Source organism: Lolium perenne, chromosome 2 (assembly GCF_019359855.2).
Source record: "Lolium perenne isolate Kyuss_39 chromosome 2, Kyuss_2.0, whole genome shotgun sequence".
Classification (NCBI taxonomy): domain Eukaryota; kingdom Viridiplantae; phylum Streptophyta; class Magnoliopsida; order Poales; family Poaceae; genus Lolium; species Lolium perenne.
Genome location: NC_067245.2, coordinates 125,215,535 through 125,287,623, shown reverse-complemented (window position 1 = coordinate 125,287,623; position 72,089 = coordinate 125,215,535). Strand labels below are relative to the sequence as shown.

Here is a 72,089-nt window from a genome sequence, read left to right as displayed (position 1 = left end):
TACATGCCGAAATGGCGGTAGAACACCGTGTAGTCCATGTCGCCGTCGCCGCCATCGTCGTCGGAGCCGTCGTCGTCGAACTGCGGCGGCGCCGAAGCCGCCTGGCTGTTGCCTTGGCCGGCGTCTCCCCACCGGCCACTGGTGCGAGGCGGGGACGGCGATGGCTTGTACAGGTCGTCATCGGAGGCTTCGAGGTCGACGACGGGGACGGCGGCACCGGATGGAGGAATCGCAGGCCGGCGGTAGCGAGCGACGTCCTCGAGGAGCCTCGCCTGCCGCTCCGCCTCCTCCTTCTCCCACTGCTCCCTCGACCAGGCGCAGGCCTGGTCGAGCGGCATGGCGTTCGCAGCGGGGACGAGGTCCTGGAGGGACCTCGCGATGACGGCCTCGAGGATGGCGGCGTCCTCGGCGCTTTCGGCCTCCTCCAGCTTCACCTTCGCCGGCCTGCGCTTCCGCTCGCCGGAGGTGTCCTGTTCGCGCTTCGGGCGGAGCCGTCCTTGTGCTGTCGAGGGCTCGCGGATGACGATGCCGCCGCCGCGCGTGCGGTTGCTCGGCGGGGAAGCCGGCTCCTTTTTCACCGGCGCCAAGGATGGCGCCGACCTGGAGAGCGACCTCGACACCGTGTCGGAAGACGACGAGCTGGCAGCCATGCGCCGTGGCTGCCAGCTGTTTCCCCGGCGGCGGCTGGCCGATGCCCTCGATGGAGGGGGCATCGTGAGCACCGGGGAGTTGCCGCCCTCGATGTGCTCGAGGACGTTATGGAGCGTCCTATTCGGCACGCTCCACCAACGCCGGCAACCCGCGGCGTTGTTGCGCGGAGGCGGAGGCGGCGGGCCGTCGTAGGACGCCAGCTGCCGCTCCCACCGCCGGAGGAAGAAGGAGTTCCACCTCGTGTAGTTCTCGGGGTGGTGGCGCGGGTCGGCGCGCTCTTCCTCCGTCATCGCCATCCGAGCCTCCTCGATGGCGGCGTCGAGGGCGTGGCCCTGGGGCGGCGGCGGGATTGGCACGCCGCCAGCACTTAGCCGCCACCCGCCGCCGGGAGGCCTCGTGTCCGGCGGGCAGGGGTACCCCGCCTGGTGGAGGAGGTGCCCCTCCCACGCGTGGAGCGATCGGCGGGGGAAGCCGTTGTTGGCTGCGCCGTCTTCGTCGTTGAACGCCATGGATCGGGAGAGTGGAGGGAGAGTGGAGCAGGGATACGTGTCGCGGCGAGCGGAGCGGCGTATATAGGCGCGGCTGGTGCCGGCGATTAATGCCGCGTGGAATGCGACGCGTCCGCGGCGATCTGACCGGCGGCAGCCTTTACTGCGCGCGGAAGACGATGCGTGTGCGGAAGACGATGCGCGTGTCGCTGACCAGTCGGGGCCACCTCTGCGGCGAAGACGAAACGAAAGCGCGGGAGACATTTCTCGGCGTTTCGCGCGCTTTCGCTTCGTCCGGAGTCCCCGAGCGCTTCCCGGTAGGCCGGGGTTGGCGTGGGCTCGCCGGATGGATGAAAGCCCAAATCCGGCGAAAAACGAGGAACCGGGGACGCGGCTGGGCCATTTTTCGCCGTCCGGATGAAAAAATGGCACGCCGGGAGCCTGTTCGGGGAGACGAGTGGAGATGCTCTTACTACTTGATCTACTCTATTTACATACTGATGATGTAGTTTTTCATCTCCAGATCAATAGAAGATTATGTTCCCTAGATGTAATTTTTGCAGTCTAATATTTGTATCTTAAGTTTTTTTTACTTCCAGAATGGTAGAAAGATGTACTCCGTATATTATGTCACTGGATGTATTTTTTTGCACACTAATTTTCGCCTCTTGAATTTTTCACTTTCCGAATCAGTAGAAGAATGTAACTATGTTAGTTTCTTTCTCTACTTTAGATGTAATTTTTATTATTTTCTACATCCTAGTTTTCGTCATTGTGTAAAACATTATTATATTTGTGATCTCAGTTTTCGTGATTTTTGATGTAATTTTTATATATTTTTACATCTATCGTTATATTTTTTACATCCTCAATTAGTTCACTTATGAGTTGTTTCATATCAGGGATGTATTTAAACAAATATATGAAGTTGTGCATCTAAATTACATGGGTTGAAATACCGTAGCGTGCTTTTCTTGTTCAATTGCAGGGGACCACTTTCGTCCCGACTCTGCTCTCGCACGCGGGGAAAAGGTCACATTTCCACTTTGAGTAACACTAGCAAGGTTTGGCACGGCGGCACGCCGCGCCCGTGGTGGCATTTGTTTTGGTAATTATTTGAAAAGGTCCTAAACATTTAAATTTTACATTTGATCTAGATAACTGCTTCTCCTTAGACATAAGCAGCATTACTCACAAAAAAAGACATTAACAAAGTTAAATAAATTTTGAAAATTCGTGACAATTGTATTGTGTTACTATATGTAAAACAGAAGTTTGTGAATATGGTCAGTAAACTATGTCCGCAACTTTGTTCTGAGGAATTAAAAGTAGTACTTGGAAGATCCACCCAGAATATGTTTATGTGCAAATATTTTCTATTTTCCAGGTTTTCATGTAGTAAAATTCAGTTTCTGCATTTGGGGATTGCGTGATAATGAGCCATGGGAAGTTTAGTATGCTGGGGCTCATTGCGTCATAATGAACTATGTAGTCTGCTGGCGCTCATGCCGCGTGACCGGGTGTGACGGTGGGATTTTATCGTTTGCGATATCTCATAGTTCTAACATGAAGTGTTAATGGTGTTCTATACAGATAGGGAATCACTGCATCGGACCAAAGGCAGTGGCATTTTATCATTTGCGGTACAGGATTATAGTTGGGCATAAGGTTTGATGGTGTGTCATATAGAGAATGCCTCATATAGAATGCCCAAATAGAATACAACGACGATGCACACAGTAACATGGCGGAAAGGCCACATTTAACTGGACTTTCTTAGATCAAAGGGTCGCCCCTGATTTCATTGCATGCATGAAACCTCAAAGTAACAGTGTGATACTTGAAGTTTTACATGGGGCAAATGCAAAAATAAAGCAGTTTTTCATCCTCTAGTCTATTACATGGCATCTTTTATTTAGTGCTTGCTGCTGCGGCCTCTCTCATAACCAACTCGTATTGGCCTCCAGGAAGCATCCAGGAATTCAGCTTCCGTCTTCAGGTGCAACCCAGAATAATTATGTCAGCATATTTTCCAATAGGTGTAGGCAACGATCCAACAGACTTGTATTTTTCCTTGCACAGCGGTCTCCAGGAGTGCATGTACCGGATCCCAAATGCAGTTCAAACTTCTGCATTGTTTTCCTGAAAACAGAGATTGTTACACAACTTCCAGATAGAAAATTGAACTGCAGATATACATATATAAATCCAGTATCGCATTTCAGTTTTTTTCATTTAGAGCAAATAGAACGCCTTCTCGTTTCACAGGTGACACTCTTAACGTGTTATAAGAAATAGACCAAACATTCGGAGCAAAATCACATTAAAAAAATAGATGATTCACACTTTCAACTCGGAACAAAACAGACTTGTGTTGTCAGCAACAGGTTGACAAATAGCCATGTTTTCTCTAGTAAACAACTTATTATGGAACAACAACCACAAGAAAACCTCGTAAAAGGTTTTGAATGAATAGATGCCAAAATAAGGTAAGGACCAAATAGGAGTGTCTTGTTCATCAGTAAACAGGACAGTGGAGATAATTCCAAGAAGTTTATCACATAAACCCATGGTACAAATATAACTGTCAGCTCCTATTCTCAGGTAGATTTCAAGTCAACCCCATTCAGGGTATCTAAGGCATAAACATCAGGCTCATTACATTTATAAAATAAATCCCAAAATTGACTTAAGGAGTAATCCACCGATCTTCCAAACTTTATGTTTCTTCCATTACGTAGAGACCATTTGTAAGAAGGTTTTCAGTCCCCAGAAGCCCACATTTCCATAAAGATTTTTTTTTGGAATGGATTAGAGTAAAAAGCATTAGGGCTCATATTACATTTAAATGGATTTTACTGGTCGAGTCTGAGGGTTGGCCTAGGTCGTTGATGACATGCTGCTTTGATGTAGAGGTCAAAGTGATCTTGAAGAGTAGCTTAGATCAAAGTTTCGGTGCAATGAATGACCTGGTAAAATTAGCTAAAAGAGAACCTGGGAAAAACAGGCCTATGGTAGAAATAAAATAAGCCACTGCCGCTTCACCGAACTCAGTTGAGGTATAACCTAGAAGACAGCTTGACCATCAGCTTGCACGCTCGATGGACTTGGGGAACTTCTCGAGAATGTAGGGGAGCGGCGGGTAGACGGCGTCGAGTGCCAGCACCTGTTCCATGGCCTTCTCTGATGTCGGCCTTCATCGTCAATGCGCATAGCGTGAGTGCGGCACGGATTTTGCGCAAGATCTCCTTGCACAGCCTCGTGGCATTGGGCAGCTCCTCCTCGGCGCGTGCCGCGAGGACTGTCTTCTTGATGGTGGGCATGGCCACAGTGCCAGTGGCCAGAAGGACACCCGCGGAGTTGAACGCGATATGAATTTTCAGCTTGAAGTACAAACATAAAGTAGGTCATGAGTAGCTCATTACAATGGTTCATCATAGTAGATGAGACAACACTGAAACATAAACAATGCCAGCATCTCTAAAAATCTGTTATAAACTACCAAAGCTACAGGAGACCATTACATATGTTTACTCATAGCATCTCACCTTTCATGTTGGTAGCAAACTATGTTTTAGATGACATGTCACCTAGGACATCTCAGTGTCTTGCAACTATTGATTCCGGAGATCAACAAAAAGGCAATATCAAATCATGCACCACCTCCTGAGAAAGAAAATCAACTGGGTCAGGATGAGAAAAAATCTGTCTATTGGTAGTGGAAAGAAAGTGAAGCACAATCCAAGCAATGCCCCTTCTAAGAACCGGATGTACCCTATGCAACAATCCAAGCAAAACAACTTCAAGATCCTCTCTTGATATATATATTACAGCCCCACTTCAGCACGGTTATTTGAAAATTATGCAATGGCACAATGAATCTTATCCAGTAAGCACTGAATAAAAATAAAACCTAAGTAGAAGAACTAATAGCTTATCATCTGAACATTGTGCAGGCACAAAGAGGAACCTGCAGTATATTATACGGCTTAGTTTTGCAGAACACTGATCACCTAAGCAAGCACAACACAGCTGAACAACGAAAAAAACCAAGATCTTTTGCAAGCAATTTTGACCACTTAACATATTAATTTGGAAATTTAGCGAACAAAAATCTAGTCTCAGTTTTAAAATGGCTATCCGGACTATTTGAGATATCTCAGCGATCTAATAGCAAGGAAGCAGAAAAAGCAAACTCTTTAAAACAAATTATCAGAAATGGGCACCTCACCCCGCAAGGGGCAAGTGCTCTCAGCAATCATGGAGGTGTTGGATCACAGCCATCTCTCTCCATGGCCATGAACACCTCGTCCTGGAGGAGAAAGAGAGAAAATAGAGGTGGGAAGTCGGATCTGGAGAGAAATGGAGAGAGATTGGGGTCAGAGATTTATCTTCATCCGATCTCCCATTGGAGCGTCGGCCGGGACGGTCGGCTAGGGTGAAGCTCAGCTATGTGAGTAATAAGCGGCGATCGATGGGAAGTAAATTGTAAGGGAAAATTTGCTACAGGACACCGTTATTTTCTGGCGTTTGCCAAAACACACCGCTCGATTGTGTCTTTGCCAGGTACCATTACAATTATGTGGCACATTTGCCAGAACACACCACCTGACCGAAAACGGAAAGTTTTGCATTTTGTCTTCAAAACCAGTCATCCCAGGTAAAAGTGCAAAACTTTCCGTTTTCGGCTAGGTGGTGTGTTCTGGCAAATGTGTCACGAAATTGTAATGGTACCTGGCAAAGACACAATCGAGAAGTGTGTTTTGGCAAACGCCAGAAAATAACGATGTCCTGTAGCAAATTTTCCCAAATTGTAATTAGTGGATCTAAAAGTCTCATTTGGGACACCAGAATACCTCGGTGGATATTATGTGTTCGCTGTGGAATTCTTACGTTCCAAAAACTGATTCAGTTTATTTACTTAGTATTGAATTTTTTCATATGTGTTTGTCCGGATATGATTATGCATTTTTTTAACAACTACCTATATAAAATTGTTGACCTGTGACTGCTATGTAATTTACTTCACATGAATATTTCGTGGTATGAGTGTGTATTGCACGTACACAAAACATACTTCACATGAATTGACCATTGTATAAGATTTACTTGGCATCCATCATGTAAAGTTACACCGCACATGCAAAAAAATCTTACGTCACATGCAACGAGTCGGGAGTGGTATGGATTACGTGCACGGTCTGGCTACCGTAAAATTATGTCTGAGGGCATGCGGGATAACCATCCAGGCCCGGAATGGTGCGGTGCGGCGCGCCGGATGGGTGGGGTGCAGAATATTATTCTGCACCCAGGGAGTCAAATAGCGCGTCTATATATATATATATACCAGCACTATTCTGCAACCAGTTGCAGAATAATATTCTGAGCACCGACTTGTACTTTTCTGGACACAAGGTTGTACTTCCCGGATAACAGGGTTCAACTTTCTATCGAACTTACCTGAACTTCCCATTTTCTTCAGAGCTACTGATTATACCTCAAGTTTCTCAACCATTTGTCGGAACTATGCAAATGATATACCGTTGGATAGATAATGAAAAAGCGCAACTTTTTCATGTTCAAACTTTTCACAGATTTTGAACGGTTCAAATTTAATTTTGAAAATACGAAAATACTTCTATATGACCAGAAAACGAACTTTTAGTTCGATTTTCGAATCGCTTATCGAAACTGTGCAAATGATATACCGTTGGAAAGATAATGAAATTGCGCAACTTTTTCATGTTTTACGTTTTTTCAAAATCCTCACAGTTTTTGAACAATTTTGAAAATACCGAAATTCGGACGTACTCAAAAAATGAGCGGACAGTAATTTGGATGATTTGTTTCAACCGTATGTCGGAATGATGCAAATAATATGGCGTTGGAAAGCTATGGACTAGGCGCAACTTTCTTATTCCAATTATTTTCTCTAATTCCTTACAGTTTAAGAGAAAAACTTGAATTACTCTCCGCCTATTTTATGAGACGGGGTACCGAATGATTTCCCCGCGATTTCCATGCAGTATATTTAAACAATGGAAATGATATACGGTTGGAAAGGTGTTAAAATGGCGCATCTTTTTTGTATTTATCATTTTTGCCAAATCCGAACAGTTTAAAACTAATTTTAGAAGTTTTGAAATCATGTTTCCGGTATATTTTGTGGGATAACGATTTGAATTTGATGGATTAGATCCATTTATTTGTTGTAAAATGTTGTAGGTAATGAAATTAGACATATAATCTACCATATAATGCTGTTGGTGATAATGATTGAAGTGGTTGGCGATCAAATCGATGAGATTTGGACAATAGATTTCCGCCCCGTAGAAACAGAGCCCTGAACTTCCCACGACATGAACCTGTACTTATCGGGAAATGCGGTTGTACTTCATGTCGCAGTTTCATGAAAGTGTTCAGTAAAACAGCTGTAATTTTCTCGTACACTGTCCATTTGAGGTCCACGACCACACGAAATGTGCAGCACAACCACTCGCATCTGAACTTCTCACGACATGTCCTTGTACTTTTTGGCCTTCGTGTGTGTACTTCCGGAAATGTTTCGATACTAGTGTGTTTTACAATAATTAAACACGTGTTTCGGAATGATAATTTTAGATTTTCCCTAGACTCTATTTACGTGATTCTGCACTTCCTGGATCTTAATATTTGAGCTTCCCAACATTGCTATGTGAACTTTATGTGTGAGTATTTTCTTTGTACAATTTTGAGTCATGTTATTATTGCTTGTACTTCTTGTAGTCTTCGCTTGTACTTCTTGGAGTAACTCCTTGTACTTCCTCACGGATGATTGGATTATTTTGTTTTTCCTACATTTGGATTTTGTCAGTTTCTTGAACTTCCTATATTAAGTGTTTGTACTGCTGGTGTCGAATGGTTGTACTTCTCTCCGTCAATTATTTGAATTTTCTCTTGGGTGATGGGATTATTTCGTTTTTTACATTTGGATTTTGTCGGTTTTCTTGTACTTTCTATAATAGGTGCTTGTACTGCTCGTGTCGAACAGTTGTACTTCTCGTCATCAACTATTTGAACTTCCTTGGGGGTGACGGGATTATTTCGTTTTTACTACATTTGGATTTTGTCGGTTTCATTGTACTTCCTATAATAGGTGCTTGTGCTGCTCGTTTCGAATAGTTGTACTTCTCATTGTCAAGTATTTGAAAGTTCTCGCGGATGATGGGATTATTTTGTTTTTTCTTCATTTGGATTTTTTTTCGGTTTTCTTGTACTTTCTATCATAAGTGTATTTACTGCTCGTGCCGAACGGTTGTACTTCTCATGGTCGATTATTTGAACTTCCTCACGAATGATGAGATCTTTTACGATATTTGAATTTTGTTGATTTTTCTGTATTTCCTATATTAAGTGGGTGTACTGATCGTGTCGAATGGTTGTACTTCTCAGCGTCAAGTATTTGAATTTCCCCGTGGATGAATAATTGTTTACTCATGGGAAACAAATATGTGTACATCCTGCGATGAATAATTACTTCCCACTCAAGTATTTGGATTTTTTACTACACTTCATGGATATTTGTTTACTCATTGGAAACAAATATGCGTACTTCCTGCGATGAATAATTATATTTATTTTGTGACGAATAATTGTACTTCTTTGCGATGAATTGTTCTACTTCTATGACTAAGTTTTTGTACTTCTCTAATGACTATTGTGTATTTGTCATACCAAATTAAGGTAGACAAAAATACTTCTCGTAGCTAGAACATGGAGTATTTGATGAATACCGGATAAAAGTGGGACGGATTAGTGTTTTTTAATTTCCCAGATTGTAGCTGCAAATCAAAGAGGAGATTTGACACAAGAATGATAATTTCCTTTTTGTATTCATTGTGTGATATGCCGATATAAATAATATGTAATATGCTATTAAGAGCATGCGAACTTCTCGGGATTCACTTTGAGTCTCTCATGGGGATACAATTCGAAGATTGTTTTCTTTTGGATTTATTTTTTGAGCGGGATGTGTACTTCCTAGTAGCAAGGTCTTATACTTCTCCTCACTTATTTCTTGTACTTCCCGAACCAATTTCTAGTAATTCCGATCGAAGATATGTCCTTCTAGGAACAACAATTTACTGCCCACATGATTTCTTAATCATCAATAATTTTGAAACACCACAGAGCAAATTTGCAGCTACAACAAAAATAAAATCGAGACATCCAAGCCTACACAAATCAGGGTAGCGGTGGAGGAGCTTCAGCGGCAGCGAGACGACATCGTCGAGGGCGCCAACGGTTCAGGGTGGAGCTTGCTCGAGCTAGTCTAAGACGGTGACCAGGCAATAGATAAGTTAATTGTCGAGATGTAAAATAGTGGCTGCTATCCTTTATAAAACAATGTACTACTCCACAATGGAATGTGGATGCTATCTTTTTACATAACAATGTACTGCTCGTTTAGCCCTATGCACTTAGACGCACGAGTGAGGGAAAAAAATTAGAGAAGTACACACGTACATTCTTTATCAAAACAATTGTATTGCAGCGAGAAGTACACTGTTTTTTTTATCTTTTCCCTGGCACTTGTTATGTATTTTTTATGCATTTCTACTATCTCGTACTTATTTGCAAATAATTATCTAAAAAATTCCTACACTTCCTAGCGAGTTTCCATGATTTCATTTTTTCCATGTGTACTGCCCGGTGCTGAAGAAGCGATTCCCGTATAAAACTTTTGTAGTCCCTAGTTTCATTTTCAGATGATATACTTATCCAGGAGCAGAACAATTGTACTTCGTGTATAAGTGGGTTGCACTTTTTCTTATAGATAGTGACACTGCCCTGTACCCTGAAACCATCAGTACCGAGAGAAATAAATAGAGAGATTAAAGAAGCAGGAAAAGCACTCAGTGGACTGAATCAAATTGAAGCCGGCCATGGTCGGGAGCCATCAGCTCAACCAGTATACTTTCTAAAAACGTCATACACTTCTTGAACAAACGAAGTAGCTTGATATTGGAAAAGCAAACACAGATGCAGAGAGATTAACAGAGAGTAGAGAGATGATGAGGGTAAGGAAATCGAACTAAGCTACACGACGGACAATTTTCAGTTATGGAATATATTGGGGTGAGTTTTTCAGAATGTGCCATGCGAACGGTGAAATGACTGAACTTCCAATAATTAAATAGGTGATTTGCCAAGAAATATGAGAGAGTAAGATGGAGAGAAACACGCCGTCCAACCTGCTCCGCATGACGTAGACTCATTTTTTCACCTCTATTTTCTACATGTGCTGCCCTTAGAGCACTTGTACTGACCAGATCTAATAACTGTACTTACTGAAATAGATAACCCATCATTACTCCATAAAAAGTAAACATCGCACAAGAACTGCAGCTGCCGTGCACATGAATACCATGCACAGAAGCCACATCACCAGAAGGGGAAGACTGTCAGTGGCGGAGATGCAGGGGATGGGCATCATCCAATGATGTATCCATTGATCAAATCTGCAGATACAAATTAAGATACAGAGAAAAGACAGCCTTAGCTATCACAACGTCTGCTGCTGCACAGAAGAGAGGCAGAGAGAGTGGGTTCCATTTGCACTGCTCTCAGCTGAATGTGTATAAGTCCCCATATAAAACAAGCACACTTTTTTCCGTTTAAACATCCAAGGATACACACGATTTTTGCCAGCACAAATCAATAATCTGCACATTCCATTGACGAGGAGTGTTTCGGCAAAAAATGTTGACCAATTTCTATCTGTTTGGGCAGCTGCCGCTCGAGGTAGGAACTTACGATGCTGGCTGTCATGCGAAGCCAAGCACAGGCCCTTAGTCGCTGGTAAGTTACTGAGTTCAACGCCAGCGGCAGCTCCAATAAACACTGCGATGTGCACGCCCGCGCATAGCTCCGCCACGGGCCGTCGAGCCCGCCCTCGCCGACGACCTTCCCACCCTCGATGACAAGTACTGCTTTCTCAGTTCAGAATTCAGATGGCTATGGCGGAGGTTAGGAGACCATGGGAAACCACGCCTTCCTAACTTACAGACTGCAAAAGTAGATACTGCAGTTACATGAGAGCACTGATACCTGCAAACATTGAGCAGTTGCAGTGTTGCACTTCTTTTTTCTACATTCCTGTATTGCTGCCAGAAAATACGAGATACGTACAAGAAAAGCTCTGAGCCGGCGGCTGTTGTCTCCCAAATTCCTGATTGATCTCTGTGAAGAATGGGAACAGGGGGCGGCATGAATTCGCGACGCAGCAGCAGGACATACGGAGGAGGCAGGGTCTAGGGCTGCAGGTGCAGGATGGGAGCAGGGGCGTCGGCCTCAGGTCGAGGATGCGGGCAGTCCAGGCCAGCGGGCGGTGACGTAGAGCTGCCGATGCGCAGCGGTCCTGGTCGTTGGTGGGACTCGCTCCGGTGACTCGCGGGCGACCTTGGCGGTAGTGCTGGGAGAGGCCGGCAAGCGAGGATGGGGAGGCCCATCGGCGGCGGCTCTGGGGAAGGCTGGGCGGTCGCGCTGGGGGAGGCCGCTGGCGGCGCTGCGCAGGTCGAGCGACCGCTCTAGGGGAGGAAGCGGCCCGGGTTGCAGGGGTAGGCGGCGGCTTTGGTTGCAGCGGAGGCGGCCGCAGAGGTTTTGATGGGATGCTGGGACGGCAGTTAATAGGGAGGTGGTGCTATCGTGAGGAGCGACGGCGGTGGGTGGGCCGGCGGCGCGCGGCGGAAGGGGCCGGCGGCGCGTGGGGAAGGGCCGGCGGCGCTCGGGGGAGATGGCCGGCGGCGCTCTGGAAGGGGCCATGGCGCACGGTTGGGGATATGCGCAGGGGTCGTGGGTGGATCGGTGGAGGTGTCGGTGTTTTTTTTTTCAGCGAGTTGCTTCGTGCAGTTTCTAACAGGATCGCGCCTTATAGGGTAGGACATTCTGAGCACCGGTTTTAAAATAGTGTAACCCTATATATATATATATATAGACAAAAGCTTTGGTATGTAACCTAACTCAAATGGTCTCGGGATTCGTGCCAAGAATAGAGCAATCTTTTGCAAATAAGCTGATTTCCATTTAGTGGTTCGATGTGAATCCGGCCCACGTCTGGGCACTCTGCTCTGCTGTTGGAGTCGTTGGGCTCGTCGCATTCTGTTGTATCCATTGGGCTCGTCCGTTACTGCTCGTCGTATCTAAGTAGTCTGTCCCGTAAACACAGTCTCCTCTACTCTCTCTTTCTCACCGCTCCCATCGCGTCTCCTTCCCCTCCGGCGACGGCCTCCCGTTCCGCCTCCCTCCACCTCCCTCGCGCATCCATCCCGTCGATCTGCCACCCATCCCTCCCCATCCTGGTAGCCGGCGGCGCTCCGCAGCCACTGAAACACGCGGAGTCTGGTGGCGGTTGGCCGTTTCCCTCAGCGCCCACCTCCGCCGCACTGCACTCGCTGGCCGGAGAGGAGAGCGAGGCCCCCCCGGCCCCCCAGCCTCCCTTTCACCTCTATGCATACTCGATTAGTTGCTATGCCCCTGTATTTAGGCGTGTTGCCTTCCGTTTGTAGGAGCACCATGGAGGAGCCGGCGACTGTGCTTTGGGCCCCTGCTTCTGCTCCTGTACACCGTCGTTCTCATCGCTGGACAGGGAGAGGTCGGATCTGAGGCTTCTCCACCAAATAATCTCTGGGATATCACCGAATCCGAACAGTATGTGAGTTCCCGCTTTCCCTTTCCAATAAATCCCTGCTTTTTCTTTGTTGATTCGCCGGATTCTGCAACCAATATCGTTCATCTCCGGCGTTCGGTTCTAAGAGCTTCATTTGTGCTCCCTTCCGGTTCTAGGGGAGAGGAGCATGCGCTCTTATCTTATTTGGCTCCGCTCTATACTTCTGCCAATGCTGTCCGTTCTGTATCCATGTGCACATTACACTGTTGCTTACATTCTCTGATTTATCTTGCTTATTTTGACCTGCAACACATTTGTTCTTCGAATGATGTGTGACAACAATGTACTACTGCTAGAACTGCATCCTAAATATTGATTGTTCCGTCCCAGTAATGCTGATTGTTTTACTTCTTATATGTTCTTGTATTTGTCACTGAGGAATGCTTTTCATTTTCAAAGCTAGTCTGCATAGAAGCTGTATGTCATGTTTACTCCTCTCATTCCATCTACTGCAAGCTGAAAACCAGTGTACACTGAATTTTGCTGAATCTGCTCTTTGTTTGACCAAAAAAATTAGAGCTTGGGTGATAATTTGTCAGCAATTAGATATTCATTTGTGGAAGCACTTGGCGCCATACTTGTTGTACATTGGTCAAGGTTGCCGTGCCTTGCATTTTTTTTCATGTAGAAGTCATTTGCATGTGATCTCTGTAAAAATAATGTGTTAGCAGGTGTGTTACTTGATGGATGCCTCCTCCTGAAGGTAAGATGCTCGTCTTGATCAGAACAATTTTTGTGGGGCTTTAGGCTCGGTCACCAGAGATGCTTAAGGTAACTTTGTTTCGGGGACTTCTATCTGGTATGGTTCTCTTCCAAATCCTCTTGTTACTGAAGTCTGAAGCTTTTGCTTGCCAGGATGAGGTTCAACTGTGTTGTGATATCCAGGCAATTTGTGTACAACTTGAAACTGATCGTGATGGAAGACAAAGGAAGAACATCAGAGAGTGTATTCTTTTTATTCTGAAGCAAATCGAACAGCTTAGGAGTGCTTTCATTTATTTTGAATTTGTCTTTGTAAGAAGGGAAGCATACTGAGCGTCCCAGTTCATTGCCAAACCCCGTTCTGTTAGCTCCCAGGTTAATGTTTGGCATGGACAAGCGCTTGCTTGTATTGCCCTGTTGTATGAATCTACTACTACTTAGTCGATTGTGGGTTAGTTTTGCACTTGAGGTTTCTGTAGGTTGTCAGCATCGTTTGTGTTCTCATTGCTGGTAGATGGCTGCTGCATACACTTGGGCAAGAAAGTAGCTGGGCTAGAAAAAAAGGTACGGAGTAGCTAGCTTCGGGATGGGTAGAGAATTCCCGTCCAATAATTTTGTTTCTGGCCATTGGAATCGATCTAACTTGGGCATGGCTCCCTATTCTAGTTTTTTGGCCTCTTTCTTTCCTGCAGCAACTGTGGACCTTGTGAATCTGTTTTATGTTTGAACTTTGAACATACGTCCTGAAGAAGCTCATTGTGGTTTCTTCTATTGCAGATCTACAAGGAGGAGCAACGCTTGAAGAAGCTCATGCCGAGCTGCATTCCTTCACATGTAGCTACGATGTAATGGTTAACCATCCAAAGTACAGTTTCAGTGTGATCTAATGTTTAATCAATATTAAGAATTCAGAGTTATTGTGGTTAGCGCTGTAGCGAGCAGCCGCAACCCCTGACTTTAAGTCGTGGTTAGCGCTTGTTCGGTCTACTATTGTTGAACTCGTTTGGTGCGATGCTGTAAACATTGGTTCAATGAAATCAGGGCCGGTCCTATGATTTTCAGGGCCCGGGGCGAAATTAGAACTTAAGGCCCTATAGGCAATAGAACTTCATGAATTTTTATTTGCGCACGTCCGCATGAAGGCGCGACGCAACCCGGATCGTTGAAATTTGGAACAAGACGACGTGATTTCCAAATTCCTGCCACCACCTCAAAACTTTTGATTGGGTCATGTAAAATATTGTACACGTAGTAGCCGTGGACACGGTGTGGTCTCCTCTCGCTTTTCTGCATAGCCACGGAGTGTCGGCGATGAATCATCCTCAACTCTTGTTCAAAAAAGTGTCGAACGACGCACAACGTGCGTAGAAGAATTAGACAAGTATACTAGCCATGGCTTGATATTTCGCCTTAAAAAAATCCTATGTTTCACCTTAGCAAGGGATCAAACAAATCAACCAACATGCTCTACTCGAAAAAAATGTTACGATTGGGTGCTACATTTCCTAGATCAATCTATGGGCCAGAATCTATCCCAAGACTCTATCACACCGGCCCCACTCAGTTACTCAATTTATACTTAACTAATAAGTTTAAAAAGTCCAAGCTAAGTAGCTAACTTTTTTTTGAGCCGTAGCTAAGTACAGTAGCTAACTGAAGGAGAGAAAAGACCAGGCGAACCAAAAGAAAAAGGCCCATCTTGCAGCCCACTAGGAAACGGTAACGTTTCGTTTTCGTCTACCTCAAATCGTACTACCAGAGAAACTCCCGTCCGCTCCGATGCCGCCGCCCCACATCAGCCGCCTGTGCTCCGCTATTACATAAGCCTGAGAATGCTGTGAGTTGGGGCCCCTCTGACTCGCGGGCCCAGGGCGGCCGCCCCGCTCGCCCCCCCTCAGGGCCGGGCCTGAATGAAATCTGAAGAGGCGTTTGTCTAACCTCGTTGTTCTTCCTTTTCTTATTCATTTGTTTTGCTTCAGTTAAAACTTGATTCTTTTTATCTAAAGAGGTGTATTTTTAAGGGGGTGCTTTAAAATTGAAGTCGTGGTGCCGAATATTTTTGCTTGGTCTATAAAATGACTTGCAATGTTCGGAAGTTTGATTATCTTTTGAATCTACTCTTACGTAGTTAAGAATTCCAACCGGGTGCCAAATACAATTTTAGAAGGGTGCTTGAATACTTAAGTAGTGGTGTCGAATATTTTTGGTTGAGCTACAAAATGACCGGTGACATCGGAGCTTATCTTTCAAGTCTATTTTTAGGTGCTTAAGAATTCATCCGTGGTGCGGGTGTATTTTTAGGAGGGTGCTTGAGGATTAAAGTTGTGGTGCCGGAATTTTTTTCTTGACCGATAAACTGAATTACGACGATGAAAGTTTGATTATTTTTTGAGTCTATTCTTAAGTACTTAAGAATTCCAACCAGGTGCTGTATAAATTTTAGAAGGGTGCTTGAATACTTAAGCAGTGGTGTCGAATATTTTTGGTTGAGCTATAAAGTTATCCGTGATATTGGAGCTATGGATTTGGAAGTTTGAATATCTTTTGAGTCTATTCTTAGGTACTTAAGTTTTCCAACCGGGTGCCGGATAAACTTTTTATAAGGGTGCTCGAATTATTAAGTTGTGGTGCCAAATATGTTTGGTTGACCTCGATGATGACTTGGGATGTTGGAATTTTTATAATCTTTCGAGTCTATTCTTAAGTACTTAAGAATTCCATTAAGGTGCCGGATATTTCCGGTTGACACATAAAATGACACGTGACACTGATTTAGAAGTTTGATTATATTTTTAAGTACTTAAGAATTCATCTATGGTGCCGCGTGTATTTTTAAGTACTTAAGAATAAGTACGATATAGTTATAGTGATGGTGCTTTTCGGTGTCGAAAAAATTGTACCGATTCTCTTTACCGTTTGGTACCCAATGAATGTTAATCGAAGTACGAGATAATTAGATTCAAAGTACCGATAATTGTCTAGTTATTGGTTCTCTTGGTCGCCAGTACTGATTGCATATTAGTCCAAGCACGGGGTAATTAGATTTGTGGTACCGAAAATTAACTAGCAATCGATTCTTTATAATCGATTCTCTTTCGACTAGCTATCGATTCTCTTTTGACCCCGGTACTGGATATATATTAGCCGAGGCACGAGAAAAATAGACTGATGGTACTGGAAATTAGATAGGTACACTTTGACATGGGTACTGAATGTATAGTAGTTGAGGCATGGGATAATCATAGTAGTCGAGGCACGAGACAATCAGATTCATAGTACCGAAAATTGTCTAGGTAACGACTCCCTTTACGGTTAGGTACTGAACATATGTATATAAATCGAAGTACGGATAATCATGGTACTGAAAATGTATATTAACCGAAGTACGAGTTAATTAGATTCATGGTACCTAAAATTTTCTGGTTATTGATTCTCTTCATCGCCATGTACTGATTAGTCCAGGCACGGGTTAATTAGATTGGTGGTACCAAAAATTAACTAGATATCAATTCTTTATCATCATGATTATGTTTTGACTAGATACCGATTCTATTTTGACCTAGGTACCAAATGTATATTAGTCGAGACACGAGATAATTAGACTGATGGTACTAGAAATTGCCTGGGTACTGAATGTATTCTATTCACCATCAGGTACCAAACCAATTTTAGTCGAGGCACAAAATAATAAGATTGATGGTACTGAGAAAAATTAACTAGCTGGGCACCTTGTCTCTTATCACCAGGTACCGAACAAACATTAACCGAGGTACGAGATAATTGGATTGTTGGTACCGAAAATTATCTAGATACCGGTTCTATTTACCATCAGGTTGTTGGAGATATGCCCAAGAGGCAATAATAAAAGTGGTTATTATATATCTTTATGTTTATGATAAATGTTTATATACCATGCTATAATTGTATTAACCGAAACATTGATACATGTGTGTTATGTAAACAACAATGAGTCCCTAGTAAAGCCTCTTAACTAGCTTGTTGATTAATAGATAATTAGTTTCATAATCATGAACATTGGATGTTATTAATAACAAGGTTATATCATTATTTGAATGATGTAATGGACACACCCAATTAAGCGTAGCATAAGATCACGTCATTAAGTTATTTGCTATAAGCTTTCGATACATAGTTACCTAGTCCTTATGACCATGAGATCATGTAAATCACTTATACTGGAAAGGTACTTTGATTACATCAAACGCCACTGCGTAAATGGGTGGTTATAAAGGTGGGGTTAAGTATCCGGAAAGTATGAGTTGAGGCATATGGATCAACAGTGGGATTTGTCCATCCCGATGACGGATAGATATACTCTGGGCCCTCTCGGTGGAATGTCATCTAATGTCTTGCAAGCATATGAATAAGTTCATAAGAGACCACATACCACGGTACGAGTAAAGAGTACTTGTCAGGAGACGAGGTTGAACAAGGTATAGAGTGATATCGATGATCAAACCTCGGACAAGTAAAATATCGCGTGACAAAGGGAATTGGTATCGTATGTGAATGGTTCATTCGATCAGTAAGTCATCGTTGAATATGTGGGAGCCATTATGGATCTCCAGATCCCGCTATTGGTTATTGGTCGGAGAGAGTTCTCAACCATGTCTACATAGTTCGCGAACCGTAGGGTGACACACTTAAGGTTTGATGTTGTAATAGTAGAACTTGAATATGGAATGGAGTTCGAAGTATTGTTCGAAGTCTCGGATAAGATCCCGGACATCACGAGGAGTTCCGGAATGGTCCGGAGAATAAGATTCATATATAGAAAGTCATTTTATAAGTTTGAAAATGATCCGGTGCATTTATGGAAGGTTCTAGAAGGTTCTAGAAAAGTCCGGAAGAAATCACTTTGGAAGGCGGAGTCCCGGAGGGACTCCACCACCATGGCCGGCCAACCCTAGGGGGTGGAGTCCCAGGTGGACTCTGATGTCTACGCCCCCTCCTTTTCCTGTAGACAGTGTTGGGCCTCTAAGAGCAGAGGTTTGTAGAACAGCAGCAAGTTTTCCCTTAAGTGGATCACCCAAGGTTTATCGAACTCAGGGAGGAAGAGGTCAAAGATATCCCTCTCATGCAACCCTGCAACCACAAAGCAAGAAGTCTCTTGTGTCCCCAACACACCTAATAGGTGCACTAGTTCGGCGAAGAGATAGTGAAATACAGGTGGTATGAATATATATGAGCAGTAGCAACGGCACCAGAAAAGTGCTTTGCCCAGGACAGTAAACAAGCAGTAGTAACGCAGCAGTAGTAACGCAGTAAAACAGTAAACAAGCAGCGATAGCAGTATTTAGGAACAAGGCCTAGGGATCAGACTTTCACTAGTGGACACTCTCAACATTGATCACATAACAGAATAGATAAATGCATACTCTACACTCTTGTTGGATGATGAACACGTTGCGTAGGATTACACGAACCCTCAATGCCGGAGTTAACAAGCTCCACAATTCAATGTTCATATTTAAATAACCTTAGAGTGCATGAAAGATCAATAAGACTAAACCAAGTACTAACATAGTATGCACACTGTCACCTTCACACTATGTAGGAGGAATAGATCACATTAATACCATCATAGCAATAGTTAACTTCATAATCTACAAGAGATCATAATCATAGCATACGCCAAGTACTAACACGGATGCACACACTGTCACCATTACACCGTGCAGGAGGAATAAAACTACTTTAATAACATCACTAGAGTAGCACATAGATAAATTGTGATACAAAACTCATATGAATCTCAATCATGTAAAGCAGCTCATGAGATTATTGTATTGAGGTACATGGGAGAGAGATGAACCACATAGCTACAGCGGAGCCCTCAGCCTCGGGGGTGGATTACTCCCTCCTCATCATGGAGGCAGCGATGGCGGTGAAGATGGCGGTGAAGACGGCGGTGGAGATGGCTCCGGGGGCAATTCCCCGTCCCGGCAGGGTGCCGGAACAGCGACTTCTGTCCCCCGAATTGGACTTTCGCGATGGCGGCGGCTCTGGATGGTTTTCTCTGTTTCCGTCGAACTGGTCGATGTTTTTAGGTCAGGGACGAATATATAGGCGGAGAGGCGGCGCAAGGAGGTGGCTGGGGCCCCCACACCATAGGCTGGCGCGGCCAGGGGGCTACCCGCGCCGCCTTATGGTGTGGGCCCCCTGCTGCCCGCCTCCGACTCTCCTTCGGTGTTCCGGAAGCTTCCGGGAATTCTAAGACTTTCGGTGTTGATTTCGTCTGATTCCGAAAATATTTCCTTACTAGGATTTCTGAAACGAAAAACAGCAGAAACAAAGAATCGGCCTTTCGGCATCTCGTCAATAGGTTAGTTCCGGAAAACGCATAAATATGACATAAAATGTGAACAAAACATGTCGGTATTGTCATAAAACAAGCATGGAACATCAGAAATTATAGATACGTTGGAGACGTATCAGCATCCCCAAGCTTAGTTCCTACTCGTCCTCGAGTAGGTAAACGATAAAAGATAATTTCTGAGGTGACATGCTACCAACATAATCTTAATCATACTATTGTAAAGCATATGAGATGAATGCAGCGATTAGAAACAACGTAAATGCAATGAGTAAACAATTGAATCATATAGCAAAGACTTTTCATGAATAGTACTTTCAAGACAAGCATCAATAAGTCTTGCATAAGGGTTAACTCATAAAGCAATAAATTCATAGTAGAGACATTGAAACAACACAATGGAAGATTAAGTTTCAGCGGTTGCTTTCAACTTGTAACATGTATATCTCATGGATAGTTGTCAATGCAAAGCAATATAACAAATGCTATAAGCAAGTATGTAAGAATCAATGCACAGTTCACACAAATGTTTGCTTCTTGAGGTAGAGAGAGATAGGTGAACTGACTCAACAATAAAAGTAAAAGAATGGTCCTTCAAAGAGGAAAGCATCGATTGCTATATTTGTGCTAGAGCTTTTATTTTGAAAACATAAAGAGAGCATAAAAGTAAAATTTTGAGAGGTGTATGTTGTTGTCAACGAATGGTAGCGGGTACTCTAACCCCCTTGCCAGACAAACCTTCAAAGAGCGGCTCCCATTTTATTTTATTTTTGGGTGGCACTCCTTCCAACCTTTCTTTCACAAACCATGGCTAACCGAATCCTCGGGTGCCTGCCAACAATCTCATACCATGAAGGAGTGCCTTTTTATTTTAGTTTTATTATGATGACACTCCTCCCAACCTTTGCTTACACAAGCCATGGCTAACCGAATACTTCGGGTGCCGTCCAACAATCACATACCATGGAGGAGTGTCTATTTTTGTTAATTAATTTGGGACTGGGAATCCCATTGCCAGCTCTTTTTGCAAAATTATTGGATAAGCGGATGAAGCCACTAGTCCATTGGTGAAAGTTGCCCAACAAGATTGAAAGATAAACACCACATACTTCCTCATGAGCTATAAAACATTGACACAAATCAGAGGTGATAAATTTTGAATTGTTTAAAGGTAGCACTCAAGCAATTTACTTTGGAATGGCAGGAAATACCATGTAGTAGGTAGGTATGGTGGACACAAATGGCATAGTGGTTGGCTCAAGTATTTTGGATGCATGAGAAGTATTCCCTCTCGATACAAGGTTTAGGCTAGCAAGGCTATTTGAAACAAACACAAGGATGAAGCGGTGCAGCAAAACTTACATAAAAGACATATTGTAAACATTATAAGACTCTACACCGTCTTCCTTGTTGTTCAAACTCAATACTAGAAATTATCTAGACTTTAGAGAGACCAAATATGCAAACCAAATTTTAGCATACTCTATGTATTTCTTCATTAATAGGTGCAAAGTATATGATGCAAGAGCTTAAACATGAGCACAACAATTGCCAAGTATCACATTACCCAAGACATTATAGCAATTACTACATGTATCATTTTCCAATTCCAACCATATAACAATTTAACGAAGAAGAAACTTCGCCATGAATACTATGAGTAGAAACTAAGGACATACTTGTACATATGCAACAGCGGAGCGTGTCTCTCTCCCATACAATGAATGCTAGGATCCATTTTATTCAAACAAAACAAAAACAAAAACAAACCGATGCTCCAAGAAAAGCACATAAGATGTGATGGAATAAAAATATAGTTTCAGGGGAGGAACCTGATAATGTTGTCGATGAAGAAGGGGATGCCTTGGGCATCCCCAAGCTTAGACGCTTGAGTCTTCTTAGAATATGCAGGGGTGAACCACCGGGGCATCCCCAAGCTTAGAGCTTTCACTCTCCTTGATCATATTGCATCATCTCCTCTCTTGATCCTTGAAAACTTCCTCCACACCAAACTTAGAACAACTCATTAGAGGATTAGTGGACAATAAAAATTAACATGTTCAGAGGTGACACAATCATTCTTAACACTTCTGGACATTGCATAAAGCTACTGGACATTAATGGATCAAAGAAATTCATCCAACATAGCAAAAGAGGCAATGCGAAATAAAAGGCAGAATCTGTCAAAACAGAACAGTTCGTATTGACGAATTTTATCGAGGCACCAGACTTGCTCAAATGAAAATGCTCAAATTGAATGAAAGTTGCGTACATATCTGAGGATCATTCACGTAAATTGGCATAATTTTATGAGTTACCTACAGAGAAAACAGCCCAGATTCGTGACAGCAAAGAAATCTGTTTCTGCGCAGTAATCCAAATCTAGTATGAACCTTACTATCAACGACTTTACTTGGCACAACAAAACACAAAACTAAGATAAGGAGAGGTTGCTACAGTAGTAAACAACTTCCAAGACTCAAATATAAAACAAAGTACTGTAGCAAAATAACACATGGGTTATCTTCCAAGAAGTTCTTTCTTTATAGCCATTAAGATGGGCTCAGCAGTTTTAATGATGCACTCGCAAGAAATAGTATTTGAAGCAAAAAGAGAGCATCAAGAGGCAAATTGAAAACACATTTAAGTCTAACATGCTTCCTATGCATAGGAATCTTGTAAATAAACAAGTTCATGAAGAGCAAAGTAACAAGCATAGGAAGATAAAACAAGTGTAGTTTCAAAAATTTCAGCACATAGAGAGGCATTTTAGTAACATGAAAATTTCTACAACCATATTTTCCTCTCTCATAATAAATTTCAGTAGTATCATGAGCAAACTCAACAATATAACTATCACATAAAGCATTCTTATCATGAGTCTCATGCATAAAATTATTACTCTCCACATAAGCATAATCAATTTTATTAGTTGTAGTGGGTGCGAATTCAACAAAGTAGCTATCATTATTATTCTCATCATCAAATATAGGATGCATATTGTAATCATAATCAAATTTATCCTCCATAACAGGCGGTACTAAAAGACCAATATCATTATAATCATCATAAATAGGAGGCAAAGTATCATCAAAGTAAATTTTCTCCTCAATGCTTGGGGGACTAAAAAGATCTTGAAAACCAGCTTCCCCAAGCTTAGAACTTTCTATATCATTATCAACAATGGTGTTCAAAGCGTTCATACTAATATTACTACCAGCATGCAAATAAGGTTCCATAGGTTTTTTAATTTTCGCATCAAACCATCCATGTCTTAAATCAGGAAATAGAATAAGAAGCTCATTGTTGTCCATTATGCCTAACTAGTGTAAACAAGAAACAAAAAGATGCAATTGCAGGATCTAAAGGAAATAGCTTCGAGTACTTACAACGGCGAAAATAGCTTAGTAGCCGAGATCCGGAGTGTGAGTACCTTTTACCTTTCCTCCCCGGCAACGGCGCCAGAAAATAGCTTGATGTCTACGCCCCCTCCTTTTCCTCAGACAGATGTGTTGGGCCTCCAAGAGCAGAGGTTTGTAGAACAGCAGCAAGTTTTCCCTTAAGTGGATCACCCAAGGTTTATCGAACTCAGGGAGGAAGAGGTCAAAGATATCCCTCTCATGCAACCCTGCAACCACAAAGCAAGAAGTCTCTTGTGTCCCCAACACACCTAATAGGTGCACTAGTTCGGCGAAGAGATAGTGAAATACAGGTGGTATGAATATATATGAGCAGTAGCAACGGCACCAGAAAAGTGCTTTGCCCAGGACAGTAAACAAGCAGTAGTAACGCAGCAGTAGTAACGCAAAGAAACAAGAACAAGCATCGATAGCAGTATTTAGGAACAAGGCCTAGGGATCAGACTTTCACTAGTGGACACTCTCAACATTGATCACATAACAGAATAGATAAATGCATACTCTACACTCTTGTTGGATGATGAACACGTTGCGTAGGATTACACGAACCCTCAATGCCGGAGTTAACAAGCTCCACAATTCAATGTTCATATTTAAATAACCTTAGAGTGCATGAAAGATCAATAAGACTAAACCAAGTACTAACATAGTATGCACACTGTCACCTTCACACTATGTAGGAGGAATAGATCACATTAATACCATCATAGCAATAGTTAACTTCATAATCTACAAGAGATCATAATCATAGCATACGCCAAGTACTAACACGGATGCACACACTGTCACCATTACACCGTGCAGGAGGAATAAAACTACTTTAATAACATCACTAGAGTAGCACATAGATAAATTGTGATACAAAACTCATATGAATCTCAATCATGTAAAGCAGCTCATGAGATTATTGTATTGAGGTACATGGGAGAGAGATGAACCACATAGCTACAGCGGAGCCCTCAGCCTCGGGGGTGGATTACTCCCTCCTCATCATGGAGGCAGCGATGGCGGTGAAGACGGCGGTGGAGATGGCTCCGGGGGCAATTCCCCGTCCCGGCAGGGTGCCGGAACAGCGACTTCTGTCCCCCGAATTGGACTTTCGCGATGGCGGCGGCTTGGATGGTTTTCTCTGTTTCCGTCGAACCGGTCGATGTTTTTAGGTCAGGACGAATATATAGGCGGAGAGGCGGCGCAAGGAGGCGGCCGGGCCCCCACACCATAGGTCGGCGCGGCCAGGGGGCCACCCGCGCCGCCTTATGGTGTGGGCCCCCTGCTGCCCGCCTCCGACTCTCCTTCGGTGTTCCGGAAGCTTCCGGGAATTCTAAGACTTTCGGTGTTGATTTCGTCCGATTCCGAAAATATTTCCTTACTAGGATTTCTGAAACCAAAAACAGCAAAAAACAGCAACTGGCCTTTCGGCATCTCATCAATAGGTTAGTTCCGGAAAAAGCATAAATATGACATAAAATGTGAACAAAACATGTCGGTATTGTCATAAAACAAGCATGGAACATCAGAAATTATAGATACGTTGGAGACGTATCAGACTCCACCTAAGGTGGCCGGCCACCCCCTCCCAAGGAAAGGTGGGAATCCCACCTCAAGTGGGAATCCCACCTTGGGTAGGTTTCATGTCATATGGAAGGTTTTGGTTTGGGGTCTTATTCGAAGACTTGTAGACCAACTCTTGGGTGTTCCACCTATATAATGAGGAGCAAGGGGAGGGGGCCGGCCACACCAAAGCCATTGTGTCCGCACCCCTCATAGTGGCCGGCCACCTCCCCCTCTCCCAAACCCTAGCCGCCCCCTCTCCTCCACCTCTCCTGCAACGCTTAGCGAAGCTCCGCCGGAGATCTCCATCGACACCGCCACCACGCCGTCGTGCTGCCGGATTCAAGGAGGAGCTACTACTTCCTCTGCCCGCTGGAACGGGGAGAAGGACGTCGTCTTCATCAACACCGAACGTGTGACCGAGTACGGAGGTGCTGCCCGATCGTGGCACCGTGATCAAGATCTTCTACGCGCTTTTGCAAGTGGCAAGTGATCGTCTACCGCAGCAACAAGAGCCTCATCTTGTAGGCTTTGGAAATCTTCAAGGGTGAGTCTCGATCATCTCCTCGTTGCTCCCGTCATCTAGATTGCATCTTGGCTTGGATTGCGTTCTCGCGGTAGGAATTTTTTTGTTTTCTATGCAATGAATCCCTACAGTGGTATCAGAGCCGTGTCTATGCATAGATGGTTGCACGAGTAGAACACAATGGTTTTGTGGGCGTTGATGCTTATGTTGTCTTTAGTTTGAGTACTTTGCATCTTTGTGGCATAGTGGGATGAAGCGGCTCGGGCTAACTTTACATGACCGCGTTCATGAGATTTGCTCCACGCTCGACATGCAACTTGTATTGCATAAGTGGCTTTGCGGGTGTCTGTCTCTCCTACTATAGTGAAGATTCAATTTACTCTTCTATTGACAACACTAGTATCACCGTTGTGGTTCATGTTCGTAGGTAGATTGGATCTTACTCGAAAACCCTAAACCACGTAAAATATGCAAACCAAATTAGAGAACGTCTAACTTGTTTTTGCAGGGTTTGGTGATGTGATATGGCCATAATGTGATGATGACTATGTATGAGATGATCATTATTGTATTGTGGCAACCGGCAGGAGCCTTATGGTTGTCTTTAAATTTCATGTTGAGTAGTATTTCAAAGAAGTTGTAATAGTTGCTACATGGGAGAACAATCATGAAGACGACGCCATTGACCTTGACGCTACGCCGACGATGATGGAGATCATGCCCGTTGATGATGGAGATCATGTCCGTGCTTTGGAGATGAAGATCAAAGGCGCAAAGACAAAAGGGCCATATCATATCACATATGAACTGCATGTGATGTTAATCCTTTTATGCATCTTATTTTGCTTAGATCGCGACGGTAGCATTATAAGATGATCCCTCTCACTAAAATATCAAGATAATAAAGTGTTCATCCTTAGTAGCACCGTTGCCAAGACTTGTAGTTTCGAAGCATCTCGTGATGATCGGGTGTGATAGACTCAACAAGTGCATACAACGGGTGCAAGCCAATTTTGCACATGCGGATACTAAGGTGGCCTTGACGAGCCTAGCATGTACAGACATGGTCTCGGAACACGTGATACCGAAAGGTAGAGCATGAATCATATGATTAATATGATGAACACTTTGAGTGTTCGCCATTGAAGTTACATCTTGTCTCGTGATGATCGGACTTGGTGTGGTGGATTTGGTTCGTGTGATCACTAAGACAATTCGAGGGATATTGTTTTGAGTGGGAGTTCACCTAGTTTTTAATTTTGTTAAATTAAAATTTGAACTCAATTTGTCATAAACTTAGTCTAAACTATTGCAAATATATGTTGTAGATATGGCGTCCCCAATCAATTTTAACCAGTTCCTAGAGAAAGAAAAGCTTAAGAGCAACGGTAGCAACTTCACCGACTGGTTCCGTCATGTGAGGATCTTCCTCAATGGCGGAAATCTGCAATATGTGCTTGATGCACCGCTAGGTGACCCTCCTGCAGAAACTGAAACCGATGAAGTAAAGAATGTTTACGCAACTCGGAAAACTCGGTACTCTCAAGTTCAGTGTGCCATCCTGTGCAGTCTGGAAACCGATCTTCAAAAACGTTTTGAGCACCACGATCCACATGAGTTAGTCAATGAGTTGAAAACTATCTTTGAGACTCATGCGGCCGTGGAATGCTATGAAGCATCGACACACTTCTTCAGTTGCATGATGGAAGAAGGCAGCTCCGTTAGTGAGCACATGCTCGCCATGACCGGGCATGCGAAGAAACTCAGTGACTTGGGAATAGTGATTCCTAACAGACTAGGGATTAATCGTGTCCTTCAATCACTGCCACCTAGTTACAAGAACTTTGTGATGAATTACAATATGCAGAACATGAACAAAGAGTTACCTGAACTCTTCGCCATGCTAAAATCTGCTGAGATTGAGATTAAGAAAGAGCACCAAGTGTTGATGGTCAACAAGACCACCAGTTTCAAGAAACAGGGCAAGTCTAAAGGCAAAAACAAGAAGAGTGGCAAGAAAGCTGCCACACCTCCTGTGAAACCTAAGACTGGCCCTAAGCCTGATGCTGAGTGCTATTACTGCAAGGAGAAGAGACACTGGAAGCGTAATTGCTCCAAGTATTTGGCAGATCTGAAGAGCGGCCTTGTCAAGAAGAAGAAAGAAGGTATATCTGATATACATGTTATAGATGTTTATCTTACGGGTTCTCGTACTAGTACCTGGGTATTTGATACTGGTTCGGTTGCTCATATTTGTAACTCGAAACAGGAACTAAAGAATAAACGAAGACTACTAAAGGATGAAGTGACGATGCGCGTTGGAAATGGATCCAAAGTCGATGTGATCGCTGTCGGCACACTTCCTCTACATCTACCTTCGGGATTAGTTTTAAACCTCAATAATTGTTATTTTGTACCCGCGTTGAGCATGAACATTATATCTGGATCTTGTTTAATGCAAGACGGTTATTCATTCAAGTCTGAGAATAATAGTTGTTCTATTTTTATGAATAATATCTTTTATGGTCGAGCACCTGAAAAGAATGATTTATTTCTGTTAGATCTCGATAGTAGTGATACACATATTCATAACATTGATGCTAAGCGAATTAAATTGAATGATAATTCTACTTATATGTGGCACTGTCGTCTTGGTCATATTGGAGTGAAACGCATGAAGAAACTCCATACCGATGGATTACTTGAATCACTTGACTTTGAGTCACTTGATAGATCTGAATTATGTCTAATGGGAAAAATGACTAAGACTCCATTCTCTGGTATTATGGAGCGAGCTACAGACTTGTTGGAAATCATACATACCGATGTGTGTGGACCAATGAGTGTAGCCTCGCGCGGTGGTTATCGTTATGTTCTAACCTTCACAGATGATTTGAGTAGATATGGGTATATCTATTTAATGAAACATAAATCCAAAACTTTCGAGAAGTTTAAGGAATTCCAAAGTGAAGTAGAAAATCAACGTAACAAGAAGATTAAATTTCTACGATCTGATCGCGGAGGTGAATATCTGAGTTATGAGTTTGGCATGCATTTAAAGAAATGCGGAATACTTTCACAATTGACACCGCCGGGAACACCACAACGAAACGGTGTGTCCGAACGTCGTAATCGAACTCTCTTAGATATGGTTCGTTCTATGATGTCTCTTACTGATTTGCCGTTATCATTTTGGAGTTATGCATTAGAGACAGTCGCATTCACTTTAAATAGAGCACCATCAAAATCCGTTGAAACGACACCGTATGAATTATGGTTTAATAAGAAACCTAAGCTGTCGTTCCTTAAAGTTTGGGGTTGCGAAGCCTATGTAAAAAAGTTACAACCGGACAAGCTAGAACCCAAAGCGGAGAAATGCGTCTTCATAGGATACCCTAAGGAAACTATAGGGTACACTTTCTATCACAGATCCGAAGGCAAGATCTTTGTTACTAAGAACGGAACCTTTCTTGAGAAAGAATTTCTCACTAAAGAAGTGACTGGAAGAAAAGTAGAACTCGATGAGACTGAAGAATCTTTGCTCGTTGATCAGAGTAGCGCAGTACCGAAAGATGTTCCTGTGCCGCCTACGCCGGCAATAGAGGAAGCTAATGATAATGATCATGAAACTTCAAACGAGATAGCTACTGAACCTCGCAGATCGACAAGGGAATTTGCCACTCCTGATTGGTATGATCCTTGTCTAAATATCATGATTGTGGATAACAATGATGAAGACCCTGCGACGTATGAAGAAGCGATGATGAGCCCAGATTCCAACAAATGACAAGAAGCCATGAAATCCGAAATGGGATCCATGTATGATAACAAAGTGTGGACTTTGGTAGACTTACCTGATAGCCGCAAGGCTGTCGAGAATAAATGGATCTTCAAGAGAAAAAACAGATGCTGATGGTAATATTACTGTCTATAAAGCTCGACTTGTCGCAAAGGGTTTCCGACAAATTCAAGGTGTTGACTACGATGAGACTTTCTCACCTGTAGCGAAGCTAAAATCTGTGAGAATTTTGTTAGCAATAGCTGCATTTTTCGATTATGAGATTTGGCAGATGGATGTCAAAACAGCGTTCCTTAATGGAGACATTGAGGAAGAGTTGTATATGGTACAACCCAAAGGTTTTGTCGATCCTAAAAATGCTGAAAAAGTATGCAAACTTCAGCGTTCAATTTATGGACTGAAGCAAGCATCAAGAAGTTGGAACCGATGCTTTGATAAGGTGATCAAAGACTTCGGGTTTATACAGTGTCATGGAGAGGCCTGTATTTACAAGAAAGTGAGTGGAAGCTCTGTAGCATTCCTGATATTATATGTAGATGACATATTATTGATTGGGAATGATATAGAACTATTAAGCAGTGTAAAAGGTTATTTGAATAATAGTTTTTCAATGAAAGACCTTGGTGAAGCATCATATATATTAGGCATCAAGATTTATAGAGATAGATCAAGACGTCTAATAGGGCTATCACAGAGTACATACCTGGACAAGATTCTAAAGAAGTTTAGAATGGACGAAAGTAAGAAAGGATTCTTACCTATGTTACCAGGCAAGGTCTTGAGTAAGACTCAAGGTCCGGCTACGGCAGAAGAAAGAGAAAGGATGAGTCAGATCCCCTATGCCTCGGCAGTAGGCTCTATCATGTATGCCATGCTATGTACTAGACCGGATATAGCACATGCTGTTAGTTTGACTAGCAGATATCAAAGTGATCCAGGAATGGAACACTGGACAGCGGTCAAGAATATCCTGAAGTACTTGAAAAGAACTGAGGATATGTTTCTTTGTTATGGAGGTGACCAAGAGCTCGTTGTAACAAGTTACACCAATGCAAGTTGGAACACTGATCCTGATGACTCTAAGTCACAGTCTGGGTACGTGTTTATATTGAATGGTGCTGCAGTAAGCTGGGCAAGCTCGAAGCAGTGCACGGTGGCGAAGTCTTCAACAGAATCGGAGTACATAGCGGCTTCAGAGGCTTCATCAGAAGCGGTATGGATGAAGAGGTTCATTGTAGAGCTCGGTGTGGTTCCTAGTGCATTGGACCCATTAGTCATCTACTGTGATAACATGGGTGCCATCGCCAATGCACAAGAACCAAGGTCACACAAGAGGCTGAAGCATATCAAGCTGCGTTATCATTCGATTCGCGAGTACATCGAAGATGGAGAAGTAAAGATTTGCAAAGTACACACTGATCTGAATGTAGCAGATCCGTTGACTAAAGCTCTCCCTAGGGCAAAGCATGACCAACACCAGAATGCCATGGGTGTTAGGTACCTTACAATGTAATCTAGATTATTGACTCTAGTGCAAGTGGGAGACTGTTGGAGATATGCCCAAGAGGCAATAATAAAAGTGGTTATTATATATCTTTATGTTTATGATAAATGTTTATATACCATGCTATAATTGTATTAACCGAAACATTGATACATGTGTGTTATGTAAACAACAATGAGTCCCTAGTAAAGCCTCTTAACTAGCTTGTTGATTAATAGATGATTAGTTTCATAATCATGAACATTGGATGTTATTAATAACAAGGTTATATCATTATATGAATGATGTAATGGACACACCCAATTAAGCATAGCATAAGATCACGTCATTAAGTTATTTGCTATAAGCTTTCGATACATAGTTACCTAGTCCTTATGACCATGAGATCATGTAAATCACTTATACTGGAAAGGTACTTTGATTACATCAAACGCCACTGCGTAAATGGGTGGTTATAAAGGTGGGATTAAGTATCCGGAAAGTATGAGTTGAGGCATATGGATCAACAGTGGGATTTGTCCATCCCGATGACGGATAGATATACTCTGGGCCCTCTCGGTGGAATGTCATCTAATGTCTTGCAAGCATATGAATAAGTTCATAAGAGACCACATACCACGGTACGAGTAAAGAGTACTTGTCAGGAGACGAGGTTGAACAAGGTATAGAGTGATACCGATGATCAAACCTCGGACAAGTAAAATATCGCGTGACAAAGGGAATTGGTATCATATGTGAATGGTTCATTCGATCACTAAGTCATCGTTGAATATGTGGGAGCCATTATGGATCTCCAGATCCCGCTATTGGTTATTGGTCGGAGAGAGTTCTCAACCATGTCTACAAAGTTCGCGAACCGTAGGGTGACACACTTAAGGTTTGATGTTGTAATAGTAGAACTTGAATATGGAATGGAGTTCGAAGTATTGTTCGAAGTCTCGGATAAGATCCCGGACATCACGAGGAGTTCCGGAATGGTCCGGAGAATAATATTCATATATAGGAAGTCATTTTATAAGTTTGAAAATGATCCGGTGCATTTATGGAAGGTTCTAGAAGGTTCTAGAAAAGTTCGGAAGAAATCACTTTGGAAGGTGGGACTCCACCATGGCCGGCCAACCCTAGGGGGTGGAGTCCCAGGTGGACTCCACCTAAGGTGGCCGGCCACCCCCTCCCAAGGAAAGGTGGGAATCCCACCTAGGGATGGCACCCACAGGGTATGGGTACGGGTAGAGCCATCCCATACCCGTACCCATCACCTTTAATCTTACCCGTCACCCGTACCCATACCCGTCAATGGGTACAAGTTTTTCCCATACCCGTCACCCGGCAGGGTAAATGGGTACCCGCGGGTAAAAATACCCGCTCTTACAACACATCAAATTCTTCAAAAAAATATGATAGGAGGTGAAGCGATCCTAAATAGAGGTCTAATCCTCACTAATCTACCAACGATTATGAGACATAAAAGCGTGAGATTTATCCTAGCAACATGAAGACATGATTAGGGAAAAATTAAGTAGATTAAAATATTATAATGGCTCAATTGTTAATTTTAGATGGGTACATGGGTACGCGGGTATGGGTTCTATGATCCCATACCCGTACCCACTCTACCCGATGGGTATGATATTTTTCCATTTACAAACCCATGGGTAATATTTTGTCCCATACCCGTACCACTATTGGGTTTTTACCCGGCGGGTACGCGGGTCATGGGTACCCATTCCTAATCCCACCTCAAGTGGGAATCCCACCTTGGGTAGGTTTCATGTCATATGGAAGGTTTTGGTTTGGGGTCTTATTCGAAGACTTGTAGACCAACTCTTGGGTGTTCCACCTATATAATGAGGAGCAAGGGGAGGGGGCCGGCCACACCAAAGCCACTGTGGCCGCACCCCTCATAGTGGCCGGCCACCTCCCCCTCTCCCAAACCCTAGCCGCCCCCTCTCCTCTACCTCTCCCGCAACGCTTAGCGAAGCTCCGCCGGAGATCTCCATCGACACCGCCACCACGCCGTCGTGCTGCCGGATTCAAGGAGGAGCTACTACTTCCGCTGCCCGCTGGAACGGGGAGAAGGACGTCGTCTTCATCAACATCGAACGTGTGACCGAGTACGGAGGTGCTGCCCGATCGTGGCACCGTGATCAAGATCTTCTACGCGCTTTTGCAAGCGGCAAGTGATCGTCTACCGCAGCAACAAGAGCCTCATCTTGTAGGCTTTGGAAATCTTCAAGGGTGAGCCTCGATCATCTCCTCGTTGCTCCCGTCTTCTAGATTGCATCTTGGCTTGGATTGCGTTCTTGCGGTAGGAAATTTTTTGTTTTCTATGCAACGAATCCCTACACAGGTACCGAATGAATATTAGGTGCGGCATATATCGAAACTAGGTGCTTTATAAGATCGTGTGTATTATACTTGAGGTACTGATAGGCGGAAATTCAATTCGGCTCCCGGGTGCATATGCTCCCTCTACCAACAAAACATATTTTAAAGTGTGGAAAATTTTTGACAAAAATTTCTACATGTACATCTCCACAATATATGTGTGTGCGTCAAGTTTCACGAAAAAATAATATGTTTTGTGGCCTATGTAAAAAAGAGAAAACTTATCCTGTGAAAAGCATTATTTTTAGCACTGAATTTTGTCTTTTTTACACACATCACATGATAAGTTCATTTTTTATGAAATGACTTTGTGAGCGTGTAGCACGTGAAGATGTACGTGCGAATTTTTTGTTTCAATTTTTTTGAAATTTAAAATATGTGTAAGATGTATTTCAAAATATAGGGAGCATATGCTCCCATGTTCCAAAACACCACTCTCTACTGATAGGACCATATATAAATGTACGCCTTAAATTGAAGGTTGGTGCTGGAGTTCAAATCAGATAGTGCACATGCATTTACTATGCATATTATCATTTCACGTGTCAGTTGTCTTCTAGAGTTTTACTAAAACATACTGATAGTGTCAACCGCGACTTGGACGCGTCTCCTCTCCCGCTACAGTAGAGGCGACTTTCTGGAACCCCCGAGCAGATCCACCCTCTCGTCGTCGATTCGCCGGGTCCCCTGTCCTCCGCCGGCCGCTGCGCCGGCGGGAGGATGGGGGAGCCTCGTCTCGTGTGTGTGTACAGGGTAGGCTCTGCTGGGACCCTGGCCGCCGGCGTTTTGGAGTGGGCGGCGCGGCTGGTCTTCGTTTTGCAGGTGGTGCTCGTCCCCTCCAGCGGTGGAGTTCTTCGGAGCGCCATGGCGGAACGCCTCCTCGTCCGCGCTCGCGGGTCCCGGTGGACGATGCGTGCGTTTATCCCCCTCTGGATCTCGACGCGGCGGATCCAGTTGACAATCCCGAAGCCCCTGATGTTGGATCAAGACGGCGTTACCGGCGGAGCAGAGTGGAGGCTCCCCGGAGTTCGAGGTCCGGTGACTACCCCGCCGCCTGGGGACATCTTCCGATCCAAGGCTTGTGCGAAGATGCAGCGGCGGCCCGCCACCGGCACGTTCTTCTCAGCGTCGGCGATGCTGTTTTGCAGAAAGGACCTGTGTGTAATTTCTAGCTTTCTGGTGTTCTTTTCTGTAACTCTTGTTTCAATATAATCATCAGTGGTTTCCTCGCAAAAAAAACATACTGATAGTACTAGAACGTGGCAACCCACTCAAGATAGAAAACTTGATACGTGGGATCTAGCATAAGGCAAATCTGAGCATTAACTAATTAATTTAGATGGGGCCCAATAGAGAGAAGAGCAAACCCACTAACCAAGCTCTCCTGAAGAAAAAGAACGAGAGTATGACTGCCACGGGATGGGAGCTGGCTGCAGCTCGGAAGAAAAGAGCAACAGGAGACTACTAAGCACCTTCTTTATCGTTGAACGGTACTGGCCCATTCGAATGGTGCAATGATAATTACAACCGGCCTAGCAGTCACGTTTAAACCGTAAACTGCCAAAATAGGAGATGAGTTGACCTGCCGGACCTGCCAAAGCCTCTAACTTTAACATCTTTGGAGTTACTCGCTCTATTTAAACTCCATGTTGGACTGTGGCCCAAAGCACTGCAGCCTAATCTGAAATGGAACGAATTTGAATTCACACCGTCACCCACAGCCATAGGTAGTCTAGAAATAGAAATGCAATTCAAATTTCTGCATGCCCACAGGGGTCATGTCAGACTTGTGGAGAGAGAAATCCGCTTTCACTCATTTTCCAAAGCTCATACTAGAAGCTAAAAGGAGAATAAAAGTACTAATCTCAAAGCATATGGACGGTGATGATAGCATACACCGGGGTAAGATTGATATATATATATATATATATATATATATATATATATATATATATATATATATATATATATATATATATATATATATATATATATATATATATATATATATATATATCAATCTTCATGGCATTCACACTTGAATCCAGCACATGGATACACGCAATACCTATGGAACATTCCTTCATATAAAACACAATAAAAACATTAGTCCAAAGAGGATTGTCATTAATTACCAAAAATACACTTATGAGCAATGTACCCTTACACTAGGTTAGCTAAATAAGATCCAAAAGGTAGGATCTAAATTCCTAATAACATTTGGCAACATGTCGTGGTACTCACATTGCCTAGAGATATAAAAAATGAGTCAACTTCAAAGGACAACCCTATCTAACAAAATATGCGTGTTTCAAAAGTAAAACTATACATTGGACCACATCACAGATATCACAAAAAAATAGAGTGACATTAGCTGAATTTTGTCCCACCACGAATGAAGTAATCTTGCACATTGTATCATTTCTTGAAAAGTTTACTGTAATTCTATTTTTTTTCCAACACCCAAGAGATGTCGCAATTTCACACAAAGTAGTATCATGCGGCCTTATATTGGTGCAGAGTCTTACATGAATCTCACAACCAAATTGTTATATGCTAGCACGTAAGTAGCTATTATCTAACAAGTAGGTGTTAACAATCTGGCAATATTGATTAAAAACTAGGTTGTAAAAATATGTTAACATGGGATGGAATTTTGAAGATCTCGTTGTGCCTAAGCCGATAGTGAAAGCGAAACATCAATGGGATATACGATTTATCAAGATACTCCATCCGTTTCATTGAAATAAGGTCTATAAATTTAGTCAAAACTCAACATCTTCTAAATTTGACCAATATGTAGATAAAATGTGAAAATTTATGGTACCAAATCAATATTAGTCGATTCATCGTAATTAAAATATATTTTCATAATATATTTGATTCATGTTGTAGATATTTATATTTTCTTCTCTATATTTATTCAAAATTTGTAAGATTTGCTTTTGGCTGAATTTATAAATCTTATTCAGCGAAACGGAGGATATAAAATATTTTGAAGTTCGACAACGGACATAAGATTGGATTTATTTGCATGCATAGGATAGAGAGGTGGGATGGCAGCACATGGAAACTAATTACTCACATGTATGTGAGTAGGAGGACTAATTTATGTGTGTAAAAGACTAATTAATTTTATGCATGCATGTGAGAAATAGTAGGTGTCTACACGGAAAATCAAATATGCTGCGTAGTCCAGTTTATCTTTCAAATGAAGGTGTAACAACATTGGTCAACCAAAAATAAGGTGCTCTTTCAACTTCGTTTTCTCAATTGAGTTGTTTCTCAAGAATGTACCTTGAAAGGTGCATTAATCATATAGAAGAGAGATCCAAACGGCTCAAAGAACACCGTAGAACGGCAAGTCCGCTGCAAATAAGATGTGGCAGATCCTCAAGAATTCAAAAGCCTATCTCCTACCATCCACCAAGGCGACAACATCTCCGAGAAGACGAACATCTCACTACTGAACAGCCTAGCTAGGCATGATCTATCATATTCATCCTTGATCCCGGTCTTCATGGGCTTCACCTCTGACCTCGCTCCGTTGAACAATGAATCAGAAAACTAGGATGATGGTTGTCCACAAGGCCACATTGTGATGTCGTAGGGTAAGGTCGTCGTGACGCATAGTTACCTAAGGGAAGCGAGGTTGGTCACCCCCAACGTTGTAACACCCAAACCATACCTCTTGCGCCACGACACAACCCACTAGAAGAGGAACTCTTTACTGCCACATAGAGGAAATTTGCTTTTAAGTGCCACGAAGATGAATCTCAATTTAAATACAATTGCAGTTTGTTCACTAAGTTGTAGCATAGTAATCATAATGACTCTTGTAACTAAACCAAAGAAATACAAACTCTCTTTCATTTTCTTTTGACTTTTGCGCTAAGGATAATGGATGTCAATCAAGTAAGAAAATGCATTTCCACTATCTGAGGAAAAGGTGAAGAATTGCAATTTATTGAGCTTGTAAGGCCCGTTGATGTTCCCGAGTAAGGGTATAAATAGGCCTATAAGTAGATCATTTGCTATTGCAATAAGGGTTGCTCGCCTTTTCTTTTAATGGCTTGGGTTTGCCTCAAACTATTGGGGTTTTGTTCATTTCTTTATGCATATCAGGATCCTATCAGCTTAGGAATTTGCTGATGCAGTTGTACGAACTTTAGGAAGGAGGAGTCCACTTTCTAACAAATGAAACTTCAGAATAATACCATTTTAATACTATGAAAATGTAGTGTGGATTCTCCCCATTGTTTCGCCTCAGGTTTTGGAGATAATAAACCTGTACTTGGACTAATCATTCCTCAAAATTATAAACCTGAAAATGACAAGCAATGGCAGTTGGTACATTGGATAGGAGGGAGCAATAGACGGCTACGTGGACATAGACACGTAGACCTGTACCCTGACGTGGACATCAATGGAATTAGATTATTATTATAAACTATAATAATCAAACTAAACTGAAATCCCGTCTCCATCAGACTGTGGTCTCTTTGGCCTCTCCGGGAGCCGGCGGCAGGCTTCCCCCAAGAAGGAAGTCCTCTTTGCCTCCTCCGCCGAAGCCCTTTGCCTCTATTCTCTCCGTCGGCCTCCTCCGTCTCCTTCTCCTTTCTTCTCGTGCTGTTCGGTACGAACGTGATTCCTTCGGTTGGAAATCAAGGGCGGTTCGCTAGCTTGCTTGGACTGCTTGTTCTTCTTTTTCTTTGTTTTGAAGAATCGAATCCTCTTGAAGATAAATCTCATTTGACCTCATCAGAATCTGCCTACAACTGGAATAGCTCCGGTTTAATTTTCGAAATAAATCGGGGATTCGGCCATGCCCCGTGGCAAGTCTGCCCCCGGCGGCAACTTGTTTTACCGGAGGAAGCAGTCGTGGCGCGCCGATGAGTTCGTAAACAAGAGCACCCTGCAGCTGGTGAGCACCTTCTTCATCATCTCGCATCAATTGCAATCAGTTTCCACTTTCGAGTCAAAATCGGTCTGGAGACATTGTTTATTGGGAATGTGGCAAAGTTACAATATTTCCTCGTTACCACATTCTCGAAGTTTAGAGCAAAATTGTAATATCGGTCTGGATTTCTGTTTTGTTTTGCGGGGGCATTTTGTTGATCTTGATATTGTTACCATGCCGAATTGCCAGTACTTGTTTGGCTGGTTACTAGTCTTCACAAGTTAAGGCTTTATTTAGTGAAGACATCAGATTTCTTGACCGGTACACTAACTTTTGAGGGGCTTCTGTTTACTTGGAAAATAATTATTCTTAGTTTTTGGTAGAGCATGTCGCATCATTCTCATGATATGATATGGATTTGTAAGATCATCATATATTTGTGACGAGCTGTTGGTTTTACCTGCCTCATTATCCATGTGTTTCTTATGATTTCGATGGAAACAACTGCAGCTAGATTTTGATGACGGCTCACCACCAGAATATGCTTGGAGAAGAAAATTAAGTAGTCATGCTAATAGGCTGAAGGAGTTCAATGTTACTTTTAGAGAAGCATTCAAAATGGTATGAAAAAATGCAATTGTCAAACAGAGATACTACCGTTGTTTTGTCATTCATCTGAAATCTTGCTGAACATGAACGAATTTTTTTTTTCTGACCATCAGATGAAGCTTGGTCTCCGGCTTTGGTCATATGTTCGGGAAGAAGCTTCTTATGGAAGGGTAATAGATCAGCATGCTGTTTTTTCTTAAACATTTTTCTAAATGTACTATATTTTGTATTAAAAGAAGGACACCGAGAAGGCACGAAATACAAACCAAACTAAAACAAGCAAAACAAATGAAAGAAAACAATACAAAAGAAAGAATACTGAAGCAAAAAACTGACAACTCTGACCAGGCAAAAGTGTAGCAGTAGCTGCTGCCACAGATTCCTGATCTGGGGGGCAGGTGTATCAAGTTCATGCGATTGCGCATTTTCATACCATCAAATGTTCTGTTCAGGGAAAGCCTTGTACCATTTGAGTGTGCTTTATTTATTGGTTCATTTTGATATGAATATTAAATTTATCAATTTACAGAAAGCACCAATTGATCCATTCACGAGAGATAGCAGCAAACCATCAGCTTCACAAGGAGTACCTCTCGGTGGGATGGGGTGTGTGCCTCACGATAAACACTTTACAGACATGCTTTCGCTGTTTCTGTTGCCAAATTCACTCCCTGTTTATTATTTATTCACTTTTGTAGGACTGGTAGCATATCAAGAGGTTTTAGAGGGGAATTCAAGAATTGGCAGATAACTCCTGGTTCATGTGAAATGTCGCCAGTGATGGAAAACCAATTTTCGGTAACTGAGACCTTTTACCCTGCTAACCATGCTATATCCTCAAATCATTCGAATATGTTATTTTCATATTTACCTTTCACAGTTTCTCTCTGTTTCTTTGCTTTATTACATGTCATGAATTTCAATCTTGAACAATACTTACTGTACTTGTTTCCGGTAAAACATTGCTAATCCACTATCTGTTTATCATTTTCTTGTGGTGTGTCGTGCACATTATTTTCAATGGTTAGACCAAGCTTTGAGCGAGGCTTAGGTCTAGGAAAACCACTTAGAAACAAATAAACTAAGATATTACAAAGTACTACAGGAGAAATACAGTTTATATCTGTCAAGTGATAATTATTCCACGAATGTTTTCAGTAGAAAGAATGGTTGACTGTTTGTAAATATGCAATTTGGCTGGTAACTAGTTTATATTATTTTTCTTTCCCAGTAGGGGCACTTCACTATGGCTATCTATCGAACAGTAGATCATTATTGAGAGCCCTCTCATTCTTTTACCCACTAGTAGATAGCTACACTGCTAGTTAAACTAAAATATACTGATGTCCAAATTGCTTGCGGGCATCAGATTTTGGGTTGTGGAGGTTTGATGAAAACACAGTGTGTCATAATGAAAAACTACAAATGCACTTGAAGGGTATTCTGCCTCTTTTGTGTTAAGTAAGCTTTCAGATGTAATTTTATGTGTATGCCTAAGTTCTTTGTTAGTGTGTTTGGCCAAGCAGTACGAATTTTCATTTAGAGCACATACCTCTTGATTTTTCCTTACTGCAATCTTTAATTACTGCAGATCTTTATAACTAGAGAAGGAGGAAGCAAAAAGTACTCCTCAGTTTTGTCTCCTGGTCAGCATGATGGTTTAAAGTATGATTTTTTGCCTTTTCAGACAACACATTCCTGATTTCATGATATTTTTTGTGTGTGACACCATCTATGCATGTTCTCAAAATATATGCATGTCTGAAATGTTTTCTTCAGTCTTAGTATGTAAAAAGTATATAGCAATCATTAACCTAGTTGGTTAGCATAAAGCATTATATAATTACTTATTTACTTATCGGATTTGCGGTCCTAGTACGATTTCTCCCATGAAGGCTGTGGTTCTTTTTCCAATACACCCTTATTGGCATCTAATGCATAGACAATTTCTGTTCAATTCAGTGAGCTATACGACAAGTATGATCCACGTTTTGTGTGGGTTCTTCTTTCTAACATCCTAATATCAGCTCTATCTTGAATGCATGTTTGATCATTTTATGTTTCTTGATTCAGAAAATCTAGCGATGATGGTATATCATCCTGGGACTGGAAATTAAGAGGCGATCGTTCAACATACCATGCTTTGTTTCCTCGAGCATGGACTGTTTATGATGGTAATGTTACTCATTTATTTTTATGAAAAATCACTCAAAGTAGTAAGGAGTTCATGATAACAACATTGCTTTAGTTTCTTGACCCATATCTAATAGTCAGGCATGCCCAATACCTGTATATGATGTTTGAACTTTTTCACATGTTATAGAATTATAACATACTCAGTGTTTTTTGTATGAATTATGAGGCACATCATCCAAGTTATTCAAACATGATACTGAGCCTCACAAGTTCTTACCCGTTTCATTTAAAAGGTGAACCTGATCCTGAATTGAAAATATCTTGCCGTCAAATATCTCCATTTATTCCTCACAACTACGAAGAGAGTAGTCTCCCTACATCAGTTTTTGTCTACACTGTAAGTTTTTCATTACTTGCAGAAACAATGTTTATTATGGAAAAATATCACCTTAATGTTTCAAATGTCTGAATCCTGAACTCGTGGCCTTTTAAGAATTTTTTGAGGGAAGCCTTTTAAGATTTACATGCTTGTAAACAGTCTAGCCCGATATGGATATACGCTACAGTAACAAACTGAGAGTGTCACTGTTCATTTACCTACTGCGGTGCGACCACCAAAATTTCTAGAGAGCTTTGATGTAGCATCTTGCTTTTGTTTATTAATAACTGCCGCCTATGTTTTTATGGTATGAAAATTGTGCAGCTAGTGAATACTGGAAAGGAAAGGGCAAAAGTGAGCCTAGTAATGACATGGGCGGTAGTAACTTCTAGTCTTTTACTCCAATGTTCTTACACAATGTTTCCCTTCTGTTTCTTAGATTTAATCATGTTCTATTCTTGATGCAATCGCAGAATTCTATTGGGGGGCTTTCACATCAGTCTGGCGGTCATGTAAATGAGCCATTCATGTCAGTAGGTCACTTAGTGCTTACTATTTACTCTATAACTCGTTGCCAATGTAGTGAAATGATTTTTTTTATGTTTGTCATGCAGAGGAGAAAATGGAATTTCTGGTGTTCTCCTACATCACAAGCAAGTCATCAACTGTTCATCATTATTTTCGCTATGGTTATTTGGCAGTATCCTTAAGCATTTCTAAGAAGTCCCAACTGCGTGTCGAGAAAAGAAGTCTCAAATGAAAACTAAGAGCTTCTAGGAGCCGATCATTGTTCGCAATAGTATTGCCACACTGCTTTGTTCTGAATCAGTTTTGACACTGATATTTTTTAATGTCTTCCCATCCTATATTTGTATTAAAAAAACACCCATAGATCTAGAAAAGATGCAATATGATTTTGCCAGATACATGAAGATCTTTGCTTTTTTTCGCATGTAGTAAAGTTTTTATGTATCTAACAGTTAATTATCCATTTCCAACACTGCAGGACTGCCAACAATAATCCTCCTGTAACATTTGCTGTTGCTGCATGTGAAAATCAAAATGTAGATGTCACGGTGCTGCCAGTGTTTGGGCTTTCTGGAGAAAGTTCTATCACTGCTCGGGAGATGTGGGGCACAGTGGTTCAGGTGATTTTTCCCTTTTGTTGTAGTCATTTAAACCCTAATGTACCTCCTCTTTTTGTTAGACCTGGTATCATTGGATGCTTGTGCAGAGAAGGGGAATTTTCTACGAACTGATTTGTTTGTTTGAAATATACGAAAACCTGCAAAAATATTGGATTGGACTCTAAATGTCTTACCATCTGATTTTTAAAAGGGTGGTTGCTTTGACCGAGATAATTTCAATGTTGGCCCCTGCATGCCTTCTTCGCCGGGTGATGCAGTTTGTGCAGCAGTTTCTGCTTCCACCTGGGTTGAACCACATGGAAGATGTACAGTTGTATTTGCGTTGGCCTGGTCTTCTCCTGAGGTTAAATTTAAGAAGGGAAGTACGTACCACAGGTAAACTTTTGTTTTCCAAACTTTCATTTTTGCTGATCATAATTCTAAGTCCAAATGAGGATGTACATATTACAAGGTGCAGTTGTTAGAAAACTTTCTTGATTCATTTATTCTAAACTTCAAACTGTACGTGACAACTTGTATATTCTGCAAACCACATTAGTGTTATTGTCCATCCTTACTGTAGCTTACTATTTACTACATAGAACATAATGATCTGCGACTGGAGAAACTCAAATGTTATCTCATGTTTTCTATTATAAAAATCCTTACTTGATAATTCTGCTATCTTTCCTACTATTTCTGTCTATATGAATATATATCTTGATCAAAATCCTCTGACCAGCTGTTTTACCTGTTTAGTAAAGCTTGATTTCGTGCTGTGTTGACAGGAGATATACAAAGTTCTATGGAACTTCTCCAAAGTCGGCTATAAACCTGGTGCAAGATGCATTGATGAGTATGTTTGTTTTGACAAATTGTGTCATAAATTTAGCATATATTGATTATAGTTTTCTACACAATTCTGGTTTGCTTGATTATTATATTCTACTACTGCTTTATGTTGGGATATATTTTGGTTACTGTATTACTTCTGAAAATCTTCCTATTGATTCCCATCTGACTAACAGAGTATAAGCATTGGGAAGAGGAAATTGATAAGTGGCAAACCCCAATTCTCCGCGATGAGAGACTTCCGGAATGGTACGATAAAATACTTGTGCATGAATCGCACTCATAACTACTTCACTACTTGTATGATTATTAAGGAAAAAGTCCACTTTGCTGCCCTGAACTATCATGAATATCCTCTTGACCCCCTAAGCCGCAGAGGTGTAGACTGAGCCATTTTTGTTTTGTTTTGTCTTGTTTTCTGTGTGCTGTAGGCTTTCTCTTAGCTATGTTTGGCTCTCTTCCTGTTCAATTCTTTTGCTTTGTCAGTTCCTGTGCATTTTGCGCCTTCTTGGCGACGTTTTGTCTGGGAGCATAGGGACAGATGTGTGGAGCCTATTATGGGAAAGTATGTCTCGTGCGACCTCATCTCAGGGAACTCAGCCACACAAACCTGCGAGATCCCGCACAGGAGCACATGAGCTTGTGTTCAAGCCTCCGCCACCACTCTTGTTGTCATCTGCATACTAGTTGTCCAATAAAATACCGACAAGAATAGAGTAAAGGGGAAAATTCCTATGGCAACCTGGAGTGCCAACATGGAGAAACCAACTACATAGTGGCTACAGATGTTAAACCAGTCATCACCCGTCCTCAGGGGTCATATGTGATCTGCTATTAGATGTCAGGTGGTTAAATAAAAAAAAATGTTCTGTAGTCAAGCTGAGACTCAATAGTTTTCCCTTCGGGAAGTAAGGTGAACATTTTTCAATTATTTATCACCTGGAATTTTAGCTTTCACTGCAAATATCTTTTTAGAGATCTTACTGTTTTGTGAACGATAAATAAATTTACGTGCTATATTGTACTTAATACTTGCAGGTATAAGATCACTCTCTTCAATGAACTATACTTTCTTGTGGCTGGAGGAACTGTTTGGATAGGTAATCATCTCTCCAGATGTTTGTTCCTGATTTTTGTTTTCTTCCTATTGTTAGGTTTTGATATACATGATGGGGTCGATTTTTGTGTGGTATTTTTAGAGATCATACACTATTGTACTATGACTTAGTAGTCTCACCTTGGAATGTCCTTGTCCAGACCTGAACTTCACGTAACAACAAATTGTTCTAATCTTTCTGTTAAGTGTCCCCCTTTTTAAGCACATTATTTGTTTTACATCAACAAAGAACAGTTAATGGAAATACAAAGTTATGTTTTATCCTCAAATCGTGAATACTCTCGTACAATATTCGTCATCAACTTCTACTCGGTTATTTCTTATTAGTATTCCACACATAAATAATTCTATTGCATCTTGAAGCTGTTTAGAACAAAAAAACACAATTTTCTCGCGGACTTGTTCTTATTGGTTTATATAGCAATTTTATGTCAAGGCTAATTTTCTTCCAGATGAAGAAAAATATATCAAATAATTTATTCAAGACCATGTTAACATGGTCTTAGCTTTGTCATACAAAACTCCACCGTGCTGATTTTTGGACTACATTAATCTTATCATACCTAATTGTATCTATTCTCATAATGGTGACAGTGCCATGTTAATATTATGTTGTTCTGATGTAGTGACCATTTTGTACTTTATGTGCATGTTGTTACTCCCAGACAGTGAACCATTGATGTTGGACGCTGATAAAAGTTCTAAGTCAAGTCTACCTGAGGATAGTGATTTGCCACTTCATAACAGCACTTGCAACTCTACAGTTCCACTTATTGGTTCTAGCCCGCTTGATTTTGATGACAAAGAAAATGTTGGGAAGTTTTTGTACCTTGAAGGAGTGGAGTACTTCATGTGGTGCACTTACGATGTACACTTCTATGCTTCTTTTGCTCTTTTGGACCTCTTCCCTAAGATTGAGCTGAGTATACAACGTGATTTTGCTAGAGCTGTTTTGCGTGAAGATAGAAGTAGAGTCAGATTTCTTGCTGACGGTACATGGGGCACACGTAAAGTAATTGGTTCTGTTCCTCATGATCTCGGAGCACATGATCCTTGGCATGAATTGAATGCATACAATATACATGATACAAGTAGATGGAAAGATCTAAATCCGAAGTTTGTTCTCCAAGTTTACAGGGATTTTACTGCAACCGACGACATGTCATTTGGCAAGGATGTATGGCCTGCAGTTTGTACTGCTATGGAATACATGGAACAGTTTGATCGTGATGACGATAGTATGATTGAGAATGATGGTTTTCCTGATCAAACGTATGATGCTTGGACTGTTCTCGGTGTAAGTGCCTATTGTGGTTGTCTTTGGCTTGCTTCCCTTCAAGCCGCAGCGGCAATGGCCCGCAGCCTTGGACATGCTGACTATGCTGAGAGGTGCATGGTGAAATTTGCAAAAGCTAAACACGTGTTTGAAGCCAAGTTATGGAATGGTTCATATTTTAATTATGACAGCGGAACAAGCTATAGTAGCCGCTCCATCCAGGCAGATCAGTTAGCTGGACAATGGTACACTGCATCATCGAGTTTGCCACCTCTGTTCGATGAGGACAAAATAAAACGCACACTTCAGAAAATATTTGACTATAATGTGATGAGGGTGAAAGGAGGACGTATGGGAGCGGTCAATGGTATGCATCCGAATGGAAAGGTAGACGAGACATGCATGCAGTCAAGAGAAATCTGGACTGGAGTAACGTATAGTTTAGCTGCAACGATGCTGCTCCATGGAATGGAGGATCAGGCTTTCACTACAGCGGAAGGCATTTTTCTTGCAGGGTGGTCTGAAGAGGGCTATGGGTATACCTCTTATTTCACTATTTAAGTTTAGTCCTTTGCATTTATTTTCTGGATCTAGAACCATGCTTTTCCCTGCTGATGGTTGCCCTATCTTAAATTCTCTATTCATTTCATAATGTCTCCAATTGCACTAAAAAACACCTGTTCACTGGTTGTTAGACATAACCATCGAGGGTCCTAATTTATTTGAGATAGCTGGATGTTGGATATAAAGATATAAGGACTTCCATACTATTGTACCTCATTTTTTGAGAAGGGAGTTTAGACTTTGGAACCCAATACTCAAAATGTCTGCTTATTGGTGTGGGCTCAAAATCGTAGACAATTCTGTAGTTCGTACTGAAACTACTATTGCAAGGGAATTGGTCGCAATTTTTTTATGTTGTTCATGGTAATAGGTATGGAATGTTTTGGCATCACACTTCTTGAATTTCTGCAACCACCAGCTTGTTGGATGGTATTAATAGAAAAACACCAAAATAGTTAACATGTCCTTTTAACCAGGTATTGGTTTCAAACTCCAGAAGCATGGACAATTGATGGGCACTATAGATCTCTGATATATATGCGTCCGCTTGCGATATGGGCAATGCAGTACGCGTTGTCTCCTCCAAGGGCGATACTTGAGGCCCCAAAGGTAAATACAATGGATAGGGCCTACATTTCTCCTAGCGCCCTCCAGTTTCTCCAGGATAGCGTCAGGAAGATAACTCCCAAGAAGGGCTGTTTTTGAACCAATTTGCTGAACTGTGGTTGCTGATTTGGTTAGAGATTTAGCTCAGTTGTTCCTGTACATGCATACATATATGTAAGTTTGTAAACCCTCTTCTTAAATAAATGCAGAGTTGTGATTCTCTTATGCAGAGGAAAGGTCATGTCTAGACTTCTCTTGTATATTATGAGCACTAGCAGCCAGCGTAAATTTGTATAGTACTGCATATAAGGGGAAAAAAGAAAATTTCGTGGGGTTACACATGCGAGGAACGAAGGAGATCGAGCCAGACATCCACAGCACTGCGAGCGTGGACAGGGAAACGGCCACGCCAGAGAGTGGCATCATCGCGGCACATCTTGCGGAGGAGCTGCAGCGAAGGGCGGGTCGCGCGGTAGACAGCGGCATTCCGCTGCCAGTGGAGAGTAAAGGCCGAGGCCATCTCCGCCGCAACCGCAACCGCGGCGGGCATCTGGACGAGGTGCAGGTCGTGGACGTGTGCATCGCGCGGGATCAGGACGTCGAGCAAAGCCCAGAATGGAGCGACCACGGGGCAGTGGAAGGCCATATGGCTCACAGTCTCGAGCCGTGCGTCGCGGAGAGGACATCCGACATTGTCGACGGAGAGGATGGTCTTGCGGAGGAGGACGTCGCGCGTGTGCACCCTAGACTGCGCCAGCAGCCAAGCGAAAAACTTCACCTGAGACGGCGCACGGCTGATCCAGATGAAGTCCGTCGACGGGGAGGAAACGCTCCGAACCGGAAGAGCTTGTAGAGAGCCCCAACCTAAAACCTGCCCTTGGGGCCCCGCAAAACGAGAGCAGCCGATCGTCATCTTTTTGAGAGCTCAACCGAGGCAAGAGTAGTCTCTAGCACAGCTAACTCGCGCTCTCCAGCCGCGTGAGCCGCGGGATGAGGATGTCGTCGATGCCGCGGCTAAGCGTGCCCACCACAGTCACCTCCGGGCAGGTGGTGTGGGTGTAGAGGAGCCGCAAGGACGTGGCGAGGGAGGCCAAGGAAGCCAGCTGTCGTGCCAGAAGGACATCTGGCGTCCGTCGTCGATGAACACGCACGTGACTTAACGGTAGAGGGGCACCAGGGAGCGGACGGCACTCCAGTGCTCCCCGGCATCGGCCGACCTGGAGTCATCAGCTACAGAGCCATCTTGCCCAGTGCCACACTACAACCAGTTAGGGGATCATTGACAATTTTACTTCGTTAGCGAATGTCCAAAAATTGTCACGGACACGTGTCTTTGATGGTTTCACAAACCGTGGGAAATCTCGCCTCACAGATTGCTCGGCTGACGGTTAGGGGATCCCGTCATGGATCCATGACGACCTGCCGAAGCCCAAAGCCCAGCCGTCCCGCATCGTCGTGATAGCGGAAATCCGTCATGCGGGCAGTACCCTTGGCGGAGACCATGGTGTCGGATATGTTTGACCAATGATTAAGGCGTCAGGCCAATGATTAAGGTATCAGTCTAGTCTTGTCGCGTGATGTCATCACACACTTGTCAAATTTGTATTTGCCACATGGGACAACTTTTTAGCAGAAGTTTGTCAATCGCAGAAGGACACGTGGCAACTTTGTACTTTTCTTTCGGATCAGTAAGGAATCGACAAGTACTCCAATTATACAAAGACACATGCTGCCTACGTGTGTCATGTTTTAGCTCGACACTTGTCGAATAACCGCTCGTGCCACGTGTTGAGACCCCATAGGGACATCTGTGCCAATTTAAAGTAGACACGTTGGCCAATTAGAAACAGACACGTGGCATTTATTTCGGCCGTTTTTACTGTTTTTGGTTTGGCTCATTATGCAGAAATTACAACCCATATTGTACTGCCCATGCTTTGGGCCTTCGCTCAGTGATCAGTGTACGACCCGTTATGACCTAATGCATCACATGTATTCTAGCCCAATTGTACATAAAGTAAGGCACATACAGTAGGCCCAGTCATGCGGCATAAATTAAAATTGATTATGGCCCAAATGATGATGGTAGGAGGCCCTTTCTTTTCACTGTTATAGGCTATCATGGCCCATTTAAGATGTACAAAAAACCCAGGAAAAGAATGCCACTTTACAAATTCATCCCAACAAATTATTACAACATGTTAACAGTGTCTCTCGCGGCCCACCTGCGCAGAACAAATCGGCCCATAAACATTCGGGCCCGATAGTGGCTCGCACAAACATGCAGAACAGAACACTACAGGATAAAAATATAGGCGCCTACATATTACAAGTAACATTTGCACTGTATCTAAAATAGAATACAATCTTAGTCCAACGAGCAACATCGGAATGACAGTTCAGTTAGCATCACCGCATCACCCAGGAGAGAAAAGATGATAGTTCAACCGTCGAAGACTGCACCACCAGGTCACCACGTTACCTAGGTTAGAATTTCTAACTTTGCTTGAGCATTATCTTGCGTAACTGCTCAATCATTGCCTCCATGATGGCGCGATTCTTTTCTCCTTCTTCTACCTTGCTACTAAGTTCATCCATTTGATCACGTTGACTGCTTACAATATCCAGTAGCTCTACGCTTCCCCTCTTCTCTATCTCCAGATTTGCAACCAGGTTGCTAATCTTTGATCCATAAGAATACACGAGCCCCACATTTCGAAGAAAACTAGGTTTGGATGTATTATTTGAGAGGACCTCAGATACAACCTGCACCTCACTCTTTTGTCCTTCATCTGATGTAGGTTCAGAGAGCTACTTTTCCATCCCATCCTTGGTTTGTAATTAAGAAAATCAAAGGTTATTAGAAGCAGCAGGATACAACATTCAACTTACATGGAGGCAAAAGCTTACTTACAACTACATCTTGTACTGCGGTGGAGAAGCCATTTTTCCAGCTGAAGTGGCACCCATTGAATATTTCCAAAGGAGTGAGCTCTTTATTATTGTACATGTCTCCCTGAAATATAGACATACATGAAGCAAGCTTGCAGGTTCTAGGTGGACCTGGTACAAGGGTACAATATGCACAAAAGCTCATACATGATTTTAGTTTAATCGGCATGCAGCTGTCCATGAAATAATTAAACAGAAACCACATGAAGCTAGCAAAAACATCATGTAATGGAAATGGTACAAAAAACTTAATACCATACGCCAACACAGAATTGTAAAATACATAGTAACACAATGAATGTGATCAGCGTAGAATTATCCAGAAATGCATTAAGCGAAAATCAAAGGAAATAGACAAGAAACTTGAAGCATCACATCATAGTATTCCGTTGAATTACAGACAGATTTTGGCTTACCAAATTTTGTAGATGCACTGCATAGTTTACTTACAATTGCATCTTGTACTGTGGCGGAGAAGCCATTTTTTCGCTGAAGTGGCACTCCTTGAATATTTTCAAAGGAGTAGGCTCTTTATTATTGTACGCGAGTCTCCCTAAAATAATAGACATACATGAAGCAAGATTGCAGGTTCTACATGGACCTGGTACAAGGGTACAATGTGCACAAAAGCACATACATGATTTTAGTTCAATCGGCATGCAACTGTCCATGAAATAATTAAACAGAAACCACATGAAGCTGGCAAAAATATCATGTAATGGAAATTATGCAAAAAACTTAATACCATACCCTAGCATAGAATTGTAAAATACATAGTAACACAATGAATGTGATCAACGTAGAATTATCCAGAAATGCATTAAGCGGAAATCAAAGGAAATAGGCAAGAAACTTGAAACATCTATCATAGTATTCCGTTGAATTACAGACAGGTTTTTTCTTACCAAATATTTTAGATGCACTGCATAGCTGCGCGGCCCAGTTGCTTGATGAAACTGGACCATTTCACGTTTCTTTTTTTTTTTTTGTTTTTAGCACATATCTTCTGCTCGAATGGTAGAATTAGTAACCGTAGACATAAGCATGTACAAGGCAAAGAATTGGTTGTAGAAAATGAACTGACCATCATTTGGAGATTATTTCAGTGGTCTACAAGCGCTTTCCATTCATCGTTACTCATCGATGCAATGGGGGGTTTTCTTCCAGGGTGGGACGAACCATGTTGTAAAAGTACTCATTTTTTAGGAGGTACTGACACTGTCAAAGGCCTTTCTGAAGAAGCTTTGTACAAGCCGTTTTTACCGTTGACACATTTATGTCCACAATAAACTTGGACTAGTGACATGAAAGAACATGAATATAAGAGTGATATCTCCAAAAAGTAGAATCTTAATATAAACATTACAGGGGAGAAAAGGACTTCAGTACGTACATACCACAACTTCACCGTAATAGTCACCGAGAAGCCCAGTATCATCTTTGTACTGATTTCAATGTGAACGCACATGCATGTGATTCCTGACTACGTTGTTGCATTCTCTGGAAAACTTTGCAGCGATGAAACCCGAATCGGGCCTAGTCTTCCCTTTTGGAATGACGACTGGGAGTTTGCCACGCAGAGGTCGGGACATCCTTTTGGGTCCTTTTTCCATGTTGTGTCCCCGTCCAACGAGATCATCTACTTCGGTGTCTAGATCAATATATAAAAATAAATATTTAGTACATTATGGTGGTACACTTGGAAGTAACAGACTAAATACATGAAACATGCCTTTAGCCGCAATGTGAATTTTAGTTGACTAATGAGTTCAGTAGCTGTAAGGGCTTTCCCTATATGAACATTACATGTGTTAGGGAGGAAGTCTGCGAGTGGCCAACATGCAACCAAAGCTATCCTAAACCGTATGTAAAGCACTTGACAATACAACTTGGTAAATGAAGTAAGCTTACGGTAATACCTTCAACAAGAGAATGTTCTTGAAGTGAGGATGTGCGCGGCACTAGGATCTGACCTGTTTTACACCGTTTAGATAATGATTTAGCATTTCCGTAACTACCTGTTTCAGATCGAACCGGTGATTGCAAAGCTGATTGTTTGGAAAAGATCGTCTAATAGCTGGCACGCCTGCAGGTCTTTTCGTTCCAGGCTTGATCGAGATTCCATCTGGAGGCCGCTGGTTAGCCCTACTGTTGTTGATGGCAGTAGGTTTCTTCGTCCCCTAGTAAGAAGCACAACATGGGTCAATTTGAAGCGAGCATGACAACAATTAATTGGCTTCCGCAATAAAATATAGATATGACAAGGCAAGTGGAAATGGAGGAACTACAACTTAGCTATCGAGAGAGCAGGGAAGGCATTGGGCACATCTTGTGATGAGAGTGCAAGATCATTATCACCTTCAAGTGTCTGAGATGCCACTATTCTCTTGCCGCTCTTTGTTGATGAGCCTCCCCTTTTACTAGCCGTTTCTATGGAAAGCTTGCTTGAAACCTATATTATGTGTGTGTGAGTAATGAACAAAAGGGAGAAATCAAGCAGAAACACTCATGTTTGGGAGTACAAATCAACTAAATCATGATCAAGCAGGTAGTTCTTTCAGCAAAAAGACTGTTTCGGCACAACTTAGGGCTTGTTTGATTCGTAGGGTAGAAAAAATAGAGGGATAGGAAAATTGTAGGATTGGTATGGCATGTCCCATTAAATCCTATGGGAATTTGTAGGAGTTGTTATTTGATGGCAGCCTAGAAAAACCAGAGGAACTATCAATCATTATAATATTACTACTTCAAGTTGGAGCTTTAAAAAACTAGCGGTTACTCACTCAGCTAGTGTAGGCATTTTTTCAAGAGCTCTCACCTAATGAAAAATTTCCTACAGGAATAGGCTAGGAGAAGTTGGTAGGAAATAATCCTACACTCTATTCCTACAAATCAAACGGCAGTTTAGGGGAAAAACCCAAAGGAATACAATCCTTTGAGAATCCTATGTAATTCCTACAAATCAAACAAGACATTAATATAAATTTCCAATAGTTTTATCCCTAATTTTATAAAACACAAAAGGGAAGATATAAACACTGCTCGCAGCGATTCCTCTCGTAGCAAAGAAAGGAGGGTATTCCTCTCGATCTATTCGCTAAAGAAGACTCAGACGATGCTCCTCGTAGAGAAACCAAAAAAAAATTACATCAAACTTAGTCAGCAGGTAGGATGAAACAGTACCTGCTATAACAAGCTAACTACTCGAAGCTTCTATATAAGCGCAGTTGAACAACCAACTAGCTAGTCCATAACTAATTGACAAAACAACCGCTAACATCTAGAAACAATATAAAAAACTCGGAGCCAAAAAATATAGTATCACCATTGCTGGACTATCGGTGTGCATAGATCTCATGTCAGACATGAACAAGAACTGCACTAGCGGGCGTTGCCGGGACAATGGACGACCACGAGTGGCAGTAGCGCAGCAACGATGTGTACACAGAGAGGGGCGGATAAGTAGGCTAAGGGCGATGGTGGATATAGCTAGAGGCGGAGGCATAGGCGGAGGCCGATCTAGGGTTCATTCATTGTTGTATTGGGGGAAAACTCTGTACATTTCGGCATTGGGTTGCAAGTCCTAGAATACCCTTGTCCTCAGAGACCAGGTTCAGATGTTACAACCGTGGGACTCACGGGTAGAAGGGACATTTCCTCAGTTTCAATTTTTTTAGCACCCCGCCAGTTGAAAGCTATATTTGGAGACATTTCAGATAGGTGGGTCCGCCTCTGCTAGCTGTCTCAATGAGGCAATCTACGGTACAAGAGGGTTGGACCTCATGGGCTAAAGTTGGGCTGCCAACATATAAATACCTCTATGTGGAGGGACCTAGCCGAAGAGATGGTTGCAGATCTTTGAGTGGTGTTTTTTTATTCTAAACATATCTAGGTGAGGCTACACGAAGTCTGAATGTTTGATCAGCTGAACTGCCTGGAAAAGAAAGCTGCATTTCGTCGATCGCTTAGAGTGTCCGATCTTGCAGCTTGGCCAGGAGCTTTATTCGAAGTCTCTTGATTCAGTTTTATTATATCTTGATAGAAGACCCTAAAGGGCACTGCTTTTTTCTGAATGCAAGATGTTTGATTAGACCTGACAGGATACCAGTTCAGCCATAAGACGTGAAATGAAAACTGCAAGTACAAGACTACGTCCACGTAGGGACTTCAAACAACATATCTTCACTTTAGGTGTCAAACACCAAGTAGTGCAAAATAGTTACAAGAGGAGTATCCAAAACCCAATGAAAAGTACTAACACAAGCTTTACAACCCGATAGAACGTACCACTAACTAAGAAGACCAATCACTATGCTAGAACAAGTGAAACCTTATTAGCAAACATCATCCTATTTGATTCTTAACCGCCACATGAGGCAAGACCCACATCGGCGTCTATGTGCTTCCCCATGCCGCCATGTTGCACTTGAAGAACCCTCCCACTGGTTGTCGTATATTAGAAACTTGCAGCCCGATCCAATCTGCTTCTGCACGTCTTCTATGAGTTAGGCAATCATCCAAAATGTAGACCCATGTTGACTTCCCCACCAAAAAATCAGTAAGAATTCCCATTAAGGGGTGGTTCAAACCCAGGAAGAGAGCATCAGCTCCGAGGTCCTCTACCTGAATCCATCCCAACGGCTGGTCAGGCCATTGGAATTCTTTGTGCAAAATCTAGCCTTCAGAAAACATAGCACCGAAGAGATGGATACAATATAAATGTGTGGTGAGGGAAATAAAGAGAATCTTCTTTTGCATTGGCTAAAGTGGCCCGTATATGTATCCATAGCAGTGCTGGATAATGATTATGATCAAGAAAAGCCAAAGCCAGGAACCTACGTCGATAATCCAGGCAGCCGTTGAGTTGGCCGCCAGCGTCCCCATCGTCGGTTATTACTGGGGCCTTCAATACCATTGGATTAGGTCCCGATCTTGCCCAAACAACACAAAAAAGCCAAAGAATTGTATGAACTTAGATGGTTTTACTATCACATTAACATAACTAGCTGGGTGGCCCGCGCAAATTGCGGGGCTAGCAATGAGATTTTTTTAATCTTCATGTCTAATGTATTTATGTTCTTCTTGATACTATTTTTGGAGAATTTTTACAAAAGTAGCAAGTGAAAATTAATTAAATAATTTATTTTACTCAATTATAGAGTGTCCCAACTACTCACTCTTTTCATTGTGGGTGATTTGTCGATTGAGCAAGCAGAAAAAAGCCAAGAAGTAAAAACTACCTGACATGTGCCCAAATGATTTTACTGGAATTCAATTGCCTTTTATTCAAGAAATGAGAACCCATCTAATAAGTCTAGGCTTAGCATCCATTATGTAATACCATCCAAAACCTGCAAAATGAAGAATATATGAAATAGTATAAACAAACAATGTAGTGTTTTAGGTGAACCGAGGCAGTGAAGTGAGGCAGTAAGCTTTAATTGTTGTTTTAAGCATCGATGGCACGGAGTAGCAGATATTTGCTGTCCTGCGAAAAAGATCAGTGATAGTTTCCACTCATCCGTCTTAAGATATTTGCAAGCAAGCGATTTTAACGTGCAACATGCTAATCAAAAAAAAGATTATTTGAAAATTTATGGCCTCATCACATCTGAAAATAAAATAATATTTAATGCGTACGCTAAGAACCTTCAGATTACACTTCATTGTGAATTTGTTTACCTTCTACTATATGTTACGAAACGTGTTGTACGGTGCTTCCTGCCCAATTCACCAGGCCGCCATGACTCATCATATCAATCGGATAGAAACTAAATAGTCAAAAAAATGATTTTATTTAAATTCTATTATTGTGCTATCCATCTAGAGCTTGCATAGATTGGAACATCATCGTTCCATCATGCATGCGCGCAAGTAAAACGCAGTGGTTGCAGCCCATCACGGTATTCTTGTCCTCCTTAACCGTCATGATGTACCTGTCCTATTTCGGCAGTTTAGCATCCGCGACCGGTTCGATGTCACCATGGACGCTCGTCTCGTCTTCGTCTTGATGATGCCAAGAGAACCCAGAGCGATGCTTTCGTCGTTTCCGTGTTTTACACCATGGTCTATGCGGAGCTGCTTCACGATCGTGCTCGGCAGGACGACAATGATCCGGCGTCTGGACGGCCATCCGCACCATCTTCCTCTTCAACCAGAACCAAGCCGTCTACGCGTTCCAGGAGTTTCTCGGGCTGTTCCAGGGTGACATGACTGCTCACGCATACTGCGGCCGTCTCAAGATCCTCGGTGGCACGCTGCTGGCTGTGGCCCATCCGATATCCGTCCCTCTACAATGACGATGCGGTGGACACACAACGGAAGAATTGAGATGCATAATCTCTCCCGTGAAGGTAGGTTTTGCTACGAACATGTTTTCCTTTTCCTGATTAGGCTGCAGTTTGTAGATGACAGGAAGAAGGAAAACTGTATATGCGCAAACCAAAATCAATACGGCTGCTGATCAGACATTATTATGTTTATTACTACGAAGAACCGAGAAATTGAGCTTACCTGCAGCCAGCGAGGAGTACATGGACCAATTGGCACACCATGTTCCTCACAGGTGTTCTTGTCATGCTCTTTTGCAGCGTGTCACCGTCCAAGGATATCGGCGGACTGGTTCCAGGCTTCCAGCGCACATGGGGTGCCACCCTCAATTAGATCCTTGAAGAGAATGATGGATAAAAAATCTGTGTGTGAATATCCATTAGATCGTTGATGCAACATCACCCTACCTTGAAGTATTGGTATCTCACAGGAGAGTGGACAAATGGAGGCCGAGCTACATGTAGCTCTTATTTTTAAAAAAATTGGAAATTATATTTTTGAGTTTCAAAAAATTCTGAAAAAAAATCTTGGACGTTGCCAATGATGGAATCTACAAACATGTAAAATCTCAATATGAAACTCTTAGTACTTTAGACTACACAAAAAATGACAAATGTGTGGATCTGAGAATAATGAATAGTGTAGATTTCAAAATTATAAAATCTGTCAGATTGTGTCATTTTTGTGTAGTCTATAATACAAAGAATTTCAGATTGAGATTTTGCACGTTTGTAAATTTCATCGTTGTCTACATCTACGTTTTTTTCAGATTTTTTTGAAACTTAAAACTATAATTTCTGAATTTTTGAAAATAAAAAGCTACATGTAGCTCGGCCTCCGTTTGCAGTTTTCCTATCTCACAGCCGCAAGCACGCGCGCCGGCAGGTTCTACCACATCACATGGTGTATATGGTGATTGCCTAGTTGCAGTGGAGCCGTGCGGAGCGGCGGCCGCAGGAGTGGCGGCGGCTGATTAGGGTTTGTTTAATCCTGAAACGTAGGAATTGTTTTCTAGGTAGGACACCCTATATATACGTACGTACGTATAAAAGTAGAAACCGGCAGCGCGCTAGGACGCTAATTTTGGCTGTTATTTTTTATTTGCTTTTAGCTAATCTACACTCATTGGTTGTTTGTTGTTTTAATAATATAATAGAAGATAAATATTTATTGTCTTTCTTTTAATGCTTATTTTTGCAAAAAAAAATAAGTGAAAATTAACCGTACCCACCCCACTTTTTCATTCTAAAAAAACATTGATTTGGAACTGTTGATCAAAATGTATTTTTTCTGACAATATTTTACGAATAGCTTTAGCACCCATATTTGAATTACTTTACAATGTAAAAAATTCCATCCCTACCTTTCAAGACGTACAAAATATTGTAGGCCAGTCTATGAGTGTTACTTTTTCTGAAAGAGTGCAGAATTCCATATTTTATTAGGAGTGCCTCAATATTTTCCCTCTGATCCTTTTATGTGTTTGTGGGAGGGCTCGGTACATATAGACTCGTATACTATTCTTCAGCTAAAGGTCTACGAAGAACTGGCCTACTGTTTGAGCAAACAATGAAAATCTCAAGTAAAATCTACCTGACATCCTTCGAAAACTCAAATTCTACTGTCATGTACTCCACAAATCAACATCCGAAAGGATCTGACACCTGCAAATATGAAGAAGTGATGAAATATGCTGAGGTGAGCGTGTAAGCTTCAGTTGTTGTTTCTAGCATAGACATTCAACCATCTGCAAACAAGTGAGTTTTATCAGTGGATTGATTTAAAAATAGCAGAACATGTAGAATGTACACTAAGAACTGTTCAGTATAGACCAAATTCACGGAAGAGAACCCTCACAGGAATTTTGCATCTCGGGAACATAACAATGTAGTAAACACATGCAGTACTCCTGCATAGTTCGGAAAAAAAAAGAACATAACAATGTAGAAAACAGAAGAAATAAATAATGAGTATTTCCTTGGGTTTAAAAATTCTAATGTTTAAGGATACATATTCATCTGAGGAAAATACAAAACAAAACGAAAAATATGCCTTTCTTCTTTCTGAATCTTCCGAGAAACAGGGCAGCACAATGTGACAGTGTACCAATTTGAATTCATAAAGATAGATTGTAGCACTTGGAGAGAAGATCAATAGCAATGTAAACATCTATGTTTCTTGAAAACTTTAACACTCTGTTTCACCTTCAGGTTGCCATTGTGTATGCAGGCGTACACCATCAATTAAGACCAACAAATTATTAATCGAAGGACATGTCAACGATTCTTGGTGGCTCATTCTGCAAATTAGGAACTCACTTGCATAACAGACATCAGGTACGTCTTGTTCAGATGGACAATAACTCACGTCGTTCAACTTCTCCCCACCGCTCGCTCTGCACCAACACCGCTGACGTCATGTCCGTATCTCCCCCAATGCTATGTCATGCCGCCGCCTTGTCGGCTTCCATGTCGGGACGCCTTGGTGGAGCTGCGCGTTGACACTGCCCTAGCCACGCCATCTTCATATCGGTGCCCCCTCTGCCCTCTTCCTAATGCACCACTAACGCTGGCGCCATGTCGTGTGTTGACATGATCGACTGTCATAAACACCATCAAAATAGATCGACTGATCGTGAGGATGGCCGCAAGCTGAGAAAACGCCAGGTGGAATCAACGAACCTGTATTAGTACACGTGAATTCATCCGCATTAGGCATGCTCAACATCATCTACCGAAGATGCCATGTAGGATCAAATTATGGTCAGGGAGGTGTACCGATTTCTGGAGTTTAAGGTTTGGAATCGGCAACTCCATGCTCCGGTAGGAGAAATTCAGTGGAGCCTTTACTCCAACATCGATCAGAAGACATCAAGCTCTTTATTTCGCTAAGCTCAGGCTGCTTGAGTTCGTCGTGGACGGCTGGCTGTACAGCGATGATTTTTGTCGTTCATTAATGCACATGTGCCACTGGCCGGAAACCTCTCGCCGTCGTCACCATTAGAGATATAGAGTTGTTGCGCCGTCGATAATCGTCGTCCGCTCGAGTTAGCTTTGTGCTAGGCCGCCCGCCTCCAGATCCACACAACGACCATTGTGATTTCTGTTGGACGCCCTTCGATAATCACCGCCCACAAAGCAATCACAACTTATATGGGCGAGGAGAACGTGTTTTTTAAGCTGGAGATAGGAGTTATTGTTAAGATACGGATCGCTGAATCAAAAATTTCATATTTTTGGTTGTTGGTGTTTCTGTTCCGCACGGTCCGTGTGTAGAGGTGCCGTGCGGTTGGTCTCATCCATCTCCACCGTTTATACATACTAGCAGAGATGCCCGTGCGTTGCAACGGGTATAAAATAAATCGAACATTCTAGCTTTGAAGTATACCACGATTTTGGTTGTACCATTATTTTAGAACGGATGAAGCTCGCTACCCACGGGGGTAGCTGCACACCCCTCCACTAGCCAACATGTGTACACTCGGTCAAAGGTGATTAAGAGCTCCCACCGTTTATTGTACCCCTCTTATTTCCTAGATGGTAGTTAGCACGCATTTGAAAGCAAATAAGGGCCCCGCTGAGGGCTAGGATGCTGGTATATATACCAGCTGATTCAAATATTCAAATGCTATTGCAACCTCCTTTTTCATCCACCATGCAATCTTCTTCTATCATGACACCGCATTTGCAACCCAATGCTACGCATTGCAAGTTTCTTCTACCATGAGAGTGCATTTGCTACCCAATCAAGCTTCTTCTATCACGTGCTTAGGAATGTTTGATGAATGTTGAGGTTGTCATGCACATTGGACCGATCAGGTTGAGCGGACGCGAGCCTCCAACAATGGCTTCCACGTGTTCATCTTCTTTGCCGCGTGGATTGATGAACCATTTGGATATGTTTAGTGTGGACAGCAGCAAAGTATCATGGTAGAGAAGTTCGTCCAGCAGCTTGAGAGTGTGACGTCGGCTGTCATATAGATACCGTCTTGAAGAGGAACACATAGGGCAGCAGCTTGAAGACGATTGTTTACAGAGGGCAAACAGAGGGACGAAGCTAGAAGAAGCACAACAGTGTCGGAGAGATTATCTGGTTTCACGCTGCAGCGCACAATAATTGGGCAGCGCTGTTCACTTAGGCATTGTGTTGTACCCACGCGCGTAGTACTGTAGGTCACAAAGAAACACTGTGATGTATCGACAGACCTAACCAAGAGGGCTGCACAGTTCTTGAGGTACTGTTTTATGTACAGTGTAGTGTGCTCCAATACAGTAATCGTTTTTCGATGGTATTTCACCTAACTAGGCCACGGACGGTAAAAAATACCAGCTCACTTAACCAGGTCACGGGCGTTCTACAATACATGGCCGCATCGGTTTTCATTGACAGAACACTTCATCATCTATGTATAATGCGCGGTATAGTAAACCGTAGGTACTATGGCAAGAACAACTCGATGATGGACATATCTACACGAATGTAAGATGGATGCATAAAAGTAATTACTGGAAATGGTTGACGAAACCATATAACGTGTAGCATCATGGCTCCTCCCATGGAATCTGCTGGCGGAGATGATCAATAATTTCTTGTTCTACTGTTGAGCGCGCAAAGGCACTGTACAGGGCGCGCGCGAAAGCACTGCACATGCCGCGCGCTTCTGGGCTCCATCTTCACTCGTCCGGTCGCGCGAAGGGCAAACGGCTGCCGCCAATAATTTGGAACTCCCTCCACGCGTTTAGTGTAACGACCCGGAAAAACCCCAATATTAGATTTTCTCCGCTGCTTGTTTTTCCGTGTCGTTCCAAGTTCATCATGGCACATGCATCATATCATCCATGTTTTTACTAAATAAAATTTATTTTATAAACCTTACCTATTCTTCTTCCCTCTCAAATGTCTTATATAATAAAAACCATCTCCCTCCTTTCATTTAAACTAAACCCCTCTCCGAGGCCCCTCTCTCTGGCCTCTTCTCCTTCTCTCCCCAGGCCTCTCTTCTCTTCTGGCCTTCTTCCTGTTTCCGGCCAAGGAAGCAGCCCAACCCAGCAACATCTCCAGCCCACCTACGCCACCGTACCCCTTCAGCCTCTCGTTTCTTTTCTCTTCATCCTCGACAGCGATCGGAGGAGGCACGCCGAGCGCGTGAGCACAGCGTCTGCTCCCCACCTCCACCTGCTCCCACGTGAAGCCTCCCCCTCTCTCTCTTCCCTGGACCACGCAACCACCCACCCGCTCCACCTTATCTCCTCGCTCCCTTTTCTTCTTCATCTGAAAGCAAACGAGAGGGAGAGAAAACCCTACCGAGCACCTCCACCTCACCATGGCGCCGTCGCGTCAGGCCACCCCTCGCTGAGCTGATGCCACCGGGAGATGCGCCTCGTCGTCCTCATCATCCCCAACCAAGGAATCGAGCCGAAACCTCTCCAATCGCCCACAAAATCGCCGATTCCATCCTCTTGCTGCCGACGTCTTCTTCAAAATCCGGCGCCGTTCGTCCTCCTCCGGCCCGTCCGAGACCTCCATCACGGTCGCGGTGAGCTGACGCATCTCAGGAGCCCCTTCGCCCTCTAGTTCTTCCTCTGCTCCGTCCTCCCGTCGTTGACCGCCTCCTGTCGCCGCAGGTACCCGACACCGGTGATGGCGTGTAACTCACACGTTCGTTGGGAACCCCAAGAGGAAGGTATGATGCGCACAGCAGCAAGTTTTCCCTCAGAAAGAAACCAAGGTTTATCGAACCAGGAGGAACCAAGAAGCACGTTGAAGGTTGATGGCGGCGGGATGTAGTGCGGCGCAACACCAGGGATTCCGGCGCCAACGTGGAACCTGCACAACACAACCAAAGTACTTTGCCCCAACGAAACAGTGAGGTTGTCAATCTCCCCGGCTTGCTGTAACAAAGGATTAACCGTATTGTGTGGAAGATGATTGTTTGCAGAAAACAGTAAAGAACAATTGCAGTAGATTGTATGCGATGTAAAGAATAGGACCGGGGTCCACAGTTCACTAGAGGTGTCTCTCCCATAAGATAAAAGCATGTTGGGTGAACAAATTACAGTCGGGCAATTGACAAATAGAGAGGGCATAACAATGCACATACATGTCATGATAAATATAGTGAGATTTAATTGGGCATTACGACAAAGTACATAGACCGCTATCCAGCATGCATCTATGCCTAAAAAGTCCACCTTCAGGTTATCATCCGAACCCCTTCCAGTATTAAGTTGCAAAACAACAGACAATTGCATTAAGTATGGTGCGTAATGTAATCAATAACTACATCCTTAGACATAGCATCAATGTTTTATCCCTAGTAGCAACAGCACATCCACAACCTTAGAACTTTCTCATCCTTTGTCCTGCATTCAATGGAGGCATGAACCCACTATCGAGCATAAATACTCCCTCTTGGAGTTAAGAGCAAAAACTTGGCCAGAGCCTCTACTAATAACGGAGAGCATGCAAGATCATAAACAACACATAGGTAATAACTTGATAATTAACATAACATAGTATTCTCTATCCATCGGATCCCGACAAACACAACATATAGAATTACAGATAGATGATCTTGATCATGTTAGGCAGCTCACAAGATCCAACAATGAAGCACAATGAGGAGAAGACAACCATCTAGCTACTGCTATGGACCCATAGTCCAGGGGTGAACTACTCACTCATCACTCCGGAGGCGACCATGGCGGTGAAGAGTCCTCCGGGAGATGAATCCCCTCTCCGGCAGGGTGCCGGAGGAGATCTCCAGAATCCCCCGAGATGGGATTGGCGGCGGCGGCGTCTCAGTAAGGTTTTCCATATCGTGGCTCTCGATACTGGGGGTTTCGCGACGGAGGCTTTAAGTAGGCGGAAGGGCAGGTCAGGGGGCCACACGAGGGCCCCACACCACAGGTCGGCGCGGCCAGGGCCTGGGCCGCGCCGCCCTAGGGTGTGGCCACCTCGTGGCCCCACTTCGTCTCCTCTTCGGTCTTCTGGAAGCTTCGTGGCAAAATAGGACCCTGGGCGTTGATTTCGTCCAATTCCGAGAATATTTCGTTACTAGGATTTCTGAAACCAAAAACAGCAGAAAACAGCAACTAGCACTTCGGCACCTTGTTAATAGGTTAGTTCCAGAAAATGCACGAATATGACATAAAGTGTGCATAAAACATGTAGATATCATCAATAATGTGGCATGGAACATAAGAAATTATCGATACGTCGGAGACGTATCAGCATCCCCAAGCTTAGTTCTGCTCGTCCCGAGCAGGTAAAACGATAACAAAGATAATTTCTGGAGTGACATGCCATCATAACCTTGATCATACTATTTGTAAACATATGTAATGAATGCAGCGATCAAAACAATGGTAATGACATGAGTAAACAAGTGAATCATAAAGCAAAGACTTTTCATGAATAACACTTCAAGACAAGCATCAATAAGTCTTGCATAAGAGTTAACTCATAAAGCAATAAATCAAAGTAAAGGTATTGAAGCAACACAAAGGAAGATTAAGTTTCAGCGGTTGCTTTCAACTTATAACATGTATATCTCATGGATAATCGTCAACATAGAGTAATATAATAAGTGCAATATGCAAGTATGTAGGAATCAATGCACAGTTCACACAAGTGTTTGCTTCTTGAGGTGGAGAGAGATAGGTGAACTGACTCAACATTAAAAGTAAAAGAAAGGTCCTTCAAAGAGGAAAGCATCGATTGCTATATTTGTGCTAGAGCTTTTATTTTGAAAACATGAAACAATTTTGTCAACGGTAGTAATAAAGCATATGAGTTATGTAAATTATATCTTACAAGTTGCAAGCCTCATGCATAGTATACTAATAGTGCCCGCACCTTGTCCTAATTAGCTTGGACTACCGGATCATCGCAATACACATGTTTTAACCAAGTGTCACAATGGGGTACCTCCATGCCGCCTGTACAAAGGTCTAAGGAGAAAGCTCGCATTTTGGATTTCTCGCTTTTGATTATTCTCAACTTAGACATCCATACCGGGACAACATGGACAACAGATAATGGACTCCTCTTTAATGCATAAGCATGTGGCAACAATTATTATTCTCATATGAGATTGAGGATATATGTCCAAAACTGAAACTTCCACCATGAATCATGGCTTTAGTTAGCGGCCCAATGTTCTTCTCTAACAATATGTATGCTCCAACCATTAAGGTGGTAGATCTCTCTTACTTCAGACAAGACGGACATGCATAGCAACTCACATGATATTCAACAAAGAATAGTTGATGGCGTCCCCAGAAACATGGTTATCGCACAACAAACAACTTAATAAGAGATAAAGTGCATAAGTACATATTCAATACCACAATAGTTTTTAAGCTATTTGTCCCATGAGCTATATATTGCAAAGGTGAATGATGAAATTTTAAAGGTAGCACTCAAGCAATTTACTTTGGAATGGCGGAGAAATACCATGTAGTAGGTAGGTATGGTGGACACAAATGGCATAGTGGTTGGCTCAAGGATTTTGGATGCATGAGAAGTATTCCCTCTCGATACAAGGTTTAGGCTAGCAAGGTTATTTGAAACAAACACAAGGATGAACCGGTGCACCAAAACTCACATAAAAGACATATTGTAAACATTATAAGACTCTACACCGTCTTCCTTGTTGTTCAAAACTCAATACTAGATATTATCTAGACTTTAGAGAGACCAAATATGCAAACCAAATTAGCAAGCTCTAGGTGTTTCTTCATTAATGGGTGCAAAGTATATGATGCAAGAGCTTAAACATGAGCACAACAATTGCCAAGTATCAAATTATTCAAGACATTTTAGAATTACTACATGTAGCATTTTCCAATTCCAACCATATAACAATTTAACGAAGAAGAAACTTCGCCATGAATACTATGAGTAAAGCCTAAGGACATATTTGTCCATATGCAACAGCGGAGCGTGTCTCTCTCCCATACAGTGAATGCTAGGATCCATTTATTCAAACAAAAACAAAAACAAAAACAAACCGACGCTCCAAGCAAAGCACATAAGATGTGACGGAATAAAAATATAGTTTCAGGGGAGGAACCTGATAATGTTGTCGATGAAGAAGGGGATGCCTTGGGCATCCCCAAGCTTAGACGCTTGAGTCTTCTTAGAATATGCAGGGGTGAACCACCGGGGCATCCCCAAGCTTAGAGCTTTCACTCTCCTTGATCATATTGCATCATACTCCTCTCTTGATCCTTGAAAACTTCCTCCACACCAAACTTAGAACAACTCATTAGAGGGTTAGTGGACAATAAAAATTAACATGTTCAGAGGTGACACAATCATTCTTAACACTTCTGGACATTGCATAAAGCTACTGGACATTAATGGATCAAAGAAATTCATCCAACATAGCAAAAGAGGCAATGCGAAATAAAAGGCAGAATCTGTCAAAACAGAACAGTTCGTAAAGATGAATTTTTAAATGGCACCAGACTTGCTCAAATGAAAATACCCAAATTGAATGAAAGTTGCGTACATATCTGAGGATCACGCACGTAAATTGGCTTAATTTTCTGAGCTACCTACAGGGAGGCAGGTCGAAATTCGTGACAGCAAAGAAATCTGAAACTGCGCAGTAATCCAAATCTAGTATGAACTTTACTATCAAAGACTTTACTTGGCACAATAAAACACAAAACTGAGATAAGGAGATGTTGCTACAGTAGTAAACAACTTCCAAGACTCAAATATAAAACAAAAATACTGTAGTAAAAACATGGGTTGTCTCCCATAAGCGCTTTTCTTTAACGCCTTTCAGCTAGGCGCAGAAAGTGTAAATCAAGTATTATCGAGAGACGGTGAATCTTCAGCGGGGTTTGGAGTTTTCTCAACCATGCATAGTATATTGGATACATAAGTTTCAGCGGCTCCCTTTTCATTAGTCTTGGGCTTGCTACTCTCATCAAACAAATTTTTAGGAACAAGCCAAGCATAATTATTTCCTAGTGCATCATTCATCGCTAGGAGCTTACATGGTATTGGTGCTTTGATCTCCCCACCATCATTAATATTATTAGTGTACTTTATTCTATCCATATCCATCTTTTCAAGGATACTAGCAAAATTGGTATAAGAACCAAGCATCTTATATTTATTAAAGACCTTTCTAGCTTCTCTTGCTATACCACCAAATTCTCTAAGAAGGGTTTCTAAAACAAAATCTTTCTTTTCCCCTTCTTCCATATCACCGAGTGTAAGAAACATGTGTTGGATTATAGGATTGAGATTAACAAATTTAGTTTCCAACATGCGAACTAAAGCAGCAGCAGCAATTTCATAAGTAGGAGCAAGTTCTACCAAGTGTCTATCTTCAAAATCTTCAAAGGTACTAACATGATTGAAAAATTCTTCTATATTATTTCTCCCAACTATAGACCCACGTCCTACCGGTATGTCTTTTGTGGTAAAATTGAAAGGAAACATGATGAATCAAGTAAAGTAAATGCAAGTAACTAAATTTTTTTTGTGTTTTTGATATAGAGTGCAAGACAGTAAATAAAGTAAAACTAGCAACTAATTTTTTTGTATTTTGATTTAGTGCAGCAAACAAAGTAGTAAATAAAACTAAAGTAAGACAAAAACAAAGTAAAGAGATTGGGAAGTGGAGACTCCCCTTGCAGCGTGTCTTGATCTCCCCGGCAACGGCGCCAGAAAAAGAGCTTGATGGCGTGTAACTCACACGTTCGTTGGGAACCCCAAGAGGAAGGTATGATGCGCACAGCAGCAAGTTTTCCCTCAGAAAGAAACCAAGGTTTATCGAACCAGGAGGAGCCAAGAAGCACGTTGAAGGTTGATGGCGGCGGGATGTAGTGCGGCGCAACACCAGGGATTCCGGCGCCAACGTGGAACCTGCACAACACAACCAAAGTACTTTGCCCCAACGAAACAGTGAGGTTGTCAATCTCACCGGCTTGCTGTAACAAAGGATTAACCGTATTGTGTGGAAGATGATTGTTTGCAGAAAACAGTAAAACAAGTATTGCAGTAGATTGTATGCGATGTAAAGAATAGGACCGGGGTCCACAGTTCACTAGAGGTGTCTCTCCCATAAGATAAAAGCATGTTGGGTGAACAAATTACAGTCGGGCAATTGATAAATAGAGAGGGCATAACAATGCACATACATGTCATGATAAATATAGTGAGATTTAATTGGGCATTACGACAAAGTACATAGACCGCTATCCAGCATGCATCTATGCCTAAAAAGTCCACCTTCAGGTTATCATCCGAACCCCTTCCAGTATTAAGTTGCAAAACAACAGACAATTGCATTAAGTATGGTGCGTAATGTAATCAATAACTACATCCTTAGACATAGCATCAATGTTTTATCCCTAGTAGCAACAGCACATCCACAACCTTAGAACTTTCTGTCACTGTCCCAGATTCAATGGAGGCATGAACCCACTATCGAGCATAAATACTCCCTCTTGGAGTTAAGAGCAAAAACTTGGCCAGAGCCTCTACTAATAACGGAGAGCATGCAAGATCATAAACAACACATAGGTAATAACTTGATAATTAACATAACATAGTATTCTCTATCCATCGGATCCCGACAAACACAACATATAGAATTACAGATAGATGATCTTGATCATGTTAGGCAGCTCACAAGATCCAACAATGAAGCACAATGAGGAGAAGACAACCATCTAGCTACTTCTATGGACCCATAGTCCAGGGGTGAATTACTCACTCATCACTCTGGAGGCGACCATGGCGGTGAAGAGTCCTCCGGGAGATGAATCCCCTCTCCGGCAGGGTGCCGGAGGAGATCTCCAGAATCCCCCGAGATGGGATTGGCGGCGGCGGCGTCTCAGTAAGGTTTTCCGTATCGTGGCTCTCGGTACTGGGGGTTTCGCGACGGAGGCTTTAAGTAGGCGGAAGGGCAGGTCAGGGGGCCACACGAGGGCCCCACACCACAGGTCGGCGCGGCCAGGGCCTGGGCCGCGCCGCCCTAGGGTGTGGCCACCTTGTGGCCCCACTTCGTCTCCTCTTCGGTCTTCTGGAAGCTTCGTGGCAAAATAGGACCCTGGGCGTTGATTTCGTCCAATTCCGAGAATATTTCGTTACTAGGATTTCTGAAACCAAAAACAGCAGAAAACAGCAACTGGCACTTCGGCATCTTGTTAATAGGTTAGTTCCAGAAAATGCACGAATATGACATAAAGTGTGCATAAAACATGTAGATATCATCAATAATGTGGCATGGAACATAAGAAATTATCGATACATCGGAGACGTATCAACCGGCGCTGCTTCGGTGCCTCCCCGGCTCCAGTTCCTCCATGGCTGGACTCCCCATGGTCTTCCGCTTCGAATGCGCCATCTCGCGCGTCCCGTCTCGCCTTGAATCGCCAGATTCATGGTCGACTAGATCTCAGTCCGCCATGGATGTCCTGGCCCCGAGCTCTACCTCGCCTACTTCAAAACCTGCTGCGGCCCATCATGTTCAACATCCACGCTGCAGCCCGATTGGTTCGGCCCTTTCTCCTCCTCTCGCGAGATCCTGAGTTCAAATCCTGTTGGAGGCGGGACACGCCCGTCAGCGTCCACCGATGCCCCGTCAGCAACCAGATCCAGTCAGCATCCCAGGGGCCCGCCGTCAGCCTCTGTGGCTTGGCATCCTTCGGTACAGAACGTTTCTCTTTTCTCGGTTTTCTGAAAAATTCCTGCAAATGTTCAAAACTTGCATAAATCATATCTTCTGAACCGTAACTCGAAATACAAAGTATTTTATATGAAAGTTGATCAGAAAAATGAGAGGAATCTAAATATGACATCCATGCTTGCTGTTGCATCATGCATCATACAATTTCGTGTTAGTTTGCATTATCACCTAATATGAACCATATGGAATATGTGGGATATTGTATATTAGGTTGTCCCGGTTCCATTTAATATTGAAGTAGATCACCCCTGCCATGTTGTGCCATGTTAATCAACATTTAACTTTATTGGTAGAAATGCAAATTCAACCTAATTTGTGTGTCGGGACTCCGGTTCCGCTTAATTTGGATAAGTGCATCGCATCATCGTTACCATGCCATGCATATCATCTCGAGCATGCTGATTCTTTTGCCGTAGTAGTAAGATTGCATACGTTGTGTGTTCCGGCATTTGTTTCTTCCCGGATAGGATCACGAAGTGGTGATGTGAGATACGACGAGTTCTCCGGATGTTCCTCGGCAAGCTTTAACAGGCAAGCATTTCCTTATACTCCTGTCCCTGCAGGAGTCGCTCACCTATTTTATTTTGCCTTCTCCCTTATGCTATCCTTAAGTTGCATTCTTATCACGTGTCCTTTCCACTTGTTACCTTAAGCAGCCCATATTGCCACCACCACCTCCTACGGCTATTGTTTGGTTATCGAGTCTGCCCTGCGAGTCGTAGTGCATGCTAGTGCTGTTTATATATCGTATCGTTATTGTTATCTTATCGGGTTATCTGTTGGGAATCATGACACATGGTTTATGGATATATCTGCTAATAATTGTTTAGCGGAGGCATCGGTGGGTCAGCTGCTTGTTTTGTGACGGCTCACTTGTGTTTCCTAAATATCTTAGGACCCCGAGTTCTTGTTATCTGTTCTGAGACCGAGCGCTCTAACCACACGTGGGTATGCTTACCGGATCTCCCCTCGACCACTGCCGGAATCTACATCTTTGTCCAGTGGCCACAATTAGTTTGAACGTTTTGTTTCTCCCGGGCGTGCAAGCTTGTTTCTTTGTGGTCAGATGATATGATGTTACTTTTGGGGCCTTGTACCCCGTTGTCTCTTGCACGTTCGTAGGTTGCGGAGCCGCTGCGAATTGGTCATCCCGCTGGGCACTGATCACCTAGTACGCTGACGCAATAGCTGAGTCCGCTTCGGAGCACGGCCGGACTCTGATACGGGTTTAACTTAGTTAGGTGGCTTCCTGGACATTGTTGTAGTGAAGGAGAGTGCGTGTCGTGATATCCACCTGTCGTAAGTGGGTTGAGCGTGCGTGTGGGCACATTTGGGCACCCCTGCAGGGTTACAATCTTATCGATAAGCCGCGTCCGCGGTTATGGACGACTTGGAGCTGTATGACTCGACCATAGACAACTTACACCTGTTGTTTCACTACTAATAACTTGCATAGTAAGATAGAATAACTTAAATAATAACTGGTTAAAACTTGTCAACAGTGTGAGTGCCTTTGCCCGTACTTCTTTGCTAAGGGGGAACACATCGGCTGTGTTATGTTTGCAGAGTATAGAACTGTTAGTTGTGCGCTCTCTCACCTTCTCTGTTTAGACGAATGTTATAGAGTGTCTCTATAGGTTTTTAGCGCTTGCGCGCTGCCGCTTAACCCCACCATATTCTCTATGACGTTCCTCTTGCGTCCTCTAAGTTCCCTGCGTGCCTCAAGTACAAAGGACGACTGGTTGACGAATTCTTATACGTCTTGAAGTCTTGTTAAGTACGAACCCGTACTTATTGTTGCTTCTACGGGACATAACCGGGCAGGTATGAAGATATGTTCGCTGAAGACAACGTTAGCAAGGTTATCCTTCCGGCTTGGCCTGGGCAGGGTTATGGACGCCATTGGTTATCTTCAGGACTCTTAGTCCAATTTGTATCTTGTCCGTACTCGGATGTATTTGATCTTCTGTATGAGTTGAATCTTTGTATTGTATATTTGTATCTTGACTCGTTGGAGTCGTTGTTGTAATATATGTTTCTTGTGGGCTCTATTGTAATCCTGTTATAATGTTACCGCTCGTGTTAATTCCTCTGGCATCACGTGTGTGATTCGTCGCGCACGTCATGTCGAAGGGCGTCTCTGGATCGATATTGTGCGGATATCGACGGGATCGCTGGAATCCTCATGGTACCGATTCCGAGGCGTCACATTTAGGCCCACTCTGAAAAACGTTTACTTTACAACGCGCTTAAGCCGGTCAAAGGGGAGGCAGCCTGGGTTCCAATCTTAGCGAGGATCTAACGGCCACGAGCACGTGCGTAGCTACCTCCGTGGGCAGCAAATTCACTCTCTATTTTAGAAATAAGTTATTTTGACCCAAAATTCAATTCTGAGATTCCACTACGCAACAATCTAGCCAATAGCCTATACCTAATATTAATAAGGAGTAGGAGGAAAACTTCTTCTGCGTATCAACTTGTTGCTATGTCACAAAAGAATCCCCCACATCTATATTAAGCATATCAAAAGAAACAAATTAATACATTTACATTGTGGGCAATCCTCCATGAAAAAATTCAAGCGCAAAATGATGCATAGTGCTCATGGACTGCCCTTAGAAATATTGGTCAATAAAGTATAATTTTGCACATTTTTGTAGAAGTAATATTTTTCAAGACTATTCACAAAGTAAAACATGTACGGAAATTTAGAACATTAGACAACACATTTGTAGTACTGCACATTGCATCCATGAACCAAGTACGATTTTAATAAAACTAGTTGAATGCCCGTGCGTTGCTACAGTCTAACAAACTTAGACCTTACACACTGGTACCATTTTTAATTACAATATATTCATTATGCTTGTGTTATAATCATTAACACGTTGCAAATATTTTCTCCCGATGATTATCACGTCCCGCTTTTCAATTTCCACACTTTTAAGATAATGCTCATAAAAATTATGCAGTTTTGTGTCGATTGCGACGTGAATGTCCATCCCTTATGTTTTATTATGTCAGTAAAATCTAGGCCTTGCTTGTGAATATACATAATGTGTCATAGTTCTTATATAGATTCCCATAATATTTTTTAAAAATAATTTACCGGGCAAAAAATGCATGACACAAGTAAATCCATGCATGAAACGAACAAATAAAGCTATTGGACCGAACCATTTCAAACTTTGACTAAATATCAAAGTTTTCTGAAGTATAATCTTCAACACAAACCAAAGACCAAACTCGTATGCAGTTGTGCAGCTAATATAGTCATGCACATATGTGCAAAACAACCCTTCACGTACTGTCATAACAAATGATATTAATCTTATCAATCTGTGATCATCTAATGCCTACAATAAAGCTACTCCCTTAGTTCCTTTCTATAATGCCTATTGTTTTTTAGCATTTGTTTCAGAATATAAGAGTAAAGCTATGTTTTTTTTGC

General features: G+C 42.5%; 1 protein-coding gene and 1 long non-coding RNA gene across 4 annotated transcripts; both read left to right on the top strand.

Annotated features, from left to right (window-relative positions):
- The first annotated feature begins 12,156 nt into the window (after positions 1 to 12,156).
- Positions 12,157 to 14,546, top strand: LOC127333497 (uncharacterized). 2 transcript variants are annotated; one of them, XR_007871226.2, is made up of 3 exons: positions 12,308 to 13,617; positions 13,702 to 14,112; positions 14,326 to 14,546. It is a non-coding gene; the product is annotated as an uncharacterized lncRNA (long non-coding RNA). The 2 variants fall into 2 exon arrangements; XR_011751944.1 differs by having other exon boundaries at positions 12,157 to 13,617; positions 13,702 to 14,509.
- A 23,004-nt stretch (positions 14,547 to 37,550) lies between these two features.
- On the top strand, positions 37,551 to 46,863 carry LOC127333498 (uncharacterized). 2 transcript variants are annotated; one of them, XM_051359876.2, is made up of 19 exons: positions 37,551 to 37,708; positions 37,838 to 37,996; positions 38,483 to 38,593; positions 38,695 to 38,751; positions 39,111 to 39,187; positions 39,280 to 39,379; positions 40,173 to 40,246; positions 40,655 to 40,755; positions 41,011 to 41,114; positions 41,421 to 41,474; positions 41,570 to 41,625; positions 41,711 to 41,749; positions 42,103 to 42,244; positions 42,435 to 42,619; positions 43,012 to 43,079; positions 43,252 to 43,324; positions 44,114 to 44,175; positions 44,858 to 46,004; positions 46,509 to 46,863. In XM_051359876.2, the coding sequence occupies exons 2-19, from the start codon at positions 37,898 to 37,900 to the stop codon at positions 46,735 to 46,737; spliced, it is 2,778 nt and encodes a 925-aa protein (XP_051215836.1). In that variant the 5' UTR covers positions 37,551 to 37,708; positions 37,838 to 37,897; the 3' UTR covers positions 46,738 to 46,863. The 2 variants fall into 2 exon arrangements, with proteins under 2 accessions (XP_051215836.1, XP_051215835.1); XM_051359875.2 differs by having other exon boundaries at positions 37,551 to 37,996.
- The last annotated feature ends 25,226 nt before the right edge of the window (positions 46,864 to 72,089 follow it).

Coding starts and splice junctions, on each gene's coding strand:
- LOC127333498 (XM_051359876.2), top strand. CDS start 37,898: ATGCCCCGTGGCAAGTCTGCCCCCGGCGGCAACTTGTTTTACCGGAGG. Junction 39,188..39,279: donor GTACCTCTCGGTGGGATGGG/GTGTGTGCCTCA, acceptor TCACTTTTGTAG/GACTGGTAGCATATCAAGAG. Junction 41,475..41,569: donor GCCTAGTAATGACATGGGCG/GTAGTAACTTCT, acceptor ATGCAATCGCAG/AATTCTATTGGGGGGCTTTC.